The sequence below is a fragment of the Helianthus annuus genome, chromosome 12 (assembly GCF_002127325.2).
Source record: "Helianthus annuus cultivar XRQ/B chromosome 12, HanXRQr2.0-SUNRISE, whole genome shotgun sequence".
Classification (NCBI taxonomy): Eukaryota; Viridiplantae; Streptophyta; class Magnoliopsida; order Asterales; family Asteraceae; genus Helianthus; species Helianthus annuus.
This window is the reverse complement of record NC_035444.2, coordinates 86,389,720-86,461,808: the sequence shown is the minus strand read 5'-3', so window position 1 is coordinate 86,461,808 and position 72,089 is coordinate 86,389,720. Positions and strand designations below refer to the sequence as shown.

The window sequence follows — 72,089 nt, the reverse complement described above, 5'->3', positions numbered from 1 at the left end:
CAAACAATATGATAGGTATCAATTTTACTTTACTAAAGAATATTTAGATAATATCTGATAATATGTAAGTATGTTATTAGAAAATATGTATCACAACATAATTATGACTATGGACGCATGTATGGTTATAAACAAAAATATGCATAGATAAAATTGTATATATAAGTACTTTAAGTTTTTTCTATATATAATATTAGATAATATATTTTTCTATAACTAATGTATGTTAGATTATATCTTTCTTTTTTTTTGAAAAGATAACTTCATTAAAAACACACCTCCGACCCAAACGGGCAAAAGGCTATACACAACATTTAGATTATATCTAACAATAATATTTATGTTATTTTCAATAAATAATAATGTTAAATCATAGTTATGCCGCTAATTCTCTTATGATATAATATATTATTAAATCATAATTTTCAGTTTATCTTTTATTTATTTATTTATTTAATATATTTTTCTTAATCATTTCATTGATTTTTTCCATTAATTAATAGCCTTTTATTTTATTTTTTCACTTATCTCTTATGTTTCCAACTTTGATCTAACCACATGTAATACATAAGTTTGTAACCTAATAACTAAAAACGGACAAAGTAAAATGTTATACCACGTGTAATACACAAGTGTCTAGCCTAATAATAAATAAAAAAACAAAGTAGAATGTTATAATAAGTAAATAGTACATTGAAATTCATTTTTTAAAAACATATCTTAACGAATGTATGTATTATGCGATTACATTATATTTATTCAACATGTGTAATACACATATTTATTCAATCCGTGCAATACATGGGTTTTCTAAAGCTGTAACTTTTTTTATACTTACTATATAAAATTACGTGTATTCAACCCGTGTAATACACGGGGTTCTAACCTAGTAAATATTATAAAACTACAATGACACTTATAAAAGTGAGGATATAATCATAAAAGCAATAAATTTATGTTAAGTAGAAATAAACATACAAGAGGGTATCATATGCAGAATTAAAGGCTTATTAGAAATTCAAATTACATTGGCTTTCGGACTTAAAAAAAATAATATAAACAAGATATTAAATCTTAGCTTCAAATTATTTTGGCTAAATTGCACTTTTCGTCCTTTATGTTTCAGGGTTTTTACAGGCGCTATCCTTTAAGTTTAAAAATTACACTCTATGTCCTTTATGTTTGCAACCTATAACAGGTGGTGTCCTTTCTCATAAACCCAGTTAACTTTTTTATGTTAAAACCCCTCACCTTAACAGCAAGGACCATATGTGTAACTTTGTAAACATGAGGGACCTTTAATGTTAAAACCGGCCATCTTCTCCGGCATCTTCTCCGGCCATTAATTCTAGATTGTGAGGATTACCAATTACAAAACGAAAAGGGGCCATATCTAAACAATACCCAAATTCAATCTAAACAAAACCCAATTCAACATTTCACATGAATCAATCCACTGCACTTCGCATTTCTGTACCGCTTACCCCTTCTCCTTCTCTCTTCATAAAATACCAAAACAAAACCGACATCATAAATCGTCATTTTCAAGCATAAAATTCATTCTATTGAATGTTGAATCTAAGTCACAGATCTGAGGTGTTGTTATTGCAATAATAAGCTACGAAGAAGTGTTGTTATCATTGTTTGAAACGAATCAGAATTGGTGATTTGTTGTAGTTAGATCGAATCAGAAATTGTTATGTTGTTCTGGTTTCAATACGATCGAATCATAGATCTGAATCTGTATTGAGTTGATAGATGATAAATCATCTTGAATCAGGTTATTCATATGTGTAGATCTTAGTTGCAGGTTTTCTTCATTGTGTTTGCAGCTGGATCTGTAATTGATAGTAAAGATCTGATTTACGACTGATAATTTGAATCTGATTGCATCTGAGTTTTAAATCTAAAGTATTTTAAATATGAAATAGAAAAGTTAATGAATCTTTGATTAAAAATGAAAAAGAAGGATATGAAAATGACGCTGTAACAGTAAATATGAATCGATGTTTGACTGAATCTTTTTTTCAGATCTGAATTTGAATCGAATTGAAGAATAGGAGTGTTGTTTGTGTTTTCGGACATATTACAGTTTGATTCGATTGAAGTATCAATCATATTGGATATTTGTTTTCAATTTCGAACAAGTGTTAATAGTTAAGATTTAGATTAGAACTGAGATTCGTATGATCGTACTGATTGTTTTTGTTTAATGTTCATTGAGAGTAGAAAGATGATAGTTATCTGCTGTGAAAAGAATTAATGGTCGGAGAAGATGCCGGAGAAGATGGCCGGTTTTAACATTAAAGGTCCCTCATGTTTACAAAGTTACACATATGGTCCCTGCTATTAAGGTGAGGGGTTTTAACATAAAAAAGTTAACTGGGTTTATGAGAAAGGACACCGCCTGTTATAGGTTGCAAACATAAAGGACATAGAGTGTAATTTTTAAACTTAAAGGACAGCGCCTGAAAAACCCTGAAACATAAAGGACGAAAAGTGCAATTTAGCCAATTATTTTAGCTTAATCCACGTTCAAATCTGCATGTGCTTTGAAAATCCTTATCGCCAAATCCCGTCAACATGTTCAACTATATGGCTAAAAAGACGGCATGTATCTTCAAGATCGTTTTATTTAAACCACCTTCAACCTCATACAGTTACCACATGAAACCATCGCACAAACCACAAATCTCTACTACCGGTTGCGAATCTACGACACCTCCTAGTTTCGGTTCGTTGAACACGTTGATCGGTCTCCGTTAGATCAGTAGAAAGTCCACAATCGGTCGTTTCGGTCAGCTCCTTTTGGCGATTTAGGTAATCAAATCTAAACCAGTCTACATTGAATATAGTTGGTTAGTTTAGTTATTGATTTTTATAGCGGCGACATTGGCAGCCACCGCACACCCTCCAGTCTGAGCGATCGTGATCGTTGTTGTATTTTTTTTTCTCGTCTTTGTGAGACCCGACCAGGTACAACACATCCTAACCTCCCTTCAAATCATGCTCTTATAAAGTTTGAAATAATTATGTTTAGTCATTCTATTGGTACGCGCAGACGCTAATACGGCTCCGATACACCGAAGTTTCCGCATAATCTTTGATTCAGGCCATCGACTCTCATCCTTGATAAGTGGTACCGATACTCATCTGATGTATGTTTGTATCTTCAATCTTCATTCAATGGAACATAAAGACAATGATATAATCAAGTTCTGCAAAATCTAAAGAAAATTTAATAGTAAATGAAATACCACTGTATTTTCATATGTCCTTGTTTTAGGAAAACTCACAGATACCATTTTTTTTACTCATGTTTCAATTTTAGTAATGGAAATGGAGGACAATGTTGTATTTTCAAATAAAGAAGAAGATGAAGTAGAATACTGAATAAAGGTTAAAGATGTTTTACTACTTTATACTTGTACAGTACAAAGAAACATGCACACTGATTTTAGTCTTTCCATGATTTTCTTAAATTAGCCTAATACACTGTCATATGAATCAATTTTGAGAAAAATTAAAATAAATTAACTTAGATACTAAAGTGTAAGGTTGTATATGTGTTTTGAAACTCAACTAGAAACGTACACGTTATAATGTAAACCTAAAATGTATGAGTCAAACTAAATATTTACATCTCCTAAATACATAATCGAGAGTACACTCATCTTTAATGATTATAAAGTAAAATATCTACTGAGATAATAAAAATCTATAAATTAAGGAGTTAAAATAGGTGATTACGTTTCAACTATGCTTATAGAGAACATAATTGCTATGTAGGCTTTGGTGATATAATTAAGGACATCATTGAGTTTGGTGCTATTATCGTATAAGCTAAGGTACGGATTTTGTGGTCTTTTCTCTTAGCGTCTTATGTCGTTATTTTAGTGTCTAGTCATCGGACCGTTATTGTTGTTTCCTCAAGTATTGAATTGAAATGTTTCCATTGATTCACATGCGATAGATTAATTCCTTAAACTCATTATCGTATGTTCCTATTAGTCATTGACCATTGCCATAGAAGTCATTATTGTACTAGTTGACTTAAGTGTACCGTTTTATTGATCTCAATACCCGAGCACATCCACCTATGGGGACATAGGGCGTCATCTTCGGCACCGATGACGTGCACCATCTGTGACGCTGCGATTAGTTCACGGCGTCTCTGTATTAGTATTTATCGTTTATGGATTATTGAGAGGCGTATGGATCGATCCTAGGATATTATTGTTACTTATTGGTATTGGGATAGGTGTGTGTGCCCACATCCCTCTACATATTGGTACATTGGAACTGCAGCTAATGTACACATTGCTTATTGTTTATTGTCATTGGCTCATATGGGTATTTCCACATAGATTCGTTTCGTATTGATTGACTATGGATTAGTGTTGACTGTATCGTTACATTGTCATTGGCATAGTATCGTTTCACCATTGATCGAATACCGTATTGACCGTTACAGTTATTGCTATTGTTTTTCCGTTACTGGGCAATTTTTGGCTCAGCCGTGTTTCTTTTGTTGTTTTCTCTTGTTTCTTAAACAGGTACTCAGGGGAACTTGGGGAAAAGTGCAAAGAGAGAAAACTAAATGGTTAGAGTTGCAAATAAGGAGTTTAAATAAAATTGCTATTTGGATTTTAGACATTCTTATTTTCGTTAAGACCGTTGTGTGGTTTTAGATTTTTAAACCTATGGAGTCATGTTTTATTTGAATTAAGTTTTAATATGTCTCTGATTACTGTAGTTGGTGACACGTCAGCCCTTTTGGGCCGGGGTGTTACAGTTATGGTATCAGAGCTTTAGGCTCTTTCTTGTTGAAAATTTAAACTAAATAACTAAGGACATGTGAGATTGGGTAGACCTTGGGTTAGGTATTTTCCTTATGTGCTAAGTTCGTATTATTTTCTTATTGCTTCTATCTAAATTTTTAGCGTGTTTTTCTAGATGCATCCTCGTCGCCAGACACGCAACCCGAATCGTCAAAATGATGGAGGACCTAACGAGCCTGATCCAGCCGTTGTAGCCGCTATGACTCAGGCTCTTACTGCCGTACTGCCAACTCTGGTTCAGGCAATACGTAATCCGAACCCAAACCCAAATCCCAATCCGAACCCGAATCCGAATCCAAACCCAAATCCCAACCCAAATCCAAACCCAAACCCGAACAATACGGGTGGCAATATGGGAATACAAGATTGGCTAGCTCATTTTGTGAAGCATAAACCGAAATCGTTTACTAAGGCTTCCACACCAGCAGTGGCAAAAGATTGGATTTCTCACATTGAGAAGATTTTTACTGTACTTAGGGTTGACGAGCAATACAGGGCTAGTTTAGCAGCTTATAAGTTGGAAGAAGATGCGCATGTTTGGTGGGAGTCTGTTTTAAGAGAAAGAGGTGGTCCAACATTTGTAGAGACTCTAACTTGGAATGGTTTTTGTGATCTTTTCTTTGAGAAGTACTTTACTGTGGTGGATAAAGGGGCTTATCGACGCGAATATCATAATATCCGCCAACGGAATGATGAATCACTTACCGACTTCACTGATCGATTCTATAGACTTGTTGGTTTTCTTGGGGCTGCTGCTGGAACACCTGAGGAACAAGCAGAAACATATCAATGGGCTGTGTGTGATCGGATTCGTAGGCAAATAATTGATTCCAGGTTTGCCAATGTTGCGGAAGCTATAGATGCTGCAAAGAAAGTAGAGATGGAGAGGAAAGAATTCTTGGGAAATTCTGATGATAGCAAGAAAAGGAACAGAGATGGAAACCGTATTCAGTCTTCTAGTCATTCTTCGTCTCAAGGACCCAATCAGTATGGTAATGATCGTAGCAATGCGGGAAACAACAGAACTAATGGATGTTGATAAGTTTGTTTTCCTGACCTTACTGATGATAATAATGTGATGTTCGATTGAAATGTGGCTTATAATAATAGCTCTGTCATATTCAGTTTCTTCATTTTGATAACGGGTTTGATGAAGTGATTACAGGTATGCATGAAGACATTTTTCTCGAGATTAACTTCCTCAGATTTGCAGTTTTTATGTACATCATGCTTGATGCTTGCATACTTTTGTTATTTATGACACTGCACTCATTAGAAAATGTTATGCATGTAGGACTAATATTCATATCTCAGTTTGATATAAGTTACATGGACTCACCACTTTATGAAACCTTAGTTCTGTAGATAATTTATATCCATTTATCTTTCCATTATATAATTGATAATAGAGTGAAAAAAGGTCAAATCTATTTCTAATAAAGGTCTTAAAAGATGCATCATCCGCCCCAGATGCGTTTGAGTTGTTCAATGATCTAAAAGGAAAAGGTGCATATCATACTAAAGCATTAAAACATTTTCTATTTCATATCTTTTTTTATCTTACAATTATTCTTTTCCCATTTTATTGTTATTTCAATGGGATGTATTTGAGAACAAGTCCACCGTCATAGTCTATTGTGGAGAGCAATTGTTGCAATTTGGCTATCTTCAGTTCTTATTGGTGATATCAGTTTTGTACCCTTTGTAAGTAATAGCATAAGTTATATTAAACTATTATACTTTGAAACTGTAATCTTCTTTTTCTTACAAAAATTAGCATAATTTTAGAAAAATATATACATAACTCCTAAAGGTTGGTCATGCATCTACTAAGCAGCTCACTAAATATGTATTGTAGTGCGAATGGCTGATATATGCAACATGGAGGTTGGTAGCTTATTTTTCATCATTACTTCATTGTGTTGGAGCAAGTGAAAAGGTTTTTCAGCTAATTTAATTTGGATGTCTTGCATAGCCGTCAATTTTTAACAAAAGGCATGGAAATTATTATATTATTTCATTCAATTTTCCCTTCTTTTAGGACTGGCTCATCATAAATAAATATATATATTTTGCTGTCATCTTGATGATGCATTTCAGGGAGCCAATTTTGATGCAAAGAGCCCCTCTCTATAACTGGTACATTCTTGTGCAAGGAGCTCATTATTTCATTTTATTTCTTTGTTCAGGACCATCTAAGTTGAGTATTTATCTAAAGTAGGTGGGTCACGGAGGTTGGGTAACTAGTCAGAGTGGGTTGGCGTAAAACATGTAAAGTTAGAGGGTTAGTCAAGACGGTGGAGTTTACTGCCATCACTTTGTTGTTCAGTTTTCTAATTACATAATTTTTTTATTAAATATGATCATACAATAAAGCGTTGATCGTATAAGCACCAACGATCCAAAAGGTGTGAAGCATCTTTTACCCTATGCTTTTCATAGTTCTACTTAAGTGTGTTTCAATGCCAGGGATTGATTTAGGGTTGAATGGGAGAATTGCTCAGGACAGTGGAATGCTACATCTCCATTAAAGTCGCGTCCCACCGTCAAGAAAGTGCCATAGAGCAAGAGCAGCATGGGTGGGGATGGGAGTTTTGGTTGTTATGATTAGAGAGATAGAGAGATTAAAGTCGCGTCCCACCGTCAAGAAAGTGCCATAGAGCAAGAGCAGCATGGGTGGGGAGGGGAGTTTTGGTTGTTATGATTAGAGAGATAGAGAGAGCATGGGTAAAAAAAGAAGTTGAAGGGGTGGAGGATGGGTGGCATGCGGGGTCTTGGAAACGCACACGACCCACTGGGACCTGCTGTTGATATCCTTGATGATTAACTAAGCTCAATAATATGGATCGATGAAAAGGTTAGTGTGTTCCGTCGAATTCTATACACTTTTTATGTAATCTTTTTTAAAAAAAATATAGAAAAATAATGCATAGACTACAAACTATATTATCACTGTAATAGTCTATATATTTCTTTGTATAGGAATTTTAGTATTTTTTTTCCTTAAATGTAATATGTATATTTCTTTGTACCGAAATCATCACCAATGGAATCTTAGCCTTTGAAATTGAAACTGTAGATGGAATCAAGGGGCAGATTGCGGGTTCTTGCGAAAATGGGAGAGGAAGTGGTGGTGGTAGTGAGCGGTGATGGCTGGTGGTATATCCTTCTAAGAGCAAACTGCATGTGAGTTATATTGTAGTTAACTTTATTGTAGTTCCAAAGCACAATTCCCAACTCACCTTATACTTTTAGTTATATGTTTCACTTTAATTTGTTAATAGACATGATGGGTATATCCTTCTAAGAGCAAACTGCATGTGAGTTGAATTTATTTTACTAGATGTATCTTTCATATGCAGAGTATGTAATTATAAACTATTTTTAGTTAGAGTATGTAATTATAAACTATTTTTAGTTTAGAACCATGGAGCAAGATTCTCTTTGGAACTGCAAATAGCCTATGTTATTTAAAGCTTTGTTTTTTTTTTTTCTCTAATCATAAACATGATACATGAGATATGCTCTTTATAAGCACACTTTATTCATGCTACACTTTTTAACAATAGAATTTTGGTGATTTAGGTCAAGGATTATGAAGGCATCCAGATTTGCAGCCAGAGAAGTAACTTATAAATGTTTATGAATGTATAAAAAACACTAATGTAGCTATTCTCATAGATGTAATTGTTATGTGTACCATTCAGTTGTAATTAGTGATATACGATTTTGTTCGGCTTTTTAGGAGAAATTTAGTGTGAAATCGAGGAAACGAAGAATACGAGCTTATGTTGGCTCTTTACCTCTTAAGTCAGCATCATCAGTCACAGACTCATTTTAGTTACAAGATCAAAGAAGTTGGTCATTCGTTTATCCTTTTTCATTATTAAGTCTATGAATCAAACGAAGAAAATAGTGACTTAAATAAGTGGTATGATCCTAAAGAAGTTGACTGAGGAAGACCTCCCTTTCCTTTTCCATTATTAAGTCTATGAATAGGTTCACTAGGAAAGCCAAAAATTATGGACTTTCAACAATAATGTTTGTGAGCTACAGATCTGAACTCCGAATATAGTATATAATATATTATAATTGTAGGTGAATGATATTCTTCGGGTCCGCTTTTTCGAGCATACGTCAACATACGTCATTACGTTGGACAAACACCTAGAGGTAGCTGATTGTGTTACTGTTATTTTTTGCTTGTCATTACCAAAACTAAAAAAACAAAATTTCTCATTGTTTTTCTTGGTTGTACAAGAATCCAAGGTATCTTTATTTTGCTTAGAAAAATATCGTGTATTAAGAACCTTAGAATAATTTTTCTATGTACACGAATCAGTTGAGAAATTCATGATTGGGAGCTACATTTTTCAGTTTAATGTAATTTAATATCTACATAAGTAACAGAACGTTTCTTTTATTTCAAGGTTCATGTTTAAATGTATTTTTTATCAAAAAATAAAAAACATATCATTTTTCAACACACATATTCATAAAAAGATTTAAGGGTGTGTTGATGACTATTGAACCCGTATATTATTGTTGCTTTTGATTGTAATTTAAATTTTCCTACCCGGGTATCTACCCGGGGAATAACCTAGTAATGTATATAAATAGTACTATTTTTAATGTTGTCTATTGTTTAAATATAACTTTTATATAAAGTAAATGAAAATAATTTTATTGTTATGACATAAATTAGACTTGCCATTATATATATATATATTGATTTCGAGAGATGATGAATAGTAACTTTATTTTTATAATAATATAAAGTTTTTTTATTATTTTAATATTTAATATATTATAACCGTTTACTTTTAATAACATATTTTTCTTTTTTTAAACATATATTTCCTTTACCTTTTTTAATAATTGTTTTTTTTCTTTTTTCTAAAAATATATTAATTTGATACGTCTTTAATAAGTTACGTTTATCACTTTTTTTTCTAAAAACTTAAGTACGTAGTTGTGCTTGATTTCTTTCCCTGACATTCCGTTATAAATTTTGTTAAAACGAGGTTACACTCAAAATAAAGTATTTATTTGGTATTATAAAACGGTACGATAATAAACTAAATCGTTCTAATGGTTTGACTTTTTAAACAACATGTTTTATTTTCAAATCACGTTTGTTTTACATTATTATTTGCTCGGTTTCGCCGCAACGCGCGATATAAAAAACTAAGAGTTAACTGCCATTTTCGTCCCTGTGGTTTGGTCACTTTGGCCATTTCAGTCCATTTTTCAAAAATGCGCCATTTTCCTCCCCGGCGTTCTGAAAAGGTGCCATTTCAGTCCAAAAATCATAACCCAGTTAAGTCAGTTAGTAAATAAGGACTGATTGTGTAAATTTGTAACATAAAGGACCATTTAAGTAAAATGTATAATATTAATGTAATTATAAAATATATATATAATATATATATATATAATGTATACACACCGCCGCCGGAACCGGAGCTCCGGTGGTCACCACCGCCGCCGGAACCGGAGCTCCGGTGGTCACCACCGCCGCCGGAACCACCACCATCAACGTCATCATCGTCATCATCTGTTATCATCATCATCGATCATCATCGACCTTCATCATCATCATCATCATCGCGATCTTCATCATCATCATCATCGCGATTTTAATGATTCTGCGGATGTAATTCAGCAGCGAATGGGTTTTCGCATGCAGATCAGCAGAACAAATAGATTTATACGGCTAATAATTCTGCAAATCTGTTCTGAACGAATTATATAACGACAGCAGATATGTTTCCTGTTCAGCAGATTGTTCAATGACAACAGATTTGTTTATACGGCTAATAATCAGCAATGACCGAACACCTCTGCAGATTCTGCGGACTGAAATTCAACCAAAAAATCATTCGATTTAGTCCGAAATCAATCCGAAATTCGTTTTCGTTTTCACCGAACCTGATCAAAATGAACAAACTTTGATTTGAAACAGATCTAAATCAGTCCAAAACGTATCGAAAATCTGATGATGATGATGAAGATCGCGATGATGATGATGAAGGTCGATGATGATCGATGTGGCTGTTTTCTTTGGATTGGATCCTCACACAAATAATTTGTTTTCTTTCTTGTTGGTAACAACATTATGTTTTGGTAAGAACCTCAGCTAAGGTTGATCGATAAGCAAAACTACAGGACATTATACAACGATGAACTATGGCTTGTAGTTCACATTAATTGCAAATGCCACGAGCCCAATGACAGTTGCCTGAATATCTAACAGTTGTTTTTTATTCTTTGGTGAAAATGGCCGGATAGTGCATTATATAAAAGGCAAAAGCTAACTTGGAAATTTGAGTTCTTTATATACCGAACTGCTGATGATGGCGAAGACAATACTCCTATCGATCGGTTGTAAGCATCCCTTGTAAACAATAATTAAGTTTGTGGAACCAACATCAATGAAACATCAGTCGTTTTGTGGAACCAACATCAATGGAGGATGCAGACGATGGAAGTGGTCGATTTGCTTGAATTCGGATGAAGTTGCAGGTTCCGGTGAAGTTGCAGGTTCCGGTGACCGTGGCTGTGGTGGCGGTGGTGGTGGTGGTGGCAGTGGCTGTGGTGGTGGTGGTGGCAGCGGAGTGATGGTGGTGGCAGGGCTAGTGGTGGTGGTGTTACAAATTTACACAATCAGTCCTTTATGTTACAAATTTACACAATCAGTCCTTATTTACTAACTGACTTAACTGAGTTATGATTTTTGGACTGAAATGGCACCTTTCCAGAACGTCGGGGAGAAAAATGGCGCATTTTTGAAAAATGGACTGAAATGGCCAAAGTGACCAAACCACAGGGACGGAAATGGCAGTTAACTCAAAAACTAATTCATATTAATAATAGCATGCCGATAATATGGGGCAGTAGGACACTTAAATTTTTAATCCGTAAACCAACTAAAAACAATGAATACGACAGGAGCCAATCATACGACCCAGAAAAGAAACAAGTAGTTGGGTTACCTGGAATGCCGAATGCGAAGAGAGTCGGAAGTAAAAGTGGGAAAAAGTTGCAGCCATAAATAATATCTTGAGTGGACCTGGATACACCAAGGATCGGCTCCTGCCATCAAGTTTCTTCATGTCGACTGATGGCATGGTTATATGAACCACACACCCAAATACCTTTAAGTATTGGAATTCTGGTTTATACCCTTTTAGAGCCTCATACGGTATGACCGATTTAAAAACTTTAAGGGGTACACGATTTAAGATATAGACTACATGGCTAACATTTTCACCCTGAAAATTTTACGGGATTAATATCATCTTCAACATGCTTCGTGTGGTAAATTTTAAGATGGGCCTATTTCGTCTCTTGACCACGCCGTTTTGTTGAGGCGAGTAATGACTCGTCAATATGTGTTTTATGTTGGTTTCTTCACAAAATGTTGCAATGCATTGTCAACGAATTCACCACCTATGTCACTTTTTAATATGTTCATGATCAGAGGGTGGTAACTTATTTTGCCACTATAAAATAAAAATACAGTCGATCTAATGGACCTCTTAGTATGATTCGAACTCAGATGAAGTTATAGGGGTCAAAACCTAATTGTCCTAGCTTGTTTGGTAGATCTACGGACCCAACAACCCAATCGGTTTGGTTTACTGTTTTCAAAACTCGTAGGTATCGTTTTACCTAGAAATCTCATAAAAATCACCGAACCGAACCATGAACAACCCTAGCAGTAACATCAGTTTGTAACTGTTTAGCAAAATGGCAGCTTAACATTTGTGTGGCATTTGCGATTAACAATAGAAGTCTATGAGGTAACTCAAAGATCTCTAAAATCATAGAAGAGTTGGCATAACTTGGAAGGCTCTGAGGCCAGATCAGAAGTCTGTTTCATATCAGACTTACTAACTTGATAATCGGTATCCCATTCATCTTAGCTTTATTTTGTACACATTTTAGCTTGTCACAAAGCTCTCAACAAGAACGCAAACCCATACATTATTAAATACATCTCACATATATAAATATAATCATTTGTGTCCGAAGTTATCATTATATCATTAAATGTTTCAATAAAAAAGACATCGTCCTGAATGATGGTTCACCCACGGGTTCGCGAACCAGCGTTTTAACCTGTTAAGGGAACCCAGATGCGTTGTGGCGTTGTTCCTAGGCCGACCAACTCAGCCCGAAGGTTGATCCCTTGGGCGGCCCCATTCCCCGAAACATGAGAGACCCCAAGTGGGACTTACATTGCCCATGCCCAATAACTCTATCGGAAACTTCACTTGGTACTTCACATCATCAAACTATCATCAGAACCAAACCTGTCTGCGAAATTTGGTGATTACACTGAAGAACATACAAACGATGTTAAAGATTTGTTTGATAATCTTGATGTTTACAGTTGCAGTCATGTTGATGTCGGGACGTTTTAGCAGAAGAACGCTTTCACTTTGCATGACACGCCAGACGGATTTGGAGTGCGGTCTTGAAGAGCATATAATAAGATAATTCAATGAAGAAATCATTGATTATGTATCAACGACCATTCTCGAATAAACAATCCCAGCTGTCGATCTCAATATTCTGTTTTCTTTTTAACTTCCAAGGTGTTTTTGGTTTCATGATACACATATCTTAACAAAAGAGAGGTTACATGAATGAAAACTCGTATAAGTTTCTTAAATAGAGTTAACAGAGTCACCATCACTGCTTTCACTATCACTACTACTGCTGCTACTACTACTCCCGCTGTCACTGCCGCTACTATCACCAGAGCTCGAAGATGGTTCTTTTCTTTCTTCAGCATTCAGTTGTGCTCTTAGCGCTTCTGCGGCATTTGCGACTCCGTCCCCATCATCATCACTCACATCAACCTCTGCAATCTCATCATCACTTTCGTTTTGATGTGGGATATTAATGTCAATTCCGGTAAATGGTTGTCTTTCTGGTAATACAGGCTCCATATTATCGGTTCCACCAATGTCAATTTCATCATCATCATTGTTGAGAATGTCCAGCTGTTCGTCCAGGTCATCATCGGTCTTCTGGTCGGGTGATGTATAGAATGAATTTGGCGGGACTGGTGGATTATCGATAACCTTTTCTTCTCTAGCCTTCCCATCTGGAAAAATAAAAAATAAAACATTTAATAACGTGGTGAATTTCATAAAAAACCAATATACTTTCTTATTTTTCAAGAAAAGACCAATCAACCTAATTATATAGTATAGTAAAATCCATCAGCTTTACAAAAAAATTCACTAAACTAATTGCTGTATATACAAAAGTCCCTAAACTTGTTTGAAATCCATATACTTTCAAACTTATATTTTGAAATACGACTTGTTAACTTTTAAATTAGTCAAAACAGGGTGTAAGTTTTTTTTATGTTGGTGACACTATTAAATGTTGACCAATTTAAGAGTTAAGAAGTCATGATTTTTAAAAAGAAAATCTTATGTACATGGATTTTAGACAAGTTTAGGGACTTTAATATACTGAAATTAGTTTAGTGATTTTTTTGTGTGTACTTTTTACTAGTTAAGTGACTTTAACATACCACAATTAGTAGGGGTGTGTATGGTTTGGTTCAGTTGGGTTTTATGGCAAAACCAAAACCCAAACCGATTGGTTTCGGTTTTTTCAGTTTTTTCGGTTTTAACAACGGTTCGGTTAGGTTTTTCGGTTATTTTCGGTTTTTGGGACAAAATTACATAAGACACAAAAACAAAAAGTATAATCCAAGATTTAAAAATCTTTCTTAGGTGTTTAAATTTATGTTAATATATTTAACCTTTTGAATTGATATTATTCACATAAACCTAACCTTCTAATCTATATTTATGTTTCTTCAAAGTTTTCAACACATTTTCTTTTATAATACTTTGAAAGTCATTTATGTTTTATGTTAAACTTTGTTATTTCGTGTAGGCTATGGATCAATCATTTCACAGATAAATAAACATGCTAATGTTCTTATTATAAATACTTTTTAACATTAAAAAAAAATAATTCTTAAATCAATATATATAGCAAACATTTAAATAATGATTATTTGGGTTATTCGGTTCGGTTTGGTTTTTTCTGTTTTCATAAAACGCAAAACCAAAACAAATCCATAAATTAAGGTTCCCGTTTTTCAGTTCCATTTTTTTCGGTTCGGTTAACTCGGTTTTTTCAGTTTCGGTTTTCTGCTCACCCCTAACAATTAGGGTGACTTTTCGGTTTATTGGTATTACATTTCATGGGGCCAGTTAACGTACAAAAGGCCAGTTACACAACCACCAATATAACGTGCGTAATAATGCAAAGTTAATTACTATTGTGCCACCGCGTTCAATTGAATGCCTAGATTAGATCAGATGTGCGGTTGAGATGCTTGCGTATGCATCGCACGATAAGGTGGTCTTGCATTTTAAACTTTCTCTACATTTCATAAATAGCAAGTAAGGAAATTAATGATCGAGAACATACCGAAACCTTTAAAGTTCCCAATTTCAATTCGTTCAACTTCAACCTGTACATGTGCACAAAACCAACTCAATTAATTAAAACCGTAAGATCCTAAATTAGAAAAAGAAACAAAAGAATAACTTACGGATGGAGGAAGTAAGTTCTTATTTGACGGCTGCGTTTTAGGTCCCTTCCCAAGTGGCGGTGAGCTAGACTCAGGAACCGGCACTGATAAACTAGTGGCACCAACCGCTGCAGACTCGCCAGGTTGCCGAACATGCCTTAACCGCTTAACCGATCTATGTAACCGCTCTAACCTAAAACTCGACCCGTCAAAGAACAAAACTGCATCGTTATCCTTGTAATCCTCTATGCTACCGTCAAAACAGACTTTAGGTTTCCCTGGTTGGTTGTTTTGAAATTCAACTGCCACTTTATTATCTTTACTCTTGTGCAATTTACCAGGCTGGTTCTTATCGATTGATGCAGGCTTAAATTCATCTGAAATATCCAGATGTAACAGCAGTTAAGAGTTATCGATGACCTAAAATCAAACTAGCCAATGATCACACCTTATTTTATTCGAAAATGTTTCAAATTAACAAATTATCAACAAAATTTCAATAAAAAAATAACTTCTGGCAGCACCGATTCCGAATCTACCGAGACGATATTTTTTCAATCAGATTGTCTAATTGCACAAAACACTTAAAATGCATATTCATAACCTAAAATCACTGAAATATCCAGATGCAACATACAATTAAAATCATTAATAACCTGAAATCACCTTTTTCTACTCCAAAACAACCTAAATTTACAAATTAACAACTCGATTTCAACAAAAACATGAGATATATTTCAATCAGATTGCACAAAAACACGTAAATTGCATAATTATAAACAAATACGTACAGCGAAGAGTGCAGAATTTGGAAGACGGATTGTCCTGAAAAGAGGAACCTAGGGTTAGGTCAAACCATTGATCGACCGGTGGAGCTGTTAAAGGTTCGTCTCTTTTGTTGCTATTTGCCATTGATTGAATCTGAATTAGCAGGTTTTACTGTTGGATTGGAGTGGTTTGATCGTTAATCGGAGCCCTAGAATTGTGTTTGGAGTTAGGGTTGATGGATTATTGGGTTCGCGTTTCAACTGGAACGTAACGTGGTGATGTTTGTTGATTTACTTGCAAGTGTGATCCTTGGGTTTGAAGAAGAGTCTAGAAAAGCCCATGTTGGTTTTCTTTATTTACAAACAACCCTTTGTTTCTATCTAGTGGGATCCCTCACGCTACCTAGTGGGAATTCATTCGGTATTCATTATGTTTGTTAAGATACCAACACTCAAATGGATGTTGTTACGTGATTTAGATCGGTCAAAAACATTGAAAACAAATATTGGTTCATTTCGTAACGCCTACAGTACTAAAAATATACTTTATCTTGAATGCAACTCCGTTGTCAACAAAATTTATATTGTACTTCTAAATAATTTAAACACGTGTATGTATTGAGCTTTAAAAAAACAGACATTATATGTGTTTTAATATATTGATAGTTTTGCCAAATTTATCGTATATATACTGTGTCGACGAGGGCCCTTAGTTGGGCTCCTTGTCTGGGCTTCCAACGTAAAAGACTACGAAGCCCATTAAGCCTTACACAAAGACTGGGCCTCGAGAGAAGGAGTGTTATAAGATGGTCTGAAAGATCATCACCTCAAGACACTGTTCCGGTCATGGAAACTGTTGATAGAACCTGTCAGTGGCATTTAATGCCTGAACAGAAGAGAGAAAGTGGTTTTCGGTGATAGTACGAGGAAAGGACAACCCGCATTGAATGCGAGGATCGTCCTATATCTCAGCAGTGGGCAAAGAACTGAAAAGGGCAGAGATCTCTTCTGATTAATGGAAGACTGTTAGATCTCTGTAAAAGTAAGCCATCCGATAAGCACAAGGCTTTATATATAAGTCAAGGAAATGATCAAGAAAAGGTAAGTAATTTCATAACTACAACATACACACACATAAGGAGCATTTACTTAGAGACATTCTCTGAAAGCTCTTTGAATACTCACAATCCAGATTCCACACCATTGATTTCGCCCAAATCACTATGCCGGAATCTTGTTCTCTCTACGGCAAGCTTTCTTATTTTCACACCAGAGCTTGGTTACGGATTCCCCTCCGGGGTCCTCCGTGACGAGGCTAACGGTGTTCTTTTTTGTAGATCATCTTGAAGGCCCTATTTGGATGCAGGAAAATCTCAATAAATAGGCGCAAAACTTTGAGGATTCGACATTGGCGCCATCCATGGGACCTTTGTCAGCAAAGGTATCCCAACAAGAACATTCGCGTCCAAAGGTCTCACTAGAATCGATCCTAAAAAATGACAACACCACCTCCCACCAACGAGAAAATCTCAAACTTACTTAGACGACTGAAAGCAAACTCAAATATTAAAATGTCATTCAGTGGAGAGGGAATAGTGTAGGCAGTTATCTGATACTTCACCATTGGTCAAGCCAAATTACGATGTTGCCCTGTTTAAATTTATAGTCTTGCTATTGGTTTTGTTTTTTTTTCCTCTCCCAGTCAAATTACGATTTTGCCCCAGTTCAAATTGATAGTTTTGCCATCTTTTTTTCCTGTCAAATTACGATCTTGCCCACAGTGTAAACTTATAGTCATGTAATCGTTTTAAATTCTTTTTACAAAACTATGGCGGTGTTTTGTTTTAATTGGTTGACTCGGTGTATTTTTTATTCGTTCCATGCGATTGCCTAACACACGCTCATTTATTTTGCTCCTAATTTAAAATTATACTCTTTCCATCGTTTCAATTTTTTTTTTTTTTTTACTAAAACTATGGTAATGTTTTGTTTTAGTTGGTTGACTCGATGTAATTTTCTTCGAAATCGTGTTATCAGTAGTATGTACGAGTAATCAAAACACAGACGTACATGTTATGAGAGAAAATATTGGGCTTAGTGCAACGCAACGCGGACGAGGCAAAAACTAGTTATTTACATAAGATCAAATATTGCTGAAATAAAAAATAAAGTAATGTAATTGATTGTCTGATATTAGCTTTTGTTGTAATTTGAAGGGGTGATTCTGACACTTGATAATAATATTTTCCCAACCCAATCAGCGTTTCCTGGTAATATTTTCCCCCAAATTTTAGGGTTTTTCATCAATGGCGACTCAAATCTGTTCAACAAATTCGTCAATCAAATCACATAATACTCCCCCCATCCGTCAGAATCCTGTAAAACTTCATCCCACAATTGGATTCTCAACGCCAATTTCGCGTTTGTCCAATCATCGTGTAATTAGAACACACTCGATTCAATGCTCCTCGGTAGAAGAAACTAAAGCGGTCAATTTAAGAACTTGCAAGCAATGTAAAACACAGTTCGATCCTTCACTCAATCATCCACAAGCTTGTCGTTTCCACACTGCACATTTTGGCGGTAAAGTTAATTAATATCTTTTTTGTTATGATCTATAATAATTGAGTTCAAAATCGAAATTCTGTGTCTTAGTATGGTTTCTATAATTTGGCATATGAAGCTGATTTTACTGTAAGTGTATAGTAACGACTACTCGGGATTAACCGGATCGGGTTTTATATGTAATTTTAAGTTTTATGTATACATATACACATTTTTACAGGTAAATATTTTAAGTAGCTAGGTTTTAACTATTACTCAACTTATTTTTTAAGTATACAAGATTAATTGTTGGAATTCACATGGTTTGGTTGGAAACTGGCCGGAATTTAGAAGTTTTGGCCGGAATATACAAGTTTTATGCCGGAATCTGGCCGGAATCGCCTTTTTCTGGCCGGCCGACTAGGTCCGACTAGCGATTAATGGACCGATTAACGAAAAATTACTCAATTATTGGCCGACTAGCGATTAATCGCCGACTAGTCGCAGTTTTTACAACACTGAGTGTATGTGTATCTTGTATTTTCTGCTAATTATGAAACTCGAAAGGGACTGAATTTGTTCGTTTGACAGATCCTAATAGTTCTAATTTAGAGAGGAGATGCAGTTACTTGCCAATTAACCTGTATTCATCTTCTATGAATTCAAAGCTTTTTTTAGAAGAATATGACTGCTGCATTATTACTAGGGACGGTCATTGTGTCAAATTTGCTGGTTGAATTGTTGAACAACGGGAGCGTTACTCATATATTTATTCACGTTGACACTTAAAGTTAAAATTGTGTAGCCCTAACACAACCTGGTTAACTCATTTATCTAAACGCGCCAAACAGGATGTAAATGGGTTGTAGTCAAGTTGTAAAGGTGTTAGACGGGTTGGTGTGTTGTAATCATGGTTTTAAAAAACGCTTGAGGCGCGCACCTCGAGGCGAAACGGCCAAAAAACAAGTCTGAGGCGCGCCTCATGGGGTTTTTATTGTATATGCGCCTCAGAGGGGCTGAGGCGCTAAGAAAGGCTGCGCCTCAGGGATTTTGATAGTTGTTTTTGATGTTTTTGACTTTTTGTGTCAATTTCAAGCATTTCATGTCTTTTTTATTTGTGTTTTTGATGATTTTGCTGAACCTGATGATGAAATTAGTTAGTATTATTATTTTTATAATATATATAATTTTTATATTTATTTATTAATACCGCCTCGGCCTTACGCCTCATGAGGCGAAGGGAAAACGCTTCGAAACTCGTTTCCGTTCTTTTAAACCTTGGTTGTAATAAATAGGTTAACCAGGTCGGCAGGTCAACCTATTTGTTTAAAAAATTGATTGAACATATCAACCCGAACAAGACCCGTTTAATCCATCTATCTAAACCGAATCAAAACGGGTTGGCAGGTTGTTAATGGGTTGTAATCAAGTTATAAACTTTGTTAAACAAGTTGGTGGGGTAGGTTGTGATAAACACAGGGTAAATAGGGTGGCGGATCGAGCTTTTTAATTACACAGGTTAAACAGGTCAGCATGATTACTACTAAGGGTCAGATATGACCACACAAACCTGATCTTTTTCTCGTCGTGGTCATGTCCCATTAAATCCATGACGAAATCCGTTGTGTTTTTGTTAATATCAGGAGAAACCAAGAGAAAATTCGAGAGTGTTTATAGTGGAGGCACCATGAACACACCTGAATCTGGTAAAGTGTTTCAATATTGGCATTGTTGTGGATCTGAAGATCCATTTGACCCTGGATGTACAGCTTCTCCTCATTCTTCCTATGATGACTGATATATATCTGCACAGTTTCTTCGTCTTTTAAGGTTTTTTAAGGTTTTTCATTGTACTATGAAATTGTTTTACATATGAATCAAATACTAATCTTCCTTATTCTTGAGGTTGTTAAACCTTTGGTTCTTGATTAAAACATATAGAATAACTAGGTTATCACCCGTGATTGCTTCCCGGGCTCGAGAAAATTATTTACATTAATTATGAATTACTAACATATAAACAAAAGAGTGAATTGCAAATTTTGTCCTTTATCTTTATATCCATTTGCAGACGCTGTCCTTTGTCTTTAAAATTGACGGGTTTTGTACTTTATGTTTCAGATTGTTGCATGATTTGTCCTTTATGCCTAACTAAGTTTGTTTTTAACGTTAAAAGATACCATGTGCATGTCACATAAGGGTACTTTTGTAATTTTACCTATTTAATCATAATAAGATTAATTAAAAAAACAAAAAGAATAAATATATATAAAACAAAATACTCTCTCTCAACACTACTCTTTCTCTCACTAAAATCTCTCTCTCTCCTCTCTCAGCAACTAACTATGAGACTCCATGTTCAAACTCAAAAATTAAAGATTGTAATCTGCAAATTAATTTTTTAAAGCCCAAAATCTAGATGATGACCGATCAACTCATCCATTATATGACAAGAAATCATCAATTCTTGGTACTCAAATTCAAGAACCATCACATCCAGTTTCAAAATTACACCCTTTCAAAAAACCCACTTCAAAAATCTTAAACCCACTTCATGAACCACACGATACAGCCGGTCAAAATCTCAAACCCACAAAAACCCACTTTAAAAATCTCAAACCCACTTAAAGAACCATCTCGCAGTTGCGGCTCCTACTCCAACATCGTCCCAGCCGGTCACCGGAATCGTTTCTGCCACTCTCTGCCAAGGCGGTTATGCTATTTTTCAGTTTTTGAGTTATTGAGTTTTTGGGGTCGATTTGTTAAGGTTTGAGTTGTTGAGTTTTTGGATCGGTTTGTAGGGCATTAGCGCCAGTGAGCAGGTTGTGGCGGTGGTGATGGGTGGTGCTGATGGCAGCAGGTGGTGTGGGATGAATGGTGGTAGTGGTGGTGGTAAGTAGAACAGAGGAGGTGAGAAATCAGAGAGAGAATTTGAGAGATTTTAGATTGTGTTTTAGTTATATTAGTTTTTCTTTTTTAATTCTTTGTTTATGAAGTATTTTATAATAAAATGGTTAGGTTGTTTACATAATTATAAAATGACAAAATTGCCCTCATGTGGATTGCACATGACCAGATTTGACAGAAAAATCTAACTGGGTTAGGGTTAAAGGACAAAACGTGTATGATTTGAAAACATAAAGTACAAAACTCGTCAATTTTAAACATAAAGGACAGCGCCTGCAAATGAGTATAAAGATAAAGGACAATCCTTGCAATTCACTCTAAACAAAATAATACAAACAAATTGATTATATGTGTATAAATCAAATAAATTCAAAACAAAGTGACATAATTTATTCAAAAGTATGTTGATTAGACAAAATGAATTTGAAAACACTCACTTTTAGACATAAAATATTGGCAGATATCTTTTTTTAGCGACAAACAAAATCTTTATTAATATAGGGAAAGCCGAAAGCTTAACCCAAACACCAAAGTATTTACATCATACATATTACATTCCACTAAACGTATCATTACACTTTACACTTTGAGCGTTTTCCATTCCTCCCAGCCAAGTGCATTCATTCTTGCTCAATTTCTAATCCATAGGAATGCAAGAACTTTGACCTCTTTGACTATTTTCTGCTAGGATGCCTACTTTTCGCTAAAAATAATGCTAGAATCCTAATCTTATTTAATAAAACAAACTATTTTGAGGGCTAAATCAACCCGGCACATTAAATACTAAAGTCCCCACTATAGATATATGATAAATAACATTCATCAACCAACTATTACACGTACCTAAACCAGTGTTACACGTACCTGAAGGTAGATTAAGTCATTAGAAATTGGTTCACCTCCTAGACTGTTCTGACTTGTTTCCTGTATCATTGGAAGAGGAATTCAAAACTAAAAGTCAAAAGCAAAATAAATGGACCTCAAAACACAAAATTTAACAGCTAATCAAGTTATAGGAAAGTAGGGAAGCAAATTGCTTTCAACAATGAGAGTCTATTAATCAATAAAACATTATTGAAAGAAGATTTGCTAATTAATACATATGTTTTATTCTCAAGATATTAGCATACTCTTTCGCACATTTAGTTAACACATGGGCCATAAGTTTCAGTGTCTTCTCTTTTTCTTTCATTATAGTTATTATATCTTCTAAATCAGAAATCTTATATCCATCAATTTTTCTTTTTAATTTGGCATGCTGGTCCAGTGGCCTGTTATCACTTAAACACAATCTGAACCGACCGATTTCCAAATTAACGGGACAAAATTGAATCAATGTGTACATAACTACATAAGTAAGAAGTATAAATTTAATTATTCTAAACTAAACAATTTCGATTATTTGTTAAATATATAATTCATAAGCACATGGTTTGTCCAATACTCCTTCAAAATTACACCAAATAAATCAAAATCTACTATTTGCTTGGGATTGAACCCAAGACCTCTCATTAAGAGGCAAGAGCCTCCATCAAGTGAGCTAGCCCCACATTGGCACTAATTCAATTTTATTAAAAACCCAATTTGCTAACACAAATAATATGATAGCGACATGCCTTTTCACATAGGTCATTGGTTTTGTTATGAATAAGAAACCATCAGGCTGAAGGAATTGCAAAAAATAGACACCATAGAGCTGTGAATATTAAAATGGAAAATAAATCACACGTTTGACCCGTTAACAACATAACATAACACAACTTGAACCATTTGTGCATACCTGAGGATAAGGTACTATTCTATATACAAACAAAACGAAAGGGCTTGGTTCAACAATTTTAATAGTCCTGCATATATAATCATATAAAAGAGGTTAAATAATTAAATAGAAATAATTATGGATGTATATGTAAAAAAAAAAAAAAAAAACTATTGCTTCAAAATGGCACTCAGAACTATCACCCAAAACAGATTGAGCCCACCCAAACCACCAATCACTGCCCCCTCTCTATATCAAAAAGAAAATTAATAATATTAAAAAAACAGAATTTAATAATTGTATTCAAAAATTTGTTAAACAAATAATGAAATAGTGTCCACCTACCTTAAGAAAAGCGAAATAAGGCACATAGGTTGTCAAAGACACAAGGCACATATGATATGAACCCTAAGTTGTCAAAGACGCAAGGCGCATAGGCCTCACCCGGTGCTTAGGCACAAGGCGCAAAAAAAGCGAGGTATTTTTTAAGAAAAGCGCATATAAAGGAAAAACTTATAAAAACATATTATGCTTTGAAAATTAAAATTCATAATATAGTTTATATAAATAAACTTATTTTTTAAACATTAAAAGCCCACTGGATAAAAAAAAATCGCAATAGCAAAGAAAAAGCCCTACAAATATAAACAAAAGTCAAAAGAAAGCCTAAGAAATAATAAAACCCAACAATAAAACCCTTAGGGTATCGGTAAAAAAGAAAAGATAGTGCCAGTAGAGAAAGATGCAGCGTACAATATCAAGAAAAAAACTATTAGGTGGTGATTATAACATCGTTCAAATTTGTTGTCTTCTTGTTTATCGCCTGATATCCAATAAACCCTCGCCTCTACCTCGCTTGCGCCCAGCTCTAGGCGAGCGCCGGACCATGGCTTTTACAAAAAAGACGCAGTTTGGTGTCTAGGTCACCACCAGGCGCTCTAGCCTTGCTGCACCGCGCCTCTGCGCCTAGGCGCGCGCCTAGTGCATTTTTGACAACATAGTATGAACCAATTATTTTTGACAACGGAATATAACATCGTATAAGTTCCATGTAAAACACCTTGTAAATGTTGGCAAAAAAACATTACACAACAATGAATTAAGTAGCAGCCCAAAAAAACAAACAAAGTTATGCAAAAAAGGAGATCACCATAGTTAACAAATTAGTTGTCTTGCGCTGAGAACGTGAATACTTGTGTATTCATTGTATATCAAGAAAATCAAAACACGTACATAAACACACACACATATATATAGTATAATAGGTTATAACCCGGAAAATTTCCGGGTAGGAAAATTTAATTTACAAAAAATAAAAGTATAAAAATAACACTTTTAACCTCTAAAGTATCCTCTTTCTCTTTTCTCCACAATAAATTTTTAATTCGATTTCTTAAACTTTTTCTTGTTGTAAAGAGCCATAAAAACATACAAAAGCAAGAATGTAAAGTTCGCATCTATATTTAGAGCATTTACATTGGAGCATCTATAGTATATTATATAGAGAAAATAATAGAGGAAACAACAAAAATACCATCACATTAGAATCTCTATAATTGAAAAAAATTAAAGAAAGTAAAGTACACCTCTATATTTATATGGTCACATTCAACCATCTATATTGTTGTTGTAAGTATTACCCTCTATAATCATGAAGCTTAGGTCGTTGTGAACGTAGATAATAGAAGTAAAAAAAGAGACTCGATTAACATTAACAATTCGGATAAAAACAAATCCGATATCATACTGCACCTATCTAAAACATAGGTGGGTTTAACTAAAACCATTAAATATATCCAAGGAAACATTTCTTATTGTTTGATCATAGAACAAAAAGAAGAAAATATCAAGTAAAAATCATTTTTGGCGGTTTGAAATCATAAATAGAGCGCTAAACGAACATCCTTTAGTTTACCAATCAACGCCTGTTGATATGATTTGATATGATGGTAGACATGTATATATGATAGTATATGCATGTATACCAGTTGGAAGTAAACATCCAAAATCAGTTTTTTTAAATAAACTTGGAAGTAAACATTCAAAATCAGTTTTTTTAAATAAACTGGTGTCAAAGCACCAAAGATGATAAGATTGACAACATCGAGAAATCGCTATATATGATAACGATTAAGAACACATACCACAAATCACATGGCGATGAATAACGGTATTCAAACATAGTTACCGCAACTAACCGGCCAAAACTACCAATTGCATAGTATTTAAAGAGTATCATCAAGAAAATACCGAGAACCATCGATTGCCACCATGTCCGCATATATCAAAATTTTATCTTAACAAAGTCCTTGCCTTTTCACAGAGTATGCTTTAGCATGTAACCTATGTATTACAAAAGAAAGCATTAGTCTATAAATAAAAAAAAATACAAAACAAATTACATATTACATAAACTAATGACAAAGTAAAATAAAAAATATAATACGCATACATTAAAATAATCATAAATCTTTAGATATTCCCTTGTAAAACCAATTGATGTATTACATATGACATGTGACGAACAAAATGGAACCTTAATTTTAAGTTGTTAAAAAATGCAATGACCAATGAGTAATGACCCATTTGACCAGTTTTTTAATTACTTCATTTTATCGATATTACTAATTTGGCCAGTTACCTATAAACATGCCCCATGTTTACCATTGTTGAGTAAACGGGTTAAACAACTCTGTTTATGTCAGAAGTTGGAACAACTTTTGGAATTCCCATTTTGTAGCACTTGCCAAGATTCCAACCTCACAATTTCAAACACAAAAAAAAAAAAAAAAAAAAAAAAGATACATACAATCCTTCCGATTTTTATTTTTCTTTAAATGATTGCACAACCATGGAATCTATCTAATTGTAATAGAAAAAAAGTTTATCATTGTTTATAACCTGAACAACAGCCGATATGTTCCTTCACAACCAAATTTAGTTGTCTGCAACTTGTTGTAGCACACACTTACTTCAACACGCAAGTGGAAATCATTTCTTCACTAAGAACCAGGTTTTTGATTTTCAGTGACCTAAACATATATAAGGGGTATTTATGTCATATCCAAAATGGTTAATTATAATAACCTATGTGGAAGAAAGGTAAAGATGAACCAACATACCAGGTCATTGTTACAACTTTTTTCCAAATCAAGAACCCTGCTGGCAACCGTCTAGTTCAAAGGGACACAAAGAGCTCAATACATGAGGCACTAACTCATTCAACAATTTCCTCATATAGCTTGAAATCCTTTGCGTCAAGAGTAAACTTCTCTTTTAAGGTGCACTGACCCAAAAGTAAAAAGCTACAACATGAGAAATTGAGAACAATTATGGACAAACAAAATAACTAAAAAACAAAATTATTTTGGATGGTTACCAGGGCAGCTACAAATTTTGAAACATATTCTAGTTTGGTTGAATTGGAAACGTAAAAGATACCGTAGAATGAACTCAAAACACTTCAGGCAACTTTTGACCCGTTTGAATCCATCCCTGGAAATTTCTAAATTGCAACATATTAATGTAAGCATATACCATTAAGTAAATAAACTTCGTACCAATTGGAAAGAATCTTTTGCAAGTTTAAACATAATATCTTCTAAGAAAATCAAAAGTAAGTAGTATTTGGATTAATGATGTAACCACTTGAACCAAAACAATGACATTCGTATCCCAATAGCAAAATTGTACATATCAAAGTTAAATACGCAATATGCTTAACAACTTATTATAAATTGTATAAACAACTTAACACGATAACTATAGTATTAACAAAGCAACTTACAGTCCCATCACCATTCTGGAATGATAAACCTCGCCATAAGATCCTAAAAGAAAGAGAATATTAAAAAACTGTTATTTAGAATAAACAAATAAATGTATATAAAGAATATTAACATAAACGCCACCAGTACCATTACCACAATGCATCCACCATCTACTAATCTCAATCTCCAACCGTTACAAACCTAAAAAAAGAAGATAACTAAAATTCATTAGAAACTCCCACACAAATTGCCCTAATCAACGACATGTAAACATTTTTTATCGATTTACTTAAATATAAACAATGAACCTGATCTTACCGTTAAGACAACAATGGCTTCGTTTCCAATAGAGAGGGGAGATTTAGATCGAGATACATGGATCTGAGATAGACAATAATCAACAAAAACAGTTAACCGAATCACTAAAATCTTCAACTTCATTACAATTAAAAAAAAAACTAACATAATCAAGAATCAGATTAAAGTTGGTTGAAGGAATCATACCTGTGATTGAAAGGAATCATACCTATAATCACAACCGGTTATCAAAAAGTGAAATCAATATAGATACAACCCCTATTAACTAAACAAATTTGGGTACCTGATTATTGAACCATTTGATGAGAATATGATTGATCCAGAAGAGCGAGATGAAGGAGGCTAGGGTTTAGAAAGAAGCGTCCTTTAATTTGGGTCAGAATAGCCGTGTTGAATGAAACGAATGAAGGATTCACGATGCTCAGATGGAATTCATTAGGAAAGACATGTGAGGAGATGATCATTGGAATGGAGATAGAGAATGGAGATGGAGATGGAGGCTCTCTAGGGTTTTGGAAAAGAAACGCACGTACAAATAAAGTCGGGTCATAACAATAGGAAACGGATCCCGTCTCAACCCGTATACAAAAATCTTTCACCCGACTTTTTGGAGCCAAACCCAATTTGTAGAATGCATAAGGTTATGCCACATCATTTTTCAAGCCCTCATATCATGACACATCAGCCCTTATTTATCATGTTTATATATATATATATATATATATATATATAGATAGATTGGTAGTTTGGTATCTTTTAAATAATTGATCTTGACTTGACTCAACATTAAAGTGAACAGACAAAGAGCATTAGTTTGGTGAAAAAGGATTCTTAGATAATATTATTTGTAAATTGTAAGTTGTAATATATATAGATATATACAAATACAAATTATGGTTAAATATTTTATTAATAGTTAAAAAAATCAATGATATTCAATTTGAGGGTGGGAGCAGAATTAGATCAGTGATTCCTGATAAGTAACTAAAATTATCAAGGCACACATAGAATTTCAAGGTATGAATAACTTTTTTTTATAATTGTATGAATCAAAATCTCTATTCTATAAACCATCAAGAAAAAATAAAGACTCTTGGTTCTTGCAGCCGCAACTTGTATTGATAATAGCTAGTTAATTAATCAATCTTGTCAAATATTTTAGCACCAGCTTGTGCGAAAGAACATATTGCAAATTGAGAATAAATTAAACTAAAACAAATATTGAAACAGCTATGGGTGTAAAGGAGTCGAGCCGAGTCTGGTCTGAGCTTGATTAACTTATGAGAGCTCAAGCTCGGCTCGGTTCGGTTCGAGCTTTGTTTTCATAGCTCGAGCTCGGGTCATTGGTGGTTTCTCAGCTCGAGCTCGGCTCAGGATCGGCTCATTCATTATCTATTATTTAATATATTAAATAAAAATAATATAAATAATAGATTTGTTTAGTCTTGCGAGCTCTCGATAAGTGAAGCTTGGACTCGTTTACTAAACAAGTTTAGTTTTAGGTTCAGGCCCGACTCGTAACCAAGTTTAAATAAGCTCGGCTTGACTCATTTAGTAGACAACTTTAAATAAGGGTAAATGATATTAAATATTAACAAAAACTAATATTACACCTAAGTCTCGATAAGGCCTAAAGAGCTTGACGAGCTTCATGTGTCAGGCTCAATAAATAAACGAGCTTTATTGTAGACTCAAACTCGGCTCGGGCTCGATAAGACTTGGTTCGTTTGGAGCTTTTTCTCAAGCTGATCTCGAGCGCTCGAGAACCGCTCGGCTCGTTTGCATCCCTAGAAACAACTAATATAGTCCTAAGGATTCTAATTGTTTTATAATTTATATATGGAGCTGAAGTTGAGAACTAATTTGAGCTGAGGGTAAGAAATGTATACCACCTGCAGGTACATGGTTTCTTCATTTATGGCCAAAAGGTCATTGAGAAAGAAGATAATCTCTACATAAATGTATACTGCTTGTAGAAAATATATGGCTTCTTCAATGGAGATAATTTCAAAAGAAATCATCAAGCCTTCATCTCCAACCCCTAATAATCTCAAAACGTTTAAACTCTCATTGCTTGATCAATTAACCTTGCATTCCCACACCGCAATCTTGCTTTTATATAAGTCCCAACATATTAACAATAGTGATATTTTGAATTTTTTTTTGTCTAAAACCTTAACAAAATACTACCCGTTTGCCGGTAGACTCGAAAAAGATGGCATCACGGTCGATTGTGGCGATCATGGTGTTGTTTTTGTGGAAGCAAAGATTCTTGGGTGTAGGTTATCCGAGTTCCATGCATATCCCAGGTATGAGACTCAAAGATTACTTTATCCTGAAGGTTTCCTTTGGAAGGATTCATGTATTGGTCATATGTTTCTTGTGGCGCAAGCAATCTCTTTCGAAGGTGTGGAATGGAGGTAACGATTGATATATCTCATAAGGTTGTAGATGGATGTATGATGGCTGCTTTTTTAAATGACTGGGCTGCCACTGCACATGGCGAAGTTAGACCGCCGCCTATGATCCTAGCTGCATCAATTCCAAGTTTGGATCTTGGATACATGATGCCGGATATTGTGATCAACAAGGCTAAAACTTGTGTTACTAAAAGGTTTGTGTTTGGTGCACAAAAGATAGGTTTGTTGAAACAATCTGTATCAGGGTTTGTGGAAACCCCAACAAAAGGTGAACTTATAACCACAGTTCTTTACAGATGTGTGGTTACTTCATCAATGGAAAAAATGGGTTGTTTCACCAACTCAAATCTGATTGAGCTGGTGAACATGTGGCGGCGATTTGCTACACAATTATCGGACAATTCTATTGGAAATTTCAGTTGGTACTACACCATATCAAAGAATGATGAGAGCCAAATCATGAATCTGGGAAAGTTGGTGCTTTAGTTGAAGAAAGAAATGAAAGAACTCCACGATGGTGGGGATGGTCAGAATCTACATGATTGGTTGTTAAGTGTTAGAGAATCGGCAAAGAATGCAAAGGAATTGTTTGGTCATGTTAATGTTTACAGGTGCAGTGATGTACACAATGCGCCTTATTACCAAACAAATTTCGGGTGGGGAACTCCGAGATGGGTTACAGTTCCATATTTGTTGGTGAGGAACATGTTCATCTTATTAAACACACCAGATGGAGATGAGATTGAAGCAATGGTGACTCTTGAAGAAGGACACATGAAACTGTGTTAGGAACTAGAAAAGCAAAGGCTGGTTTTATTGAAAAAGTACTAAGATAGTTGGCTTGATTCGAGAAGGGCTAATCTCCAATACAAGAACATTGATAATTAAAACAAACAAGACATAGGAAACTAGAATAGGAATTGGAATACTTAAATAAGAAATAGGGCAATTAGTAATCCTAAATTTCAGCCCCTACATTTAGCCTGTTGACTTTGACTGGACCTTTATCTGGCTATGGGCTTTAATTATGCTAAGGGTCTAGCTGGGCTTATAGGCTCTTGTTGGAATCGTATCAATACATCCTGCCCAGAGAACAAACTTGTCTTCAAGTCGAAAATCCAGTAGTTGTGCCAATCAATGAGCCATTCAATTATAGGTTGATCCGCTTAATAGACCAATAGGTTAACCCAAATGAATTGTGGTTGTAGGTTGATTTCCTTACATGTAGTAATCAGAAGAGGGGCCATATATACCGCGGGTACCTATCGAACTATAGGATAGGTCCCAAAGAACCAGAGAAACAACTTCTCATATTGTCTTTTGGCTCGATGTCTTTATTTATAGAGCTACTCTAGGTTTAGTAGATGGAAAGTTAGGTTGCTTCATGTATCCACTCTAATTAACATGATCCAGTTAATGTAACGATCGGTATTTTTCAAGCTTTTTCCATTCTGTTTTTAATTCATATTTTATCATTAATCCTTTATAATTCAAGAATTATTGATCATAATGGTAATTGTATTTTACATTATTTTTGCCAAATCATGCTTGTACAATACGTAAACATTCACAAATACGCGTTTTATACAAAACTGAGCCATATATCTTTGGAATATTATTTGTACATATTATTATTCACATGCTTACATGCACCTTAAAACCCGAAAAACATGCCTAACTATGAGTTTATTGCATAGAATAACAAGCCACATAAGTGCAAGGATCGAAAGTGAAATTTTCCTCTTCCTAACTCCCAACCAACTCATTTAAAACCCTAACCAACTCATTTAAAACACCAACCACTTATCCCACTTAGAAATGTCAATCATAACACTTTCTAAACACTTTCACCACTTCTAAATCAATCTCAAACACTCTCTAATCTTCCAATTCTTCCACTTTGGTTAGAAAGTTCAAGAACCAAAACACTGAGTTTTGGTCTTCCTTCTTACACTTTTCTTCTTGTTTTTCTTCTTCTCCTTCCTTGGATAACCTCTAGGAGTAATACCACATGTTCACCAAGGTAAACAAAGTTGGTATACCACCATTTTTGTGGTCCAAGTGAGGATTTTTGTTAAACTTTATAAAAGGTTCATCTTTACATTGTTTTTGGAACATTTTTGCACCAAACCAAGCCACCAACAAAATTCCATGTTGAAGGGCTTGTTCTAGAAACTTTAAGGTTCATATGTCTTATTTTATGTTCTTGTAAGTCTCTAAGGAATCTCCAATTCATAAAGTGAACAAACCTACACCAAGCCTCCAATCTCGCAATGTTGGAAGTACTCATCTAGGTGATACCTCATTTGGTTACTTAGCAAATAGATAGTTTAATTATGTACTTCATACTTATATTCATGCCCATTCGAATCATCCATGTTGGTGATTTTGTGCAATGGTGAAAATCTTGAAATTAGTGGATTACCCTACCTCTAATGCATGACAAATACTTGATTATGTAAATAATAATAACCTATGTATATACATATCATACGTATCTCCAAAACCAAACCATAATATCAACCAAAATTTATAGTTGAATGTTATGTGTTGAGGTAGAGAATATCTTAATCTTAGATTCCTTATTTTGGGCTTCTAATGAGTTTTAACACTCAAGAAAAACACAAACTAAAAAAGTGTCCAAATAAGTGCCTAAGTAAGACATGTTTAATGTAATTTCATATACATAAATTCATTTACATTCCAAACTCGCAATCATCATACTCATACACCTTGTTTAGCTTTTTAGGGTAACTTTGGTGATTCCATCCTCCTAAACCGTTCACTCGCATTTTGTGGAAACCTTCGCAAACCGTGAGTTCATACTTGACCCATTTTACGCTTTTAACACAATTTGGATTGCAACATGTATCTGTATTAAATTCACAATCACACATACAATCAAGCTTATGCAAACACTCAATCCTTAAAACATGTTTACTTGTTATGCTACTTGTTTATACATACTAGGACAATCTTATGCATGCTATCTATCATTAACATTAAAAATCCTCCTTTAACATGTATAGAGCTATAGGAGTAGCATACCGCCCCATTTGTTGGGTCATTGTGAAGTATTTAGTCTTTACGATCTTGTTAAGCATGCTAGTATATAATTATATGACTTAGTATACAATTAACATGCGAATTTGAGATTTAATTCATACTTATGCTATGTAGACAAACTAGTATGCTTATAGACATAATTTGTGTTGACGGATATTATACATGTTGCAGGAAATATTTGATGATGTTAGGGTGGATTTAGATACTCACCTAGTTTTTAATTTATGCATTTTAATATTGTTAGTTTTTAAATTCCAATTGTCGTACTTTCCATTTTCATGAACAATGTAATGCTTGATTTAGTGAAATGAAATAGAATTTTGAATTTTAATTTATTGTCACAAATTTAGCGTTATGTTGCCTTTGAGCAATCTATTACGTCTCGCCTCGGTGTTTTGCCATCGGTTGGGGTGTGGCAGTTAGGTTGACCAAGAATAGCTTGGAGGTTGATTTATGGCATATCATCTAGTTGGGGTTCTGGTTTCCCAATTGTTGTTACCAAGACATAGAAGTTCTCGATATCCATGGTATGCTTTTCTTTAACTGGAAGTATCAATGGATTGTGAGGGTCATCCTTAAGTTTCTTACCACATTAATCTCTTCGATACATCAAACTCTTGATTCTTTCAACATTGTTCTTCATGGGTGTAAAATGGTATCCAACCATGCTGTAATGGTCGATAATTGAGTAGCAATCACCAGACTTTAGGTGTCCTGATCCATCTTCTCCTTGTTTCCTGGCAATGGAACCAAATGTTAGGAACTAGAAAATCAAAGGCTGGATGTATTGGAAAACAATTAAGATTGTTGGCTCGATTAGAGAGTGCCTAATCTCCAATACAAGAACATCGATAATTATATTAGGCAAGACATAGGAAATTAGAATAGGAATTAGAATACTAAAATAAGAAATAGAGTAGTTACTACTCCTAAATTTCCGCCCCTACATTCAGCCTCTTGACTTTGACTGGGTTTTGACTATACCTTTGAGGTATGGGTTACAATTGGGTTAAGGGTCTAGTGGGGCTTAGTGGTCCTTGTGGAATCGTATTATACTGTTTGAAAGTAATTCACGACTACTTGAGTTTGCTTCCACTAACCTAACTTTTGAATTTGATTTTGTCGCCTAGTCTTGATTTTGATATAGCTTGTCTTTAATAACTGTGGTTTCTATTTCTATGATTCTTAGAAGAATCTTGTATCATTTAAATTTTTTTTTGGATGAGATATAAAAACTACACCTTTAAGAAAAATGAGCATAGAATTCAACAATTTCACACGTTTTATAGTGCATTTAGTTAGCGGAATTCATGAAATTTGATGGAACTATAAAAGAATATGTTGTCTTTAATGTTCTTAGTTCACATAATTTATAAGAATTAGAATCTTAATTCAATTAGTATGTTTGGTTGATAAATGAATTGTAATTGGAATTTGTTCCATCATTTAAAGGTGTTATAACAATCCTTCCAAAATTTGAAGGAATTCAACCAAAGTGAATGAAATCCCTAACTACTCATCATTCAGGTCACCCCCCACGCTCTCCCTTGACCACCGTCCCCATCGCACTCACCGACCACCACAATCGTCATCATGAAGACCACCCTGCCCCTCTATTCCACCCCGACCACCGTCCCCAAGCATCGCCACCCCATGTTTGTCACCCCAACTAACATGACCAGCTTCGTCGCCATCCACACTCCGACCACCTCACCACCACCCCTACCAACCCCTTTTTCACCGCCCTGAATGCTATGGCCACCGCCAACATCCCTGTACGTTGTGATCATCTTCTTCATCACCGTCACCATCCTCACTCGATGGCGAGGGTGGTAGTGTTGGGGTGGCGGATGCGGTGGCAACGTTCAGGGATAGTAATGAAGGTGGCAAAACAATTTGTGTCAAAAATGTTTCCAAAATCCATGAAAAAGGGGGTAGTTTTTTTGAATGTGTCAATACTTCCAAAGACTTTTGTTTGTCTAAAGTTTTGTTAGAAATTTATCTAAAAAAAGTTTCGTTGGGAAGCTTTATTAAAGAAATCAATTTTGTTAGTTTTGTCGGAAAAAATCATTGAAGATCACTCTACGCATTTCCGATGAATTTTGTTGTCGAGAAAACTCAGTTTTGCAGTACTGCCTCGTGAGTGAGGATGTTTGATTATTTAAGCGAGTTCGTAAGAAAAAAAATACTAGTGATGTATTTCTATAATACCTTGAGTGATGACATGTATAATGATGTGCTTACAATTATACATAAATTAAATGAAGAAAACTGGTAACACAAGGCTCAGGCACGCATCATGCTCCATCAAGCACACCCCTATGCCCCACACACTAGAAGACAAGATCAGATGTGTTCCCCGCCCTGCCTCGTGCTTGGGTCAACCACACCCTTGTGCCTACTTAGCATGCCCCATGCCTACCGATCCACACCCCCATGCAGACCAACTCTGAACAGTGCGATTCTGACCAAGTTAGTGGAACCTGAGTTTGTCTCAATATTGGGTTGTGCCCCACCTCTTGGACAACCTATAAACTGAGGCCCGAACCTCCATCCAAGACACCACCCTTTAGACATCACCATCACTTTGTATTTTCGCAGTTTTACTAGTTTCATCACTAGTTGACATTTATATTATCTTCTTTTGATCCAAGTTATAAAAACAATCATTTATATTCGATCAAGTCTTGTAAACTTTCTTTTTGAATATGTCAAATATGAATGTGTTTGATTTGTTTTCCATGATTGGCCAACGCTCAATACTCCGCATTGGGCCATTCGTTTAAAAAATTCAATGACACAAATATCTGGTCAATGCGACTTAACTTGTCACCCATACAAAACGTATATTTCCGGTCTCTCAAACTAAATTCCACAAGTCCCGTTTCATCTATGAAATCGTTAAACTCCGAAGATGCCACCACGTTAAATTCTTGGATGTATAGGAGTGGGTTTGAAGATGTTGTCACTCAGGCTATATTGGGATTCGAAGGTGCTCATGGTAATCCGCATGAAGTTTTTATGGCTAAATTGAAGAAAATTAAAGTTGATATTCAAGTGTGCTCAAAGATATCTCGACCAAGGAACAGGAGGAGGAATCATGTTTGAAAAAAGAAGTTAAGGAGCTTGAGGTTATTTTGGATAATAGGGATTTAGCTGTGGAAGAACAGTGGACTTTCGAGGAGGGTAAGAAACGACTGAAAGAAATTGAAGAGTTCAAAATCAAGGATCTTTGTCAAAAGGCTCGTGTTAAGTGGGCGAAGGAAGGAGACGAAAACACTAGCTTTTTTCACGGATCGATCAATAGTCGAAAGGTGCGAAATGCGATTCCTGGCCTGATGATTAATGGGAAATGGGAGAGGAAACTGAGTGCAGTTAAGAAAGAGGTGTTCGGATTTTTTAGAGATAAGTTTGTGGAGGAGATTGGTGAACGACCATTTCTCAAGTGCTATGGTCTTAAATCATTGAACGAGATTGAAGTTGTCGAGTTAGTGACGGTGTTTTCTGAAAAGGAGATTAAAGACGCGGTGTTTGAATGTGGGTGTGATAAAGCTCCGGGTCCAGATGGCTTCAACTTTCGGTTTGTAAAGAAATTTTGGTCTTATTTCGTTCAAGATTTTAATAGCATTCTTCAGTATTTTTTTGATAATGGGTCGATCAGTGTTGGGGGGGGGGTCGTCGTTTATTACTTTAATTCCTAAAGTTTCTGATCCGGTGAAGTTGGGGGAATATCGACCCATTAACTTAATTGGCATTGTTAGTAAAGTTATTTCTAAAGTTTTAGCCAATAGACTAAAAAAGGTTATGGGTTCGTTGATTAATGAGACGCAATCGACATTTATTGCGGGTCGGTATATTCTTGATGGGCCTGTAGTTGTTAGTGAAAACCTGTCTTGGGCGAGAAGAAGTGGCAAAGACTTCTTTATGTTTAAAATCGATTTCGAGAAAGCCTATGATAATGTTAATTGGGGTTTTTTTTGTTGATGGTTATGCGACAAATGAAGTTTCCCGGAATTTGGTGTAAGTGGATTCATGGGGTGTTATCCTCGGCTAGGTCGTCTGTTCTTGTTAACGGTTCACCGACGTTCGAGTTTTCTTGCGGGAAAGGGAAGCAACAAGGTGATCCTATTTCACCTTTTTTGTTTATTATTGTTATGGAGGCTCTTTTGGGTCTTGTTAAAAAGGCGTGTGATGTTGGGGTTTTCAAGGGTATTGATCTTCCTAATGATGGCCCTAGTTTTTCTCATTTATTGTATGCAGACGACGCAATGATTATGGGCGAATGGTCGGATTCCAATTTCAAGACGCTGAAGAGAATTCTTCGTTTTGTGTTTGGGTCTAAAAATCAACATTACCAAATCGACTTTATTTGGTATTGGGAAGCATATGGAAGAAGTTAGTGTGAAAGCAGATGAATTGGGGTGTTGTTTCGGGATTACTCCTTTTAAATATTTAGGGATCCAAGTGGGCGCCAATATGAGTAAAATTATTAATTGGGAGTCGGTGGTGCAAGTGTTTAGGAATAGGCTTTCGAAGTAGAAATCGAGGGTTCTCTCAATCGGTGGACGGGTAGTCTTAATTAAATCCGTATTGGAGAGTCTTCCGTCATACTATTTCTCTTTGTTTAAAGCTCCGGTAGCGGTTGTCAATAAACTTGAATCGATGGTTAAGAAGTTTTTGTGGGGAGGAAATGTGGATGTTAATAAAATCCATTGGGTCAGATGGGATATTGTAACTCGTTCTAAAAAACATGGCGGCCTCGGGTTAAGTAAGTTAGATATTTGTAATAACGGGTTACTTCTTAAGTGGATATGGAGATATAGAATGGAAGGTGACGCTATGTGGAGGAAAGTCGTAGACTCGTTACATGGTTCTAAGAGGCGGTGGCAAACTATTCCAAGTAATAATAATATTTCGGGCGTTTGGTTGAAGATCGTTATCAGTGGCTTTTGGGTTGTGGTTAACGGGTCAAGTTTCAATGACTTGTTCCAAGGTAAGGTAGGGAATGGGTTGATCTTAAAGTTGGATTGATGTCTTTATTCCCAGCTTTGTTTCGGCTAGAAAGGGATAAGTGGTGCACGGTCGCGGAGCGAGTTTGCTATGATGGAGTGCCTGGGGTCATGTCTTGGGATTGGAAGAAATACCCTGGTTCAGTCCAGGAAGTCGCTGTGCTGGTAGAGGGTTTTCGCATGGTTGCAGGTACCACGTTACAGTCGAGTCAGGATAGATGGGAGTGGAACCGAAGCAGGTTGCAGCAACTGACAATTCAGGATACAAAATCTTGGATCTGAAGCTCTCGTGCAGATTATTCAGTCCAGTCAAGTAGATGGTGTAAATGGCTCCCGACCAAGTGTAATATATTTTTGTGGCGAATGTCATTAGATCGAATTCAGACTAAGGTGGCCCTCCGAAGAAGGAACATAAACGTGGGAGACTGCAAGTGTGTATTATGCGAAGATGCCGAAGAGACAGTGGATCATTTGTTCATGGTTTGTAGAGTCGCTGACGGTGTTTGGAGTGGGATCGCCTGATGGTGCAACTTACCTCCTATTTTCCTATTTTCGGTTCATGATGTGCAGCTAATGGTATCTCAGTTGGGATGTTCGGACAAAAGAAAGAAGATCATATATGGCATCTTAGCGTTAACTTGTTGGAGGATTTGGAAGGCGAGAAACGAGAAGGCGTTTGCAAAGACAAATGTGAAGATCATCGATATTATTTCGGATGTTAAGTCATTGGGTTTTCTTTGGTATGAAGTAGGGGCAAAAGTGATGGTTTAGATTGGAAAGATTGGAAATCTTTTAATTTTGATGTAATGTAACTCTTGTGGTTTGTCAAAAGTTACGATTGTTCAACACAACAGAAAGAAACAACACGGAAACAAGGCAAAACATAAGAGAAGCGACAAAACGGTGACAAAGCTCTTATTAACCCAAACCAAAAAATTACCCCCCAATATCCCAATCGATCTTACAAAAGTAAGATCTTAACAAAGACAGAAGTACAAAACCAGTCCGATGATCATCAACCGATGATCATCTACCAAAACAGCAATACAATCTCTCAGCCGCAGTTGAGAGAAACAACTGGTACAATAAACTGCTGCAACTATTCGCAACAATCTCTAACTGGAACAATAAATAGCTGCAACAGTCCGCAGCAAACCCTAGACTATACAGAAAGAAGATGAACCAGACTTTTGGAGGTGAATAATGAATAATGACTGAAACTCAGTCTTTTATATGACACCTATAAAATGTTGCACTTTAATCCACAACAATTGCAAGAGATGATCACGGTCCTCAAAATAATGCACTTTACACCCGTTAACTTTTCCAGCCTGTACCATTCTGTTACAACAACTATAACAACCGAAACATTTAGTAACAAACAAGCCCAACACAATAAGCCCAGTAGAAAAATATTAAACCCAGATGAATGACAGGCCCATAAAACTATTATTTCAACATCCCCCCTTCATTCAATTTGGTTTAAACGAGTCAACCATTCCCAGTTTTTCACAACAGCCTTAACAGGATGAATAACACCAGACAATTTGTTCCAAAAAACAGATCTAAGTCACATGTTAAGATTCCCCTTGAAACACAAAACACAAAGAAGCAGATATGATCTTTTTAATAGATTTAATAACTAAGCAACATTTATCATCAAGTATTTATCAAAAAACAACACAATGCAAAATACAACCCTATCCCCTTATAATAGAGCGATATACAGCATAACATAGAGAAGCAAGTAAAAAAAATAGGACTTCTACAACCAAAAATCCTAACTCTAACAAGCTACAAGACAAGACAAAAGATTTCTTGAAGTAACACAACACAAATACAAACAACGAATCCAAGAACCCTCTATCACAAACAATCAACAATCGCCACAATCCACAACCAGGTCTAAAACGAACAAGAATAACACGAATCCAATCATAAAAAAAGACTGTTATAACAAGAATTTACATGTGACAAGATTTATAAATTCTAATTGAACAACAGTATTTGACTCTATATTAAAAAAAACAAATAACAAAATCACATGTCAAAAAGTTTCAAATCCACATCTGAACTAAAACCTGGTCAAAAAAATCATAAAGACCTATATGTTTTTACCAAAAAACACCTTTACAAATACACAAGACATGAACCACAGAACCGAAAACTACTCACAAAGAGACAAACATGGCAGCCACAACCTACAAGAGCAATTCTCTACACAAAGACACTAGCTAGATAACAATACCTTTTACAAACAATGATACAACTTCTGATCAACACAACCGGAATACCACAGACATGAAATAATTGACAATAAAAAAAGCTACAATAAGATTTTCAAACAATCAACCTCATATGAATAATATAGCTCTCGGAATACAATGAAAGACCAGCCATTTTGACAAGCTAGAGGTTCACCAAAGACTACATAACTCAGAACCAAGTCTGATAAGACAACGAATCACACGCTTCATACATATACTAACTAAGTTAGATAACAAACAGTTAGAAACATATTCTAATTTGAACAATGAACCACACAGTCCATTAACAATATCACAGTTATATCATTTAAACTAAAAATCACACGATTTTTAAGAATATGAAACCAAGACCGAGAGACGATACTTGTGAAGAACTCAAAGTCTAATTTGATTTGATTAGAAAAAACTTTTCACGAAATACTGAATCACAAGAATCATATCAAGACTGATAAACAAGAAGTACACACTTCTATATTAGACAACAAATTCAGCCTAATAAACATTAAATACAAAATCACATGATTTAATATCTCACACACAAGACAAGAACAACATGACAATAAGACACAACCAAACAAAATCACAAAATATCATATTTTGCAACCAAAAACACCTCACAAGAGATAACATACAAGGCTGTCACAAATACAGAATAATCTTGACAATACCAACGGTTAAACATGAACCACACAGCTCAAACTAACCATACAAACAAGATCATAGACAAGCAGACATCGAGACTGCGAATAAACGACATTTAACAACATACAAGACAAAGATCCTCAACATATAGATCTCATAGCTAGGCAAACACAGACATCAAGAACAAACTTGACAAAACAAGTGGTTAGAAACACTCAAACCATATAGTTCGACTAACCATACAACAAGACATACACTGATCATGGCCAAAATACATTAATACATTGTTCAAGACAAAATTGAATCACATGATCCATGATAAGGACTCAGAACACACGAATCAACAATAGAAACAACATTTCAATCTAAACTTCATTTAGACAACAAATACAAGATCGTATAACCACAAACATAGGACATTACATGACAATCATACATCCAATTATGAATGAAACAACAGGATCATGCAATGAACACTCAGCCAGTCATGATTGAAAATACATGACCATTCAATTATCATACAAGATTCAAGAGACATAACAATGACCTAAATCAACACAAATATTGATCTAAAAACACGAAGAAGTACATAAACGTGATGAACTAGAGAGAGTGTATGAAGATAATAGAATGATTTCAACTCTCCCAAACAGACATGTTACTAATCCGTAGACATACAAAGACCAAGCAACAACAGATTAACCAACAACAAAAATTTTATTACGTGATGAAAACACCAACAACAAGCTCTAGACAACTACACATCAGATCAAGACTCAACATATGAACAACTTTCAAAAAATAAACAAGTGAAGACCAAAAAAACCTTTTATGAGCATAAAACATATACAACAATTTTAATAGTCACCAAGTGACAGATTTAAACGTACTCTTTTTACACAAAATTACACAGACATACAGCACCAAACAAAGAAATAAGACACAAACAAACAAACAAACAAACAAGTAACAATATATAAGCCAATCAGAAAATTAGAACCTAGGGCGAAGCTGAGTCAGGGACCAGATTCTAGGTTCATCACTCTTTGGTGCCTGGATAAGCCTTTACTCAGGAGCCATACCTAAGCCTATAAACCAACAATAGAAAACAAACCAACAAGACAGATAATGCAACAGATAGCACGTAGACTCGATTAAGTGCCGACCCGACTAGTCCGGTAAACAGGAGATGCCTAGACTTAGAATAATATAATGCAGAAACAGGTGAAAAATAAAAGAGACAAAAGATTGGAACAATCTTACATTGGGTGCAAAAGCTCCAAAAATAGATCAGAACAATAGTTTTCGAGGACTACAAGAACTGATTAATTCTCAAACAAAAAAACACCTGGTTAGTTTGCCCTGAACCTTCTAGGGTTACAGAGACCATCACAGGTCTTCAATAAACAGAAGACCCCCTTCTTCAGCACCAAACTGATGTTACAAGATCTTGCAATATCCAAACAGAGTTTACATGATCTATACCTGAAACCACATAAAAAAACAAAACCCGAACAGACAAGAAGAAGAAAAAACAAACAACAGAACACACAAGAACACAGCGGAAACCCCTTATTTGGTCAAAGATTATATGTCCTAACTTGCATTTGGCTTTTGATTATAAAGGCCACCGAGCATATTTGATATGACAACAATTACAAATATGAAGGGACATTTACAAGAACAAAAAACCATATAATGATCCGGTTTTCAGAACAAACAACTTAGCCAGTTTAAGAAAGCATATAGAAGAGAAAGCAACAAATCTGAATAATAAAGGCGAACATCTGATGTAAAGGAAAAAACAAAAAAAATCTGCAAAGCTGATAAAACATCACAACTACAGGTTAAAAAATGCACATATATTGTAGCAACTAAGAAGAAGCACATCCTACCACAAGTCTAATACACCTTTCATCAAAAGAAAAGGTACAATAATAAAGCCTAATACTAGCAGAAAGAAAGAAACAAAACAACTCAGACAGATAGTATGCAACACAGAAATGCAACACATAAAAAACAGGGTGCGTGGCTCTCCCTGTGATCAATACTGGCTCACCTAACCCGACCACAGATGCCTATCAGCAATAATCGTGGAACAGAACAAGAAAAAAACAAAATATAGGATGATCTGACCTGGTCGCACTGAAGTTACGGTTCTCCTTTCTAAATCAAAGATCTGTAATCTTAGGATTACAAATCAGGAATAAGGAAAAACAGCTTCAAGAACTCCAACCACAGAAGACTACAACAGCCCTTAAATAAACAGAGATCAACACGAACTCCAAGATCTGATCAGATTTCACCACAACAAACTACAACAGTCACTTCTAGTCTCCAAGAACTCCAATGATAGCGTTTGGAGCAACAAACAACATGAAACTTCTTTTGCAACCACAAGATCATGAAAGCCAGATCTACTTAGGTTAGAGTTTATTATCTTGAATCTCCAAAGAATACCTTCAGATATAGAATCCATTTGATATTGGCCTTATAATTAAGAATAACATGCCCAAACTCTATATCTGAACCCTTTAATACCAGATTTAGCTACTGAATCTCTGAAAATCCCCAAAAGATAGTATAAACTGATACAAGATCTTCGCTACAACAACGACTGAAACATCAAATCCGATACATGAATTCCCTAAATCAATAACCCTAGGGTTGAGAAAATCAGTAGAAAAACACAAATTGAAAACCCTAACACCAACACTAGATAAAAAAACAGAGAAAGAACACAAATCCGAGCCTTATAGCTCTGATACCATGTCAAAAGTTACGATTGTTCAACACAACAGAAAGAAACAACACGGAAACAAGGCAAAACATAAGAGAAGCGACAAAACGGTGACAAAGCTCTTATTAACCCAAACCAAAAAATTACCCCCCAATATCTCAATCGATCTTACAAAAGTAAGATCTTAACAAATACAGAAGTACAAAACCAGTCCGATGATCATCTACCAAAACAACAATACAATCTCTCAGCCGCAGTTGAGAGAAACAACTGGTACAATAAACTGCTGCAACTATTCGCATCAATCTCTAACTGGAACACTAAATAGCTGCAACAATCCGCAGCAAACCCTAGACTATACAGAAAGAAGATGAACCAGACTTTTGGAGGTGAATAATGAATAATGACTGAAACTCAGTCTTTTATATGACACCTATAAAATGTTGCACTTTAGTCCACAGCAATTGCAAGAGATGATCGCGGTCCTCAAAATAATGCACTTTACACCCCTTAACTTTTCCAGCCTGTACCATTCTGTTACAAAAACTATAACAACCGAAACATTTAGTAACAAACAAGCCTAACACAATAAGCCCAGTAGAGAAATATTAAACCCAGATGAATGACAGGCCCATAAAACTATTATTTCAACATGGTTGCGTCAATCTCCGCCTTGGAGATAGTTCACTTTAGTGTGTGTTAATGAAATTTGCCTTTAAAAAAACTTGGGGATGTTGAACTTGTTTTTATCTTTTGAGCTTGGTTATGGATTTCTTAATTGATTTGTGTTAGTGACTTTGGGAGTTGAACTTTCTTATTTGAAAGTGTGCTCTTAAAATCCTTTTAAACAAGTTACTAACTTTGCTTTTGTTGGTTCAGACATTTATGTTTTCTATATCTATGTAGATTAAAATGTGTTGACTACTTGGAAAAAAGTTTGAACTAATGATTTGTGAATTTGGTTTTAAAAGCTCTTGCTTTACAAGAAGAGTTTGTATACTTGAATTATATACAGGGGCGGACATACCCTATGTCAAGGGTAGCCCGCGTTGCCCCTTGGCTCGGCCGCGATAGTGTAAATTTTTTTTTTTTGCGTTTTTCGGATTTCGTGCCCCTTAATAAATTTTATGTTACCCCTTTTATAAGCCCAAAATTTTTTATTCTACCTAACTAATTACCCAATACTTATGAAGCCCAATTATCATAGCCCATTTCCCAACCCTATACCCTATAATCCAATATTTTTTACAAAGAAAAAGCCCAAAAAAATGAAGAAGTAGCGTAGCAGGATCACTGGAGCCAGAACCGAAGAAAAAAAAAAGAAGCAGCGCAGGAGGTGTCTTCTGCTCTTTGCCACCGCCGCCCATTCGTCCGCCTTTGGCCACCGCCCACCGCCGTTCCATTCCGCCGTCCATTCGTCCGGTGTCTTCTGGTCCGGTGTTCTGGAAGTCGAGGAAGAGCTCAGAATTTGAGTTTATCTGTTTTGTTAGAATGATTTGAGTGACTGTTAATTGACTAATTTTGTGATTGATTTTGATCATAATTGACTAGTTCAAACATTTGGTGAATTGTTAGGGCTTATTTTTTAATTTTGTGATTGATTTCAGTGACTGTTTTGTTAGGGCTTATTGTTTAATTGTAGGGTTTATGTGAAATTGATTTAGGCCTTATTGTTTAATTTTATTTGTCTTATAAAATTACGGAATTTGGAAGTTGAAAGATGAAAAAACAAACTCTCATTAGTAGTCTTTGTAAACGAAAATACCAAGAAAATGATGATTTGGGTGCAACTCCTAGTTCAAATATTATTGACGATAAGCAAGAAAATGAAGATATTGGTCCAAATTCAAAGAATGATATTGATATGCAAGAAAATGAAGACATCAGACCAACTCCAAGTCCAATTATTACTTTGGCTTCAAGTCCTTCAACACGAAACAAAATCGATTTGAATGATCTTCCTTCGGATCCCTCCGATAGACCGCCTATTACTAGTTATCATCTAAATCAAATATACGACATAAGAAGAGCGTATCTTGTTAAAAAGGCTTTTCAACCACGAGGTCATCACTTTAAATGGACAAACTATTCTAGTGGCCGAAGACGTTTTAATGTTAAATGGTTTGATAAATATCATTGGTTGGAGTATAGCACTAAACAGGAAAAAGCATATTGTTTATATTGTTACTTGTTTAATGAAAGTGTTGGTAATAAAGGTGGAAGAGAGACTTTTGTAAGTGAAGGATTTTGTAATTGGAGTAAACCGGGTGCCTTAAAAGAACATGTTGGGTTAGTTAATAGCATACATAATAAGGCGGCGCAAAAATGTGAAAATCTTTTGAACCAAAAGCGATCCTATGATGCGAATGAAAAAAGGCGTAACAAGGAAAGAAGGATTGGAAATCAGTATCGATTAATGGGGTATGTTCATAGTGCTGGATTTTGTTTAGAAAATTGTAGGATCGTTCTCGACCCTGATTGAGTCGATCAGAAGAATTCCTATCCAAAACAAGAGGCGGAAACTAATGTTTTGGTGCAATCTCAGCCGTATTAACTTTTAACTGTTGTTTTATTGATCACTACAATGATTACAAGCTCTGACAACACTTCGGCAGCACTTCGTGGCTTACCGGAAGACAACACCTAGAACTATATCTATGATTTCGCTCCAGACTACATACATATATATATAGGTTGTCTAATTTCGCTCCAACATGTCATGTCAACAGGAGCGAAATCAGGATCTTACATCTCAGGCGAAATCAGATCTTTACACATTCGGGCGAAATCAGAATAATGGGGTTCGCTCCAAATGACCACGTGTCATTAGGAGCGAAATCACCTCCTAATACATGTCTCTTGGATTTCAAGCCCAGATCCATCCTATTCGATACAAGACTCGATACAAGAGTAGGCGACAGACGGATGCACCAACAAACTCCCCCCTCGGATGTTGACAGAGTCATCAGTGTCGAGTCTTTGGTTGTCAACCTTCAGTCTTTACCAGTCTTCATTCTTTTCTGAAGTATTTGTCATTGCAAGAATCCTCATTCTCTATCTCTCTCTCTAATGCAGTTCCAGGATCAATACTGGCTCTTACTGCTTTATCATAGTATCTTCAGACTCCCCCTCTCAATCTGCTGGGATCATAGTCTGAAATTTACAGCTTCAAGATTCATTCCAAGATCGTTACCTGGCTCTCTTCCAGCTCAGGTTATCTGCACAATCTCTACCCAACACATAAGTTTCTCAAAAAAAAAACTTTTTAAAATTTAGAAATTGTGTCAGAAAATATACACCATGATTTGTTCTTTAAACACCACTTGTAAATCCAACATCTTCATTCACTCTCTTCCAAACCTGTTCTTCATGTTTAGCACTTGGAATTTCGAAAATCAGCTTTTCAACACCAGCTGTCGAAAATCTTTTTGAATTTTTCAAAATTTATGCTAAAACACATTAAAATCTTTTTTGGATTTTCTGAAAGGAAGTAAACGCAGCAAAGTAATATTTACAGACAATATTTTTGTGAGTTAGTGCAAGAGGATCATATCAGTTTTTGAGACATATCACCAACACCGTTATGTTTGATTTCATTTTAAGTTCTAAACAATTCACCTAGACTGTCAGTATGTTTGTCCACTTAAATTTTCACACAAAGTTCAACTGTTTCGAGATATGCAATTAGTGTCTTAATTACTTAAACTTATTCGTGTGTCCCACCACTTGAATATACTCCCGTATCCAGATCCCAATATTCGGTCTTACAGGTGAGTATACCACAAATGATATCTGTAAAGTGGTTAAATTGCGAGGGCCGTGAGAGCTCAGGTCGATACTTCCGTATACGCAAAGAGATGACGGCTTCAACTTTTCGGTGTGTCCCCTTTAGAGGATCTTTTTGTTACAACAGCAGTGATTATCAATTTTATTGTTTCATCAACATGCTGAGGGCGGGCTTATATTTCAAAGCATTTGCAGAAAGTATTATACGGGAACTAGGTTAGTATTTCCATGCAGCAGAAGTCCCGGTATAATACCCCAGATATCATTGAGCATAAAGACCTAGTATCTCAGAATAAGGGACCTTTCAAACAAGATTTCAGGGGTTACCTATATATCCAAGAAGTTGTTACCCACAGAATAAGCTTCATTCAAACTTGCTTAGGTTTATATCTCGTCACAATCTACTAAATGTGTAAAAACCTATCGACATATCCGCAGTGAGATTGTTTATCACATTTTATCTTTACATTTCTTTAGCATGTTGTGATAGTCCACTGATTTACTATCATTTCCTCTTTTATGCAACAAAAAACTCATTTTTCATTTTATCATGTTTTTGACTTTTTCAGATTTTCTAATGTTTTTGGATTTTCTAAAAGTTTCTTACTCCCCCTAAAATTCAAAAACATTTAATGAAAATGAAAACAAACTGTACAGAACATGACAACTGATATCAAATCGCCTCAATTCTCCATCCTCTTGGCATAAACAATCAGAACTCCCCCTCTCAACAAACTATTTTCCCATTAAGATTTCAAAACACTTAAGTTTGTCTTAATCAAAATGGTTTTTTCGGAAAATAAGTTTGTTTATTAACCATTTGTAGGTTTTGGGGTCATTTCATCACATTGTTTACCAATCTTATGAATGATAGTTAATTCAAGTTCAAATTAATAACCTTGAATAACCGCTTGTAGAAACAATGATTGGACCAATTGAAGGATCAAAAACCAAACATTTCAAACCTGTTTTTCAACCAATAACCATCTGTTGGTTGAATTCTCAAGGTGCCGATTCCTACTCCACACTTACCTACCTGGGAGTTCCGACAATTCCTGCTTTTCAAAACAAATTTTATAAGCATTTTTTTAAAGAATGATGCCGATTCATGCTCCGCGATTACCAACTTGGGAGCTCCGGCAAGTCAGGTTTTTACTCTTTGAAGAATATATCCACCCAAGCCTGACCTTCCTTGGGTGTAACAACATCTTCTTCTTCATTTTTTCTTTCAACAGACTTGTGAACACGTCTTTTAGAAGCATAAAATTCTTTAACACTTTTGGCCTTACCATTGACCATTTGTCCAGAAATGTGTTTCACATTTCCGTTGAAAATCTTTTCAACATCAAATTTCTTCTTGTTAGAATAAATATGATTAAAAATTTCTACTTTTCCAACTTTCTTTATAAAATTTTCAGCACGCAACGGTGGAAAATTTTCATCATTCATAGTTGGAACTGATCTTTCAACCTTTTTCTCAACAAGTGGCTCCTCTGATTTTGTGGAATCAGATTCATCACGAGAACTATTACCTGAACCTTTCACAACCCATTTTTGATTTTTTTCATTTGCTTTTCTTTTTAAAACACTCTTTGAACACTCTCCCACCTCAAAGGTTTAATTTTCAAAGGTTGTAAATTTTCGGGTTGTAAGTTCAGTTTTCTCAACAACTTTCTCTTTCAGTTTACCAGAAACTTCCTGTTTTGGTTTGAATGTTTTAGGACAATTCCTAGCAACATGACCAGCAGTCTTGCACTGAAAACAGGTTCTCGTTTCTATCTTCTTCTGAACAGCATTCTTTTCCACTACTTCTTGCTTCTTGGCAAGGAATTCCTGATTGGTCTGCTTTCTGAATGCTTGTTCTTTCTCAGCCTCTGTCGTTTTCCCTGAAACAAACACAGTTTTTTGTTTATAAACTTTTTCATTTTTGTAATTTTTCGGTTGATTAAATCCTAATCCTTTCTTTTTGAAATTACGATTATGGTTTGATTTCTTTTGGAAATTATAACCATAATTGTAACCCATTTTCTTGTTAAATCTTTGTTGTTCTCTTGAAGTGTATTGTTTAGGTTTTCTAGAAAGATTTAAATCTTTTATTTCATAAATATTAATTTCTGTGATTTTGAAAACCTTGTTAATCATTTCAAGTTTAACACTTCTTATTGGAAAACTTTCATCAGAATATAATTTGTCAGAATCTTTCAAAGTATATGCTACTTTGACTGGTTCATCATCCAAATTAGATTTTGATAGCAAAAATTTTGTATCATAAACCCGTTTGTCCTTTTTGATAGTAGACTTTGACGTATCGGACTCAGACTTTGACTCGGGTTTAAACTCCGGTTTTGACTCCTCTATGTCATCCTTATCCAACACCTGATCTACCACACTTTTTATCAACTTTGACTCATGATCAGTGTCAGACGACGTGTATGTGACATCAATGTTTTCTGGCAAGTTATCTGATGGCCCAGACTCCCATTGTAAGTTAATTGCCTTTTTGACTCTTTCGGAATTTGGATTTCGAGGTGAATATCCATTTTCGACCGGGGGCGGACATCTATTGTAGACCACACTTGGTTTCTTACCAGAAATTTTCACTTCATCTTCGTCTTCTGTCACAGATTTCTTTTCTTCTGAAGCCTTTACTTCTTCAAATGTCTTCAATTCCTCCACAATCGGATAAATCATGTCAACAACAAAAGTAGAACATGAGTAACTATCCAATAAATTTTTAATTCTCTCAGTTTCTATTCTTTGTGTTGCAAGCTTCAACTCTAGATCAGCACACTTCTTTGTGTAAAAATTGACATTATCAAGCTGTCTGATATATGCTCCTTTGAGTGTATTCATTGCTACAGCTTGTTCGCAGTTTGAATCAGTGTACTTGTTGATCTCTCTGTTCATTGTATCATATGATTCTTTTAACCTGTTAATATTGTGCAACAGTTCATTGTTTTGCTTGATCAAAGAATCACAATTCAAGCACTTTTCAGGAACTTTGACTGCTTCAGTATCAATTTTGATTTCAAACTCTGGAACTTTTTTAACTGTTCTGTTTGATTGGAAAAACTCATTTCTTCTCTTTCTCTCGGCTTCCGCTTCAACTTTTAACCTTTCCTCTTCTTCCTCTTCTTCAATCTGTCTCTGTCTTTCTTCTGCAGCTTCCATTACTTTTCTGCACTTTTCTGCCCATTTCAGATCGTAGGCATTTGCAATGAAAGCTTTAACATTTGAAGTGTCTTTGGACATCTCTTTGGCCATGTATTCTTGATCTGGGCAAAAATTGTCCCAACAGAATCCTTCAGCCAATTTTTCATCATCTTGTTCTGCCAAACACACTTTGCTGTTTGTTGGAAGATATTTATCCCAGCTAAACTTATCATATTTGCCCTGAATAACTAGGCATGCTCTTTTTAAATCTTCAATCACACCTCTCCCATGTGCAGTTTGTGCCTGATGCGGTGCTTGTGGTGTGATTTGATGATAAATCGCTTTTTTGTGATAATCGTTGTTTCCGAAAGGGTTCTGAGCTCCACTCGTTTCTCAATTTGTGCACTCTCTCTTGAAATGCCCCTTTTCCCTGCAACGAAAACAAGTAACTTTAGACTTATCAAAACCTAAAGTTGAAACATGAGCCTCACGAAAATCATCTCGGCCTGTAATTTGTTTAAACTTTTCAGCTCGTCTCAACACACTAGCCATGCACCATTTAATATCCATCAATTCCATTTCCTCGGCATCGATTTGATCGTAATCCTCTTTCGTGAGCATTGGATTACCGATCTTTCCGGCCACAAAACTACTATAGGATTCCAACACCATTCCCAACAAAGAGATTTGATTTTTAGCAACTTACTCAGAATAATCTTGATCATTCTCAAGACTTAATACAATATTGCATTGAAGTTTTCTTCCATTCTTTGTTGCAGAAATGTTTGGATCGAATGATGAAAATCTTGTGCTGCTTGATCCCTGGGATTTCTTTTCAGAAGAGTCTTTCGCACTGAAAGCAGTTTCAACTTTTGGAGAAAGATTTGTCGTTCCAGTAACACCACTCTTGTAATATAAGCTGATGTCCTGTTCTCCATCATAATTCTTCATCCTGGCGATCTTCCTCTGTTCCATCTCTTGAGCTTCCAGGTGTTTGATGAAATCTCCCAGTGTCATCTTTTTATAATCTTTTCTGTTGGATCTCAGCATCATCAGAAAAGTTCCCCAGATTTCATGAGGTAGCGCATCTGCAAGTTTTTCAATCAATTCATCAGTATCCTTTTTAATACCAAGTTTTGACATATTTCTCACCAAGTTACAATATCTTTCAATTATTTGCTTGGTGTTTTCAGATTTTAAACCACAGAATAAATCAAATTCTTTCTTCATGAGCGACATTTTGTTTTTAAGCATATCATCGCTTCCTACAAACTTTGCTTCCAATTCTGTCCAGATCGAATAAGCAGTTCCGTCATGTTGAAGCAAAATCAAAATGTCCTCCTTGATTGCTTGCTAAAGCAAACTCACCATCAGTTTTTCATCTCTATATTTCTTTTTCTCTTCAGTACTCATTTCTCAAATTGTTTGCTGAACACCATTCGTTGTGGGTCTAACATATAGTTCTTCAGTGTGTTCCCATGCATCTAAGTGATAAGCTTCAACCCAATTTCCAAACCGTTCAGACCATGCATTATAATAATCAATATCCATGAGCTTAGGCGGTTTCTGAGATGTCCCGGTTTCATTTTCAAGTAAAGCATTCTGTGTGATTGTAATCAGACTAGCAAAGGCATTGTAAAATTCGTTGTCCATTGTTCAATTTTCCAAAGTTCACAAAATTTCAAGTTCGAGCGAAATTAAGATTCTGGAGCGAAATAGCAACAATGCAGTTTCAGGCGCGATCAGCTTTTGGAGCGAAATCACAATAACCCGTTCAAGCGAAATCAACTCTTGTAACCTTGGAGCGGAATCAACACTCTTAACTCTGAAACGAAATTAACTTGTTGTTTAGAGCGAAATTACACTTAATGGTCCACAGGAGCGAAACTAGATTATAACACTCGAGCGAAATCACTGAAATGTGATTTTGAAGCGAAATCTGCTTGAATTTTGGAGCGAAATGCCGACTAACTTGTGGTTTCGAGCGAAATCAGGTCTAAAATGCTACTGACACCATCATGTGCACGATCAGTTTTGAGCGAAATCAAGCAAAACTCAGTTTTTAGATCGATTTTAGCTTTGAAACTTTCAAGGGTTTACTAATACATGATTACGAGTGCTGTGTGTGAAATTGAGTCGATTTTACCGAGAAAAATTTTCAAAATTTAGAAAGAACGTGTAGAAAATCTGATAATGCAGCTGAAATGGCAAGAACTCTTCCTCTGGAGCTCTGATACCACTTGTAGGATCGTTCTCGACCCTAATTGAGTCGATCAGAAGAATTCCTATCCAAAACAAGAGGCGGAAACTAATGTTTTGGTGCAATCTCAGCCATATTAACTTTTAACTGTTGTTTTATTAATCACTGCAATGATTACAAGCTCTGACAACACTTCGGCAGCACTTCGTGGCTTACAGGAAGACAACACCTAGAACTATATCTATGATTTTGCTCCAGACTACATACATATATATAGGTTGTCTGATTTCGCTCCAACATGTCATGTCAACAGGAGCGAAATCAGGATCTTACATCTCTGGCGAAATCGGATCTTTACACATTCGGGCGAAATCAGAATAACGGGGTTTCGCTCCAAATGACCACATGTCATTAGGAGAGAAATCACCTCCTAATACATGTCTCTTGAATTTCAAGCCCAGATCTATCCTATTCGATACAAGACTCGATACAAGACGTAGGCGACAGACAGATGCACCAACAAACTCCCCCCTCAGATGTTGACGGAGTCATCAGTGTCGAGTCTTTGGTTGTCAACCTTCAGTCTTTACCAGTCTTCATTCTTTTCTGAAGTATTTGTCATTGCAAGAATCCTCATTCTCTATCTCTCTCTCTAATGCAGTCGATACAAGACGTAGGCGACAGACGGATGCACCAACAAAAATAGTTTACCGTTTCGTGGTCATGACGAATCTGAAAAGTCTCTTTATAAAGGTATATTTCTTTCGGTTTTAAAGTTGATTAGTGTGAACAACCCGGATATTGGTAAGTACACTTTAGGGAAGGCCAAGAAGAATAATAAGTTGACAGCTCCATCGATTCAAAAAGAGATTGCCGATTGCTATGCGAAAGAAGTAACCAAAATGATTTGTGAAGAAATTAAAGACGATGTCTTTGGGCTATTAGTAGATGAGTCTAGCGACGTGTCTTTAAAGGAACAAATGGCCGTAGTTGTGAGATATGTCGATAAGGTCGGAGTACTTAAAGAGAGTTTAATTGGAGTTGCTCATGTGAGGAATACATATTCTTTAACTCTTAAAGAAGCCATCGTGTCTTTATTAGCCGATAACCATTTAAGCATAAATCAAGTAAGTTATATGTTTCATAATTTCATTACATAAACTATAATAAAGATTATATGTCGTATCATTGTATTTTATTGTTTGTTTTTGTTTAAACAGATCAGGGGTCAAGGTTATGATGGTGCAAGCAACATGCGGGGAGAGTTTAATGGATTAAAAGCTTTAATTCTGAAAGACAATCCATCGGCACATTACATACATTGCTTTGCTCATCAACTTCAGTTAGTGATTGTGGCTATAGCAAAAAAGCATGATGGTGTTAAAGAATTTTACGAAACTCTTGGCATGGTTGTTAATACGGTTGGTGCTTCTTGCAAAAGAAAAGATATGATGTTGGAGGCAAAAAAAGAGAGAGTGGAAAACGAAATTCTAGCGGGTGAAATTAACACAGGAAAAGGATTAAACCAAGAGGTTTCCCTTGCCCGACCCGGAGACACACGATGGGGTTCTCATCATAGAACCATCATAAGTTTGTTGAAATTATTTCTGGAAGTTGTTGAGGTACTTACTTTTATTAAACAAGATGGAGAGACCTTTCAACAACGATCCAATGCGTCAGGTAGTCTTTCATATTTTGAGAGTCTTGACTTTGTCTTTTACATACACTTGTTGAACGATATCTTAGGCCTCACAAATGCTCTATCAAAACATCTTCAAAAAAAGAGTCAAGACTTGTTAGAAGCATCTCATTTGACAAGCGGGACAAAACGAGCTTTAAATCATTTAAGACAAAATGGATTTGATAAGATGTTGGCAAACGTAACATCTTTTTGTGAAAAAAACAACATTAAGATGTTAGATATGGCGGAAAGTTATGGTAATAAAAGAAACCAAAAGTATGTCATTACTAACCGACATCATTTTGAAGTTGAGGTTTTTAATACGGTTTTGGATATGCAACTTCAAGAACTTGGAAGCCGATTTAGTGAGGTCTCAACTAGTTTGATAGAAAATATGTCGGGTTTAAATCCTTTTAATTCGTTTGCTAAATTTGACATATCAAAGATAGTGAAGTTTTCTGAAATGTATCCGAATGACTTTAATAAAGAAGAAAGAGGGGTTCTTACGGGTGATCTTTCGACATTTTATCACACTTTAAAGGAAGATGATAAATTTGCAAATTTAACTGGATTGAGTGACCTTGCTCGTGTAATGGTGGAAACCGAAAAAAATGAAACTTTTCCTTTGGTTTATCGAACATTGAAGCTAGCACTGGTTTTACCGGTTCCAACCGCAACCGTTGAAAGATGTTTTTCTAAAATGAAGCTTATCAAGACGGATTTACGCAATCGGATGGGTGATGAGTATTTGAACAACGTTCTAATTTGTACGGTCGAAAAAGAAAGTTTTTGTAAAGTAAAAAAAGAGGATGTCATGGCCCGGTTTCAAGCTTTCAAAAACCGAAGAGGAGAACTCATTTAGGTACGTGTTTAAATTTATTTATTACCGCGCTACTATCGTTGTTTCGTTTACATTGTATGAAGTACGTTAAAATTTTTTTTTTTGAAACGTTGCCCCTTAGGTAATTTTCTAGATCCGCCACTGATTATATAGACTTGGTTTAATACATTGTCACTATCCTTGGGTCGATAATATGAAACAATGGGTCATAGTGATTAGTGGGTTTAACCCGTTGTCAAAAGTTATCATTCAATATTTTAACTCTAACAGATATGATCGTGGCAACTTTCCAATAGTGTTGTAGGGATGAATACTCATAACCATGGTCGTCTTATCTTATTGCACTAAGGCACCCATTATCACTTGTTTCATTTTATGACTTTATACCGTAGGGTATGGTGGGGTGGGGGTTTAGGGCATAGGTTGACATTTGGAGTTCGAGCCCCCTCGTTGGTGAGTGACGTGTCCATGGGGTACGGCGGGGCGTAGCTAGCCCGCGTGGGTTGGCCAGGTTTATTAAAATTAAAAAAAGCCTAAAATTAATAAAATACACACAACATTTTAAAAAAAAGCCTAAAATTATTATTAAAATTTCCTAAAAATTACAAAATTCTACAAAAAAAAAGGATTACAAAATAAAAAAAAGACTAAAGCGTTAGGTAGATTTCGAAAAGGGCGAGCTTGTCAAACGGCTTCCGCTCCTTGCCCCAGAACTCGTTGTTGGACAGCCGGTGGGGTTGGGGGTTTTATAGCGATGTGAACAGGCGGTGGAGTTGGGTGAACCGTTTGGCTTAGCCAAACGGTTATATTTTAAAATTTAAACATAGCCCGCTATGCGCTAGCCAACAAGCCAATAAGAGCCGGCCACATATACCGCTAGGCATGCCCAATGCCCGGGCTGAATCCCCCGCCCAAAGGGCCACGCCGAAACCTAAGCCCACCCGGGATGGTGACTTAGACGTTTTCACCCAATTCAAGCCCCAACCCCCGCCCCATAGTCTTAGCCAGTTATCATTTAATATGATTGTGACAACTTTTGAAACTGGTGTATGATTTAGTAACCTTAACTTGTGTATTTACTACATTTAGATACTGATCTTTTAAAAATCCACAACACGAGGTCGATTGTCTTATTGATGAGAAATCCAACCCAAGTGACTCTTTAATTATCTTTTATCTTTATTTGCTTTATGTTATTTATATACTATCAATTTTTAACAATGTTGTAACAATGTTGTGCATCAGTAGTAGTTGTTGTATTGTTTGCTTTAAAAGTTGTACAATAGTATTTAGCATAGTATGGGATGATATATACAATGGGTTCTTAGTCTTATGCCATATTTATAAACTATTAATTTAAAACATTTGTGTGCATCTTTTGTTGTAAGTTGTGCTTAAATGGTTGTATCTTAATCAAATATAGGTTGTAAGTTGTGCTTAGGTGGTTGTACCTTAATCAAATAATAATGGTTTCGTTACCTTATCAAATCCAATTTGTTTTGTATGCATGTATGGTTGTAAATTGTGCTTAAGTGGTTGTACCCTTATCAAATAATTGTTTCATTATCTTACTATATTCAATCAGTTTAATCCATTCAAAGTTGTGTTGTTTTATTTGTAAATTATTATTATTTATAATAATCTAATTAATTTAGCCAAAATCTTGTATAAATATAATTTGCAACATATTGATGCAATGGTTGTTGTAATGTATGCATTATGGTTTGTATAGTGGTAATGATATATATTATATATAGATATAGATTACGATGAACCTGTCAAACGGGAAAAAATAGACGTGGGTTCATCGTAACGCGCGAGTCCTAGATCAACTTAGTTATTTTATTCTATATATTACGTTTCGGTTTAATTTCTTCGCATTAACACCGCAACTTCAGTGTCGGTGGTTACTGACAGTAGTGTGGCATTAGTATTCGCCCCCGCAACTTCAGTGTCGGTGGTTACTGACAGTAGTGTGGCATTAGTATTCGCCCCCGTCGCAACGCGGGGTACTTAATACTAGTTTGTTTTAATTATATATCATTTCAAAACCCATTTCCAGGCTTACTGTTAATAATCATATATTTCACTAAAAGAATATAGTATACATATACAAACTTTATCATCTGTATACAACAAAAACATAGCAACTTTAAAACCTTGTCAAGGATTTTAAATCGCAAAAATTAGAAGAAAAACATGTATCTTTTCACCAAACCCAAAAAGAATATTTCAAGAGATAAATAAAAAATAATGACAATAACCAGCTCATCTAGAGCAAACATGTTCTTCCTCAATAGTATCCAACAACGGCTTCTTCGACCTACACATCGTCATCCGTCGTTTAAACTCAACCGACACTTCTTCAATCTCCTCCAGCTTCAACCGCGGCGGCGCCGCCACGGTTTCAGGCACAACTCTACCGATTTTCTTAGCCGTTATAAAAAGAGAGCCCAAATCAGCTGCCGTGACAACCGAGTTAACCCGACTCATCGGAAACATTACGTAAACGGTCGCAAACTCAAGGTCTTCGTCGGCGTTAAGGGCCGAAAAGCGCGATCCGATACGTAGTGATTTAGAGTTGACAACAAAGGAGTTTGGTGATTCCAGCATGAGTTCTGCAGCTTTGATTGGTTCGTGGAAGTTAAGGATTTCACCGTTGGGTAAGATTACTTTTGTTGTTGTTGAGGTTTTTCTGGTTTGGTGAGTGAGGGTGCATGAAACGTAGTTGCCCATAATTTGGTTTTAGTGACGGGATGTTGTTGTGTAGGGTTTGAAGGTAATTTATAGAGAGAGAGTAGAGAGAGAGAGAGAAGGAAAACATGACAGTTGGGATGTGAAATGAGTTGACAAATAGTTAGGTTTGAATACGCGTGGCGGTGTAGGTTGTTAAAAGAAATGGTCTCAATTGCGACGGTGTTGTTACTGTTGGTAAATCAAATTCAAGAATAGCGTTAGAATAGGATGAAATCATAATTATTAAGTCAATACAATATTGTTATGAATGAGTCATGGTAACTCTCCATATAACATAACTCATATCTCTTCATTTTCTTTTGACCGTGAAATATGGTGGGGCAGGGGTTAGGACTTGGGTTGGGCATTTGGTGACACCTGTCCGCAGAGCCAGCCCACTGCCAGGTTACGTGTCCGCGGGGTATGGCGGGGCGTGGGTTGGGGGGGATGGGGGGACCAATTTGAATTTTAAATTTCAAAATTTAAAACAAACACCCACCTGACGTGGCGGGGTGAGCAAATCAGAGTCCGCCAGCTCGCTTGGCCAAACCGCCCCACGCCCGGCTTGAAACCCAAGCCCCAAGGACCGCGCCCCAAAACCAAGCCCACCCGGGGTGGTGACTTGGGCATTTTACCCCAACCCACGCCAAAAGTCCCGCCCCATACCCCACGGCCTAATGTATATGTCTAAATATATAGAGACATTTGTATATTGTGAAGACTGATTAATGAATAAGAATTCTCCATGTTCTATTCTCTACATGATTTTATAGTTTTGTTCTCATGTTTATATTCTTATATATTAGTAGCTAATAGACCATTGTTTTACAACACGTTATCAGCACGACAGTGTTTTTGTCGAAAAAAGAACCATAGCGGTAGCGATTCTCTATTGTTTTGTTCAAGTTAATATTGCCTACTGGAGCCATCAACTGCAAGTCTCACTTGACAACAGCTATCACCAACATCCCACCCATCGCTCGTTTGACGGGGCATTCCATTCCGCAATCACGAACCTATCTCAAGTGGCAAATAAGGTAACAACATAAAAACTTATTGCTCATAATACATATACACATCCTGTTGATATGCATTGACGAATTATAATATTATATTGATTTGAATTGAATTTTAATTTGGAAATGGGAGTTTGTTGTATGGGACAATGAATTCAAAGATTATTTAACTATTTAATTAAATATCTGTTTTGATTCAATTTATATCAATCTCAAAAGATTATTTAAATAATGGAGACGTTATACCGTTGTATTTACAATTTTAGAGGACTATTTAAGTTTCAGTTTTTGATATAATATATTTCTAAGTGCAAAAAAAATATTGATATTTTGTTATTTAGTATATTTTAATTTATTGATAAGACAAAAAATGAATTGAGGACATATACCCCAAAATATTGATTTCGGTGCATACATAAAAGATATAGTTAAAAAATTTACCCATTCATATTAGATACCGTATAACTCATTATTTTAATGAACAATATGTAGGCTACTTCTTAATTTATTTTTAGTGCTTGGATAATAATATATGAACACAATGGTAAAAAAATGAATTTAGATGGTTGCATAGAAACACAAGAGCATACACCAAGTAATTGGATTTAATTAAATTTGCTTCTTGTTATGGTGATTTTGATTATGTTGATGAGTTGGTATCTTATTCATAAAGTTGGATCAGATAGATGTTATATATGAATATTTGAAATATTTGCATGGTAAGATATTATATTTATAGCATTGAGACCCTTGTGATACTTTTACGATTATATGGAACTACATAATTTATTATTGTAGAAGGTAAAAAAAAGATGGGCTTATTTACTAGTAAACAAATGATGATATGTTAAAATCATAGTTTCAAACTAACATGACAGATATGTATACGTGAGATATTTTTTTTTGTTACACTATAATTAATTATACCATGATAATTTATTTAAAAAAAAGTTTTATGCTTTTTAATTGATCGAAAAGAATATCTTATCTCATAAAGTTTTACTAGTCTTATCTCATAAAGTTTTCCTACTCAATCAAGGACATAATATATACGCTTTTTCTGTTAAACCCCAAGTGAAGTCTATTTTATTCCTTTAACTGAAATTATTTGCTTGTTAGCCGTAAAAAAAAAAAAGATAAAATATTAATGTGGATCGTAATTAATTGTTTTCATTAGTCATTGTTAATATATAGCATGCCAAAGGACTTTTACACAATTAGATATAAATGAGTTATAATGTGGATCGTAATTAATTGTTTTCATTAGTCATTGTTAATATATAGCATGCCAAAGGACTTTTACACAATTAGATATAAATGAGTTACGTGTGTAGTGCTCATTGGAAACATCACGTGATTTAGTTTTAAATAAAGTATACAATCTATAATGCAATGTATTATTATTGTTATAGCATGATTATAAAAAATAACATTTGGTATTTATACTAGGGTTATAATAGCATTTATTACAAATTTATCATATAAGAAATTCATGTAATTGATTCGTATTGCTAGATATCATTATTTGTTATTAGAGAAACCCTTTCTAGCGATGTCGGTATTTCTCATGCATTCATTAGGCTATGTCATAATGTTTAATAATTTAATTTTTGATTAACTATTATTATTGCTTGTATAAAATAATGACCATTGCTATATGATTCATATGTGCAATATATAGATTGTTTATTTGATGTCATTAGTTTTTTTTTTTTTTTTTTTAATATCAGTATTTGAGAAGAAAAAATTGAGTACGCTATGTAGTTCATCAATATTCCAATTTTCAAATAATAAATGATCTGAGAACTTGAAAGAGATATATGTTTAAGTTTCAAAGTAAGTAACGAATATATATAAGATATCTTTGTGATTGGTTATATCATATCTTTGTGATTGGTTATACCATGATAAGTTATTACATAAATTATATACGTTTGCTTATTAGTGATGAAAAGGTTTCTTATTTCATAAAGGCCTATTATAAGTTGTTTTTATATTATGACATGCTATGAGATCATGTATTGAATGATTTGTTGCTATCTATATCTTGTATTGTATATGCTATCATTTCTTTGCATCGATAATATTGAATGGAACGATTAAACCATATCATGGTTTATTGTCACTCTCATGAAAGAGGAGAAATATGCGTAGATTTGACACCCAAAGTGTCATACTCCATGTATCTCATTATCAAGTTTTAAATGGTCGTGAGATGTTAGACCGGTAATATTATATGACTCGGACAACAAAGAGAAGTTTATTTATAAGGTAAAATCGGATAAAACAAACTTTGTTTGTCAAACCTCAAATATGGTCCTAAGGTAGCAATATCATTAAAAAGAAACAAAAGGTTCTAAATGACTTTAGATTTATATGTCCGAGTAAATAATGAAAACCATGAAAATTGTTTGGTTTTACTTTAATCAATGAAATGAATATATATTGATCATTGTGATTACTGAGAAAAATACAATGATGGTCATGTTGATAATGAGATCAACCATTAGAAATTATAATGAGATCGACTACAATAATTGAAATGATAGTCATGATGAGATCGACTATTAGAATTGTAACAATAGTCATAATGAGATCGACCACCAAAAGTGGCAAACTAAGGAATGACCATATAACATGATGGTTTAAACTTTGAAGTTATAATACATTCTCTTGTATCTTACATTTTGTATTACATACGTGCAAGTAATACATATGCGATCATAATCCAAAGGTTTATGGATCATGAGTATTTAGTTAGTTGGCATGACCGGTTAGACCACACTGAGTCATTAATGATGATGTGAAAAGTATCGAAGAACCAGAAGATTATCTTGATTATTATACATGTCATGTTTGCTCTCAAGTGAAGTTAAGTACTGATCAACAAAAGTAGGGTGTGAATCCCCAAATATTCTGGAAATGATAACGGAAATAAATATACAAACATGATACCATTTAGTATTTTAAAATCGATGCATCGTCTAAATGGTTATCAAATCCACAACCTGAAGCTTGTGTGATTGTGACTTAGCTAGTGTGACAGCAAGTATATTAATCCAGATTAGTATATTTATTTGATAATAATGAATTTGATTCACAAATTATTAACAATCATTGGAATAAGTGTTATTGTTGAGATAATCACTAAACGTCTACTATTGGTTACAAAGCCAATGATCATGAGATGAGCAAAAGTTCATTTAGGTACATGTAATTTTATATATAGTACCATCAGTCCACATCAAGCCAATAAGTGATAGTTCTCCCCATACAGTTGGTTTTTGGTCAGGAACCAAAGATGTCTCATCAAAGATTTTGGTTGTGCGACATATATTGAAACTCATCCACCACACCGCACAAAGATGGGACTTCTAAAAAATTTGAGAATATGTTGGGTATAAATAATCGTTTATGATTAAATACTTAAAGCCATTAGTGAGAAATTCGTTTATGGCTCATTGGTTTTCACTTTAGTGAATGAATGTTCCCAACATTAAGGGGATATAACAAGCAGTTGGAAAGTGAAAAGTGAAATGAATTATCATGTCCTCTTGATCCTTAGACTATAAACTATGAACTAGAAGTTTAAAGTATAATTTATTTACCAATACTAAAGAACAAATTACCAGACAAGTTCACTGACCTATATAGAGTGACTAAGTAAGTCACATAATCAACTGCTTATGCTCAAATTATATTCGTGTCCGAAGAGGACATAATATATTTTTGTAATGAGTCTATTGCACGCCTAAAGCGTGGTAGACTATTTGATTTCAATAATAAAATTCCTCGAAAATTGGAGCAAGTAATTAAGATGGTTAAGTCGAGGTTATAGTAATAAGATCTCCTGAAGAGATAATAGACATGATGGTTCAAGAAGAACCTCAGGTACCTGAAAATAAAGAGATCTCGATAAGTTGTATCATGTCTAAGATATGTATGGAATCGAAATAAAAATCGACGTCGTTATACTTTTGTATATAATGTAGCGCTTAAAATGATTAAAATGATGAGGATCAAGATTTAAGATCAGCATATGAATGAATATTATGAAATGATTGGCCAAAATAGAAAGACGCAAATAAGGCAGAGTTTAGTTCTCTAATGAAATGGAAAGTTTCTGGACCAACAGTCCATACAACTAAAGTTATAAAATATGATGGATACAAAAGTGTCTTTTATGTGAATCAAGTGAAAATCAAATTAAGTGATATAAGTCAAAATTGGTGACACAAGAATTTTCACAAAGACCTATGATTGATTATGAGAAAACGTATTCTCCAATGGTGGATGCATTGACTTTCCAATATCTTATTAGTCTGGTAATATATAAAAGAGAATTGACACGCGTCTTATGAAAGTTATGTATCACTTGATACTAAGTCATATAAAATAAGTTCTCGAGAATATTATGATTATTATGTAAATTCAGATCTGAATACATATACATGTTGTATATGTTATTGAATTGAATATAATTGGAACTCCCCATGAGTATCCTAAAGCATTTGAGTGCTTAAGAGGTTAATTGAAACACCTTATGGATGTAATTATTGTGCACCAATACTCCAATAAACATACATAGAAAATGCGTACCTGGTTGTTATGGCATGTCAATGTACACAGTGTATAAACATGGTACAATATGGATTTTGGAGATAAAAGTAAGTGTTCATGATATTTTTGCATATGATATAGATATCTATGTGTTAAAAGGGCAAAATTTATGTAGCAAAACTTCTAAAGAGTGAAAGCACATGCATATTTGGATAAGATGGAAAGAATTCCCTCATGGATTGACAATGCTAGAAGCATTAATGATGTAAAAACCGCAAGAACGTATTATATGAAGTTGACAAAATACGTATGGACTAAAATAGTTGGGTCGAGTGTTGTACAACTCGAGATATTCACATAAAGAGAGATATAAGTTTAATTAAATTAGCCATGTTCTATGAACATTCTACTTTTAAAAAGTTCACTATAATCGCAATTTACAGTAATGATTCTAGGCATCATTGAGAGAAATTGTCGAGCTTTTAGAGGGAGAATTTTTGAATGACCTTGGCACGTCTAATTATTACTCGAACTGCAGTTCGAGTATATATGTAATCATATTTTACTAATCCCTCAAGTACATCTAGAAGATGATGTTTGGATATTTTAGTATGGACATAGTTGAACCTTAAAGTATGTTAAAGGTTGTTAAGTCATTTTTTTTATAAGAAATGACTATTATCATCTCCTACCAAAGTAGGGATTCTTATTCCAAAAGTACCATGGCTAAAGTGCAATTGTGCATTAATATGTCTTTCTATCTATGCATAATATGTTTTTCTTATTTGAATTTATCAACATGATATAGCACATATACAATGAGGAGACATTTGAATGGTAAAGCAGATATGTCGATACCCTAAAGGTAAGAATGATATGTGTTTATATTTTACTAACCTATGAAACTAGTTTCGTTAATCTTGTAGATGTAAAGAATGTAACACAACATAGTAGTGGATCTTACGGTATTTGTTTGCAAGAGGAAGCACTAGAAGTCTCACAAGAAGATTTTACAACATTGCTCAATATAAAGTATTGCACTTCAAGGCATCAAACAACAAATTATTCTACAAAAGTTTTGAGTAACATTCGAGGAAGATGGACACATGTTACTTAAAGGATACATATTATAATGAGGGGGAGATTTTTTTTAAGTTGCACTCTTTTTCCCTTAACTAAGTTTTGTCCCATTGGGTTTTCTTAGTAAGGTTTTTAACGAGGCAACATACCTGATCCTGAAGTATCAGAATAAGAAAATACGTGCTGCACTCTTTTTCCCTTAGCTGAGGTTTTGTCCCACTGGGTTTTCCTAGCAAGATTTTTAACGAGGCAGTATCACCAAGCGTATTAAAAGTATGTGGATAGTCAAGGGGGAGTGTTATGAATGAGTCATTTATATGGTGACTCTCCACATAACATATCATATCTCTTCATTTTCTTTTATGTTAATGTATATGCCTAAATATATAGAGATATTTGTATATGGTGAAGATTGATTAATGAATAAGAATTCTCCATATTCTATTCTCTACATGATTTTATAGTTTTGTTCTCATGTTTATATTCTTATATATTAGTAGCTAATAGACCATTGTTTTACAACAAATATTAATAAGAAAAAAAGTTATATTGTTTTATATCTTTTATGATTGAAATAGTGAGTTCTAAAGTTATTTTACTTTTATGATTTTTAGATCAATACATACAAACATCGTTGGAAGAAAACTGAGTATTTGCGATCACAATTAATTCAGAAATTTGTCGCAAATATTCTTTAGCGCTCGAAATTTCCATCGCACTAACATGCTGTATTAAAGGTGAAAAAGGCCTTGTTTTAAATAGCTATATCATGTTATCTGATATTCCCGCTTAGGTCAATAGTGGCGACATATCGCTGCTATTAACCTAAAATTACGATAACAGGTCAATTTCATTTAGCTTGTAACGTGCATCAAAGCAATAGCGGTGGCATATCATATGTCGTCGCCAATGGGGTCGCCGCTATTGTTTTGTTTTCTTGTTGTGATATGAGGCAAAGATTATAATCTACACGTTAGGTGATTTACGTATATACTATACTTTAAAACTAACATAATTAAGTAATTATGGATAATGTATATGTTTATAATTTACACTTTAGGTAATTTAGATGGTTATGACTTTTGAAAAAGAAAATTCTATAATCGTGTTTTAGTTTAGCTTAGGTTCCTAAAAGATACAACGATTTATAATTTACCTTAAAGCTCTGATTCCTTGTAGTGATTGGTTTAACGAAGAAACGACATAAAAACTCAAATAAAAGATGTAAGATTATTGAAGCCAAATGTAAAATGGTAAGAGGTTTAGTTTTCATTAAGCACAAAACTTGTAAGAATCATAAGTGTTTCAATGTTTTAGTTTTGAAAGTACAATATACATATTAATATAACAGTTGGGAAGTTGATACAATTTTTAACTTTCAGAGCATAATGAAATCATCGTTTGAAAATCCTTCTCGAAAATGTTTCTATTCTAGTGCTTTCTAGGATAAAAAAACCCCTCTCAAAATGGTTTAGGAAAATGTTTGGGAAACTCATAAGTTAAATAACCATGGTCTTAATTAAGGTTGGGGTCCATTAGTCAAACTGCCTCATAACGCTCCTTAGGGCTTTGTTTCACGACCCTTTCACTTGCCACATCATGTGGGCAATACCCCATTATACTCGGTCTAAACTAACATCATTTACGCTAACACTTTACCTTCTTAAACTTTTTTAAGCGAGTTCTTGATTTTCAAACACTTTCGTATCATAACAAATACCGTATGTAAACAAGAAAAGCTTCTAGTGAGACTTATTGTAATTTTTATATTAAAAAACTCGTTTTGTAATCTATTATTATAGTATCCAACTAATATTAAAAATAATTTGTAAATGTGTTATTTAACTTGACTAAGCAAACGTTGGTGGTTCATATATACAAGAGAGCAACTAGGGTCTAGGAAAAGCTATTAGTTATGGTTATCAAGTTTAGTGAGGTGACAACAATGATCTGTTCATCAGTTCTGTTTAAACATAATGGAAAACATGAATAACATACTTGTTACATCAGACTGGCCAGCAGAGAATCCAGTCAGAGATGCAGCCATTGAGTTTGACATACTTGTCAGGATGATCTGGTTCCTCCTTAGGGTGTAAGATTATCATGGTGATGAAACCGAAACAATGGTTGGTTTCGGTTATGGAGAGAGAGACGAAATTGATGTTATGAGGGTTGTGTGAATTGTGTAATTGTCTAACCCTTAAACTCTCTAATAATCTCCTTATATATACACCCAAGAGGAAACCTAATTAGTTAATAAGGGTAATATGGTCCATCAACAATTACCAACTAATTATTAATAGGTTATTAATATATTTTGATCTATATATAATATAAAGGATTATAATGGCTACAAGATTAAATATTATGATAATTATATATTTAATCTCACATTCTCTCACTTAGCCAAGTAATCATTTATCATGAGTATTAGATGAGCCTGGCCAGGAGTTAACACTCATTTTAGCCTTAAACCAAGAACTATAGCATAGAAATACAACCGTTGAATCATCATTCGACTCAGGACCCCCATTAGTCATACTATAGCCTCAATTTAAAACCTAATATTTATGATCAAAATATGCATAAGCCTTTAGCGTCTGATTTGTATTTATATTTGTCTATATGTCATTACACCGGCAGAACATATGTCAGAGACACACAAAATCAAACTGAGGAAATTTATTAAAAATAAAACATAAGCTAGTACAATATGCCATTAAATATGGTCTTTAGTAAGTCTCATATTCGATACATGTTCTTCGAAAACTTTAGGTGGGAGACCTTTAGTCATCGGATCCGCAAGCATATCTTTAGTACTAATATACGCAATACAAAGAATATTTTCCTCAACTCGTTTACGTACGAACAAATATTTTGTATCGAGATATAAACCAGCTCCAGTCGAACTGTTACTGTTCGAGAAACTAATGGCAACTGAGTTATCACAGTAAAGCTTCAATGGTCTAGAAATGGAATTAATGATTTTGAGTCCAGTGATCAGATTTCTAAGCAACATTCCATGACAGGTTGCGTTGTAAACAACAATGTATTCTGCCATCATTGTGAAAGTTGTAGTTAACTGTTGTTTATGACTCTTCCATGAGATAGGTCCGCCTGCTAAGATAAAGATGTAGCCCGAAGTGGATTTCTTGTCATCTTTGCATTTGGCAAAGTCAGAATCAAAATAACCTACCACTTCTAAGTGATCACTTTTTCTATAAGTCAGTTTATAGTCTTTCGTCCCTTGCAGATATCTAAGGACCTTCTTAGCTGCTTTCCAGTGATCTAGGCCGGGATTAGTCAGATAACAGCCTAGCATTCCAGCAATATAAGCGATATCTGGGCGAGTACAGACTTGAGCATACATCAGGCTCCCGACTATTGAAGCGTAAGGTATCTGGCTCATTTGCTCCTTTTCAACCTCTGTTGTCAGACACTGGAATGAACTAAAAATATCTCCCTTAACTACTGGAGCGACTGAGGGTTTGCACTGTTGCATGTTGTAACATGTAAGGACATGATCTATGTAAGTCTTCTGAGATAATCCTAAGATCCCTTTGTGTCTATCTCGGTTAATTTCGATGCCAATGACGTAAGAAGCATCTCCGAGATCCTTCATGTCGAAGTTATGCGAGAGTAACTGCTTCGACTCATGCAACATGTCTAAACTATTACTTGCCAATAGAATATCGTCTACATAAAGGACAAGTACAGTAAAATTACTCCCTCTCATCTTGAGGTAGGTGCATTGATCCACTTGATTCTTCATAAAACCTTGTCTCTTCATGACTTCATCAAACTTGAGGTACCATTGATGTGATGCTTGTTTTAACCCGTAAATGGATTTCTTCAACTTACAGACTAGATGCTCCTGACCTTCAGGTTTAAAGCCTTCAGGTTGTTTCATGTAAACATCTTCGTCTAAGTCTCCGTTAAGGAAAGCAGTTTTGACGTCCATCTGATGCAGCTCCAAATCAAAATGAGCTATTAGGGCCATAACAATCCTTAATGAATCTTTACGAGAGACAGGTGAAAACATCTCTTGATAATCAATTCCCTCTTTCTGAGTGTAGCCCTTTGCAACCAATCTCGCTTTATAGCATTCAACGTTCCCATTCGGATCCAGTTTTGTTTTGAACACCCATTTACATCCTACTGATTTAACACCGTTGGGTAATTCTACCAAATCCCAAACGTCATTTTTCGTCATGGACTCAAGCTCATCAATCATTGCTTTATTCCATTCAGAAGACTGGTCACTGCTAATGGCTTCATTATAAGAGGTAGGATCATTGAGCTTTCCAGCATCCATTTCAGTCAGGTAGGTAACATAATCATCCCAATTAGTAGGCCATCTTTGCCTAGATGACCTCCTGAGTTGATTATTGGGTTCAACGTTATCTTGGTTTTGAGCGTTTGATGTGCATTCGTTATGAGGTATAATGGGTTCTGATTGTGGAGATGGAGTTTGTGTAGTGGCTTCAGGTGCAGTTGTTGCATTGGGTACAAGAGGAGTAAACAGAGTAATGGTAAGCGACGAGTCTCGCCCCCCGCGTCTTGTACTTCTTGCAATTCTTCGTAAGGGTTGGTACTGCTCCCACTGACCTTGAAATCCTCTAGGAACGCAGCACGCTATACGGGTGACATGGGAAGGACAATAGAAACGATAACCCTTTGAATGATCAGGATACCCGATAAAGAAACATGTAACTGTTTTAGGGTCAAGTTTCCTTAGGAAAGGATTATAGAGTTTTGCTTCAGCAATGCAGCCCCATACTTTCATATATTTAAGACTCGGTTTCCTTCCTGTTCAAAGTTCATACGGAGTTTTAGGGACAGACTTAGAAGGAACTCTATTGAGTATATGAACAGCTGCTTTTAACGCTTCAGTTCAGAGGAATAATGGTAAATTAGTGTTGGCTAACATATTGCGCACCATGTTCATAAGGGTACGATTTCTTTGTTCAGCGACACCGTTCTGCTGAGGTGTACCAGGCATGGTGTATTGGTTCACGATCCCCTGGCCCTTACAAAACTCATAAAATGGACCAGGAGCTTGACCCACATCAGTATGTCTTCCATAATATTCACCGCCTCTATCTGATCTCACAACTTTAATCTGACGATCTAATTGCTTTTCAACTTCAGCTTTATAATCTTTAAAAGTTGTAAGAGATTCAGACTTTTCCTTAATAAGATACAAGTACTTGTAACAAGAATAATCATCAATGAAAGTGATAAATGAAGTATGTCCTGTTATGCCAGCAATTTGGTAAGGACCACTAATGTCAGTGTGAATGAGTTCTAATAAATTAGAGCTCCTAGTGGCACCTTTCTTATTTGCTTATGTCATTTTGCCTTTAAGACATTTGACACATGTTCTAAAATCAGTGAAATCGAGAGGAGGTAAGACTTCATCCTTTACGAGACGATTTAATCGTTTCTTGAGATGTGGCCTAAACGTTGATGCCACAACATAGATGATGTCTCTAAGTCTCGAATCTGTTTCAACTTTGTGAGTGATTCATTAATAATATGACAACAAAGATTTGGAAAAATTATCATCTAGTTCTAATCTATAGAGACCACCATCCAGAATGCCAGTACCATAAACAACGGAATCATAGAGAATAGAGAGTTTGCGATGACCATGGGAAACGAAAAAACCGTCGATGTCTAACTTTGGTCCTGATACAAGGTTCCGAGTTACCTCAGGAACATATAAGGTATCATAAAGTTTAATACGTAAACCAGTTTTCAAAAATAATTGTAATGTTCCTATGGCCTTCACTTCTAATTCCCGATCATCCCCAACTTTAAGTGTTCTTTGGTTTCTTCCCAGCTTCCGGATTGAAAGGAATCCCTGAGTAGAGTTGGTTACATGAACCATAGAACCAGAATCAAACCACCAAGAATTAGCAGGAACATTTAAATTAAAGGACTCAAGTATCATGAAAAAATCGTTACCTTTCTTCGCCAGACACTCCTTGAAGTTAGGGCATTCCTTTTGCTTATGTCCTGTTTTCTTACAGAACTTGCAGTAGGGTTTGCCTACGGAGCTCTTAGAGCTGGAAGGTGTACTTGTATTAGGATTTGGCTTTTGGACTTTGGAAGCATCCTTTCTGTGATGATTGTTCTTCCTCTTCTTAGAGCTGGAGGTGGTGAGGTTAGCAACATCAGTAGTGCGATCCATCTTCATACGCTCTTCTTCCTGTACGCACATAGCGACCAGCTCACTCATCGTCCATTTGTCCTTCTAAGTGCTGTAATTGATCTTAAATGCTTCATAGGACGAAGGAAGCGAAGTGATGATGAAGTGAACAAGAAAACCACCACTGATTTCCATCTCTAGCCCTTTCAACTTATTGGCCATGTCATGCATCATCATGATGTGCACGCGAATACCGCTCCTCCCATCATAATTAGTCATCACCAGCTTGAGGATAAGAGTGCTAGCATGTGCTTTTGATGTTCCTTTGAATTGAGCCTCCACAGAAGCCAGGTAGGTTTTAGCATCCTCAGAATCAGGAATAGCTCCTCTAATTGCATTATGAATGGACTGCTTCATGAACATGAGAGACATGCGGTTACACCTAGTCCATTTTTCATGAACTATCTGCTCAGCAGCAGTACTTTGAGTAGTGAGGTCCGCTGGCTTATTCTCTCTAAGAGCATACTCGAAATCCAGCAATCCAAGTGTAAGCATGAGGGCATCCTTCCATTCAGCAAAGTTATCACCAGTCAAAGATGGAATCCCGCAATTGGGTGTTGATAGTGGAAATAAGATGAGCAAGTCATGATACTAAGAAAGAAGTCCTAATGTGATCTAAGGGCATGTTATACTAAGGCAGGCATAAATAATGACCATTTTAATTATGAAGTTGTGATATTGTCTATTACTAACATCAAAATAATAGACTTTGTTAAAAAATTCTACTTAAACGAAGACAAATCAGCTTTGGCCAGAAGTGTAATCATTTAAGTATATGTGCAAAGTAATCGTGACAAATCAGCTTTGGCCAGAAATGAGACAATCACTTTAGTTATGCACTTGTCAAGTATGCTAGACACGAATGAATTAAATCAGCTTTGGCCAGAAATTAAGACATTTCACGTTTGTAATGCATATTCAACATAGCTTCTATAATACTTGAACAATAAATAGATGTATTAAATTAGCTTTGGCCAGAAATGATACATCAGAAGCTCATTCAAGCTAAGCTATTTTGGTTTTGTGAAAATTATCGTATTCTGATTAGTTAATTAAGTGTTTACAAAACCAAGTATTTAATAGCAAACCACCTGTTAGCGCGGATCGTTAACATGAAACAGCCTAAAATAATGAGGTTTCGAGTCAGGTCTCAAGTCAGGTCTCGACTGAGTTATGAGATCTCGAGTCAGTTATGAGGT

The 72,089-nt window shown here is 35.1% G+C and overlaps 7 protein-coding genes and 1 long non-coding RNA gene across 20 annotated transcripts; 5 read left to right on the top strand and 3 right to left on the bottom strand.

Annotated features, from left to right (window-relative positions):
• Window positions 1-4,856: 4,856 nt before the first annotated feature.
• LOC118484908 lies at window positions 4,857-6,806 on the top strand. Its single transcript, XM_035981018.1, has 2 exons — window positions 4,857-6,545; window positions 6,700-6,806. The coding sequence occupies exon 1, from the start codon at window positions 4,957-4,959 to the stop codon at window positions 5,878-5,880; it is 924 nt and encodes a 307-aa protein (XP_035836911.1). The 5' UTR covers window positions 4,857-4,956; the 3' UTR covers window positions 5,881-6,545; window positions 6,700-6,806.
• Window positions 6,807-13,346: 6,540 nt separating this feature from the next.
• LOC110895403 (ELL-associated factor 1) lies at window positions 13,347-16,475 on the bottom strand. The gene is made up of 4 exons (XM_022142712.2): window positions 16,206-16,475; window positions 15,436-15,791; window positions 15,312-15,354; window positions 13,347-13,959 (listed from the first exon to the last, which is right to left on the bottom strand). Exons 1-4 carry the CDS (start codon window positions 16,324-16,326, stop codon window positions 13,517-13,519), a joined length of 963 nt encoding a protein of 320 aa, XP_021998404.1. The 5' UTR covers window positions 16,327-16,475; the 3' UTR covers window positions 13,347-13,516.
• Window positions 16,476-18,439: 1,964 nt separating this feature from the next.
• Window positions 18,440-20,639, top strand: LOC110895404. Its single transcript, XM_022142713.2, has 2 exons — window positions 18,440-18,764; window positions 20,369-20,639. The coding sequence occupies exons 1-2, from the start codon at window positions 18,488-18,490 to the stop codon at window positions 20,521-20,523; spliced, it is 432 nt and encodes a 143-aa protein (XP_021998405.1). The 5' UTR covers window positions 18,440-18,487; the 3' UTR covers window positions 20,524-20,639.
• Window positions 20,640-22,124: 1,485 nt separating this feature from the next.
• Window positions 22,125-28,012, bottom strand: LOC110896887. 13 transcript variants are annotated; one of them, XR_004874979.1, is made up of 11 exons: window positions 27,763-28,007; window positions 27,666-27,687; window positions 27,480-27,542; window positions 27,309-27,362; window positions 27,179-27,221; window positions 26,833-26,896; window positions 26,514-26,696; window positions 26,293-26,423; window positions 25,642-25,734; window positions 23,413-23,479; window positions 22,125-22,556 (listed from the first exon to the last, which is right to left on the bottom strand). It is a non-coding gene; the product is annotated as an uncharacterized LOC110896887 (long non-coding RNA). The 13 variants fall into 13 exon arrangements; XR_004874980.1 differs by having other exon boundaries at window positions 26,833-26,886; window positions 27,763-28,006; XR_004874976.1 differs by having other exon boundaries at window positions 26,771-27,221; window positions 27,763-28,010.
• A 1,426-nt stretch (window positions 28,013-29,438) lies between these two features.
• On the top strand, window positions 29,439-30,688 carry LOC110893149 (tabersonine-19-hydroxy-O-acetyltransferase). The gene is made up of 3 exons (XM_035981322.1): window positions 29,439-29,788; window positions 29,887-30,259; window positions 30,386-30,688. The coding sequence occupies exons 1-3, from the start codon at window positions 29,439-29,441 to the stop codon at window positions 30,686-30,688; spliced, it is 1,026 nt and encodes a 341-aa protein (XP_035837215.1).
• Window positions 30,689-45,343: 14,655 nt separating this feature from the next.
• On the top strand, window positions 45,344-54,002 carry LOC110893150. The gene is made up of 3 exons (XM_035981321.1): window positions 45,344-46,044; window positions 53,547-53,889; window positions 53,988-54,002. The coding sequence occupies exons 1-3, from the start codon at window positions 45,344-45,346 to the stop codon at window positions 54,000-54,002; spliced, it is 1,059 nt and encodes a 352-aa protein (XP_035837214.1).
• LOC118484907 lies at window positions 53,986-55,184 on the top strand. Its single transcript, XM_035981017.1, has 2 exons — window positions 53,986-54,442; window positions 55,090-55,184. Exons 1-2 carry the CDS (start codon window positions 54,016-54,018, stop codon window positions 55,125-55,127), a joined length of 465 nt encoding a protein of 154 aa, XP_035836910.1. The 5' UTR covers window positions 53,986-54,015; the 3' UTR covers window positions 55,128-55,184.
• Window positions 55,185-57,552: 2,368 nt separating this feature from the next.
• Window positions 57,553-58,020, bottom strand: LOC110893151. Its single transcript, XM_022140269.1, has one exon. It carries the CDS (start codon window positions 58,018-58,020, stop codon window positions 57,553-57,555), a length of 468 nt encoding a protein of 155 aa, XP_021995961.1.
• Window positions 58,021-72,089: the final 14,069 nt, after the last annotated feature.

Excerpts from the sequence above, each read along its gene's own strand:
- LOC118484908 (XM_035981018.1), top strand. The coding sequence starts at position 4,957 with ATGCATCCTCGTCGCCAGACACGCAACCCGAATCGTCAAAATGATGGA.
- LOC110895403 (XM_022142712.2), bottom strand. The coding sequence starts at position 16,326 with ATGGCAAATAGCAACAAAAGAGACGAACCTTTAACAGCTCCACCGGTC. Across the intron at positions 15,792-16,205 it reads CAAATTCTGCACTCTTCGCT|ATGAATTTAAGCCTGCATCA; the intron begins GTACGTATTTGT and ends TGGATATTTCAG. Across the intron at positions 15,355-15,435 it reads AGAACTTACTTCCTCCATCC|GTTGAAGTTGAACGAATTGA; the intron begins GTAAGTTATTCT and ends GCACATGTACAG.
- LOC110895404 (XM_022142713.2), top strand. The coding sequence starts at position 18,488 with ATGGCGACTCAAATCTGTTCAACAAATTCGTCAATCAAATCACATAAT. Across the intron at positions 18,765-20,368 it reads CCACACTGCACATTTTGGCG|GAGAAACCAAGAGAAAATTC; the intron begins GTAAAGTTAATT and ends TGTTAATATCAG.
- LOC110893149 (XM_035981322.1), top strand. The coding sequence starts at position 29,439 with ATGTATACTGCTTGTAGAAAATATATGGCTTCTTCAATGGAGATAATT. Across the intron at positions 29,789-29,886 it reads GAGTTCCATGCATATCCCAG|GTGTGGAATGGAGGTAACGA; the intron begins GTATGAGACTCA and ends TCTCTTTCGAAG. Across the intron at positions 30,260-30,385 it reads ACTCAAATCTGATTGAGCTG|TTGAAGAAAGAAATGAAAGA; the intron begins GTGAACATGTGG and ends TTGGTGCTTTAG.
- LOC110893150 (XM_035981321.1), top strand. The coding sequence starts at position 45,344 with ATGAAAAAACAAACTCTCATTAGTAGTCTTTGTAAACGAAAATACCAA. Across the intron at positions 46,045-53,546 it reads AATCAGTATCGATTAATGGG|TGTGAACAACCCGGATATTG; the intron begins GTATGTTCATAG and ends AAAGTTGATTAG.
- LOC118484907 (XM_035981017.1), top strand. The coding sequence starts at position 54,016 with ATGCGGGGAGAGTTTAATGGATTAAAAGCTTTAATTCTGAAAGACAAT. Across the intron at positions 54,443-55,089 it reads ACAACGATCCAATGCGTCAG|CTAGCACTGGTTTTACCGGT; the intron begins GTAGTCTTTCAT and ends CGAACATTGAAG.
- LOC110893151 (XM_022140269.1), bottom strand. The coding sequence starts at position 58,020 with ATGGGCAACTACGTTTCATGCACCCTCACTCACCAAACCAGAAAAACC.